This window comes from Oncorhynchus mykiss, chromosome 5 (genome assembly GCF_057628025.1).
Source record: "Oncorhynchus mykiss isolate SJ-2025 chromosome 5, ASM5762802v1, whole genome shotgun sequence".
Taxonomy (NCBI): domain Eukaryota; kingdom Metazoa; phylum Chordata; class Actinopteri; order Salmoniformes; family Salmonidae; genus Oncorhynchus; species Oncorhynchus mykiss.
Window position 1 is genome coordinate 59,717,231 of NC_143026.1, and position 52,578 is coordinate 59,769,808.

Below are 52,578 nucleotides of genomic sequence, written 5' to 3' on the forward strand. Positions count from 1 at the left end.
CAATTGCTAAGGGAGGAAAAACATTTATTCTGCTTCTCAGACATTGCTCAAGGGGCGTGCTGATCAGATCTTCGGTAATTGCTTCGCTGAAATTTTAACTGTGATAACTGGCTTTGACCTGGAGGGTGGAAGTCATCTCAGAGATGGTCTTTATATCCTCCTCTCCCTCTCCTCACATCCTTGCTCCCATCCTCCCACGCATTGTTTGCCCACACAACACTGCACCAGCCCATCCAATTGCAGCCTCACTCTCCTCTGCCACACTCTCCTGCGTCATGCTACATGTAGGTGTTGCCATGGCGATGGTCGACAATGCCCCCTCCCGCTACCCGAGGATGATGATGATGACGACTGCTGATGCAGGCAGACTGTGGACGTCATCACTTCCCTTCGGAATCGGGGCTATTTTTACTGCAGGGCACAGATATACCAGCCTGCCCATGTATTTATGGAAACTTGTATCTAATGCAGGCTGCCAGGAAACATTTTTAGTTTCTCTCACCGATCACATTAAAGAGAAGCTTTTCCTTTCCTGTAATTTTGGTCTATTTGATTTCAGTGTAAGTGGTGAAATAAGATTATTCCAGTGCTGCTGTTTTGAAAGGCATTCTATTACTTTGGATAATGTCTCCTGAGCAGTTGTCTGAGTTTGTTGATCATCCTGTAAATGGATTTAACACTCACTGTGAAACATGGTGTTACAGGGTCTTTTCCTTATACTAAGTACCCGGATGGACTGACTGATCTGAGACATCGTAGGCCTACAGAATGTTCTCTTGTAAGGACATCTGTCAAAATTTCAAGCCCCACGAGAAAGACTGTTTTGATTCCCTTTTTATTTCCGCTTTATTGCACCACTCTGACTTTTTTTTAAAACCAAACATAGCTCCAAAAGTATTGGGACAGTGACACATTTTGTTGTTGTTTTGGCTCTGTGCTCCAGCACGTTGGATTTTAAATTACAGTGACTACGAGGTTAAAGTGCAGAATGTCAGCTTTAATTTGAGGGTACCATTTAGAAATTACAACATTGTACATTGTCCCCCCTATTTTAGGGGACCAAAAGTGTTGGAGTACAGAGCCAAAACAACAACAAAATGTGTCACTGTCCCAATACTTTTGGAGCTCACTGTTAGTGCTAAACACCTTTGCATATTTGTGTGGCTATAAGTGTAATTTATTGTTGTTTCTTGCCATTGTGAAATGACTTATTCATTCCCCATATCTTTGCTCTTATCAAGACGGTGTCAAGTGATGACTTATTCGTTGTGACTGGGTATCAGAGAGGCATGTTAAACATTTTTGGGCACTGAGGGCAGGTCAACATTTTTTCTGAATCACAGAATTCCTTCTGGGCTTAGTTCAGTGATGTAGGGTTCCTTTGACTTTCAGGAAACAAATCTACATTGTTTAATATGTCATTCCTTTTCTGTAGGAGTCAACACACCCAGAACATTTGATCCCACTAAACAAATTATGGATTGTTTCACCGTTTTCCCCTCATACATCAATATGAATCTTAGTAACATGGTTTCCATAAAAATATTGTTCAATTATTGCTGTGTTGTTGGCCGCATTTTACTTTCCATCAAGTTTTTCCCTCAAACGTCACTAATTTGCATGCCTCTATTTCCTTTTAGAAAGTGAGATGAGAATGAATGGAAAAAATCTTGACATTTTGTAATAGTATTTTGAGGTTTTGTTTTTTTTCTTGTTCAGAAGGACATAATGATGATTAACTAAATGCTAATTGTACACCTGTCCTGTCCATTGCACATTGTATAACAGTCAACACAGCAGTATCAAAGCCATAACACAAAACCACTGCTGTGATGCGTGGCTGTGGGTTTGTGGCTTTGAGTGTATGTCTGTGTGTGGGGGTGTGTGACAGGCCACCGTAGGCTCCCTCTAACCTCGCATGTGAAACTACTCTACCCCCTGCACACAGGGATTCCCCCATAGCCGTGAGTGTGGAACGTCACCTACATGTTGAAACTGCGTCATGGGCCAAGTAGAGTGCACGTCTGTGGGAACAGAGGTGAAGGCAGACTACGTACTGTGAAACTGCTGCCCTTGCTCATTCTAACGGTAAAAACACTGCAGAACCACATTTTGGTTAAGGTAGAAAACACATATCGAAGCAGTCATGCTGTAATACATGGCATCAGGTATAAACTAATTAGGTGATTTATATTTCCTGAGATATGCGATCATTAACATCCTTGTGCTTGTTACTGCCATCCCATACTTGCCATTGGAGGGGATATAACGTGTTCTGTATCAGAGGATACAACCAGTCTAAAGTTTGGACACACCTACTCATTCCAAGATTTTTCTTTATTTTTACTATTTTCTACATTGTAGAATAATAGTGTAGGCATCAAAACGATGAAATAACACATATGGAATCATGTATTAACCAAAAAAGTATTAATAAATCAAAATATTTTATATTTAAGATTCTTTAAAATAGCCACCCTTTGCCTTGATGACAGCTTTGCACACTCTTGGCATTCTCTCAACCAGCTTCTTGAGGTAGTCACCGGGAATGCATTGTCAATTAACAGGTGTGCCTTAAGTTCATTTGTGGAATTTCTTTCCTTAATGCGTTTTTAGCCAATCAGTTGTGTTGTGACAAGGTAGGGGTGGTATACAGAAGATAGCCCTATTTGGTAAAAGACCAAGTCCATATTACGTCAAGAACTGTTCAAATAAGCAAAGAGAAATGCCAGTCCATCATTACTTTAAGACATGAAGGTCAGTCAATCCGTAAAATGTCAAAAACTTTGAACGTTTTTTCAAGTGCAGTCACAAAAACCATAAAGCGCTATGATGAAACTGTCTCTCATGAGGACTGCTACAGGAAAGGAAGACCCAGAGTTACCTCTGTTGCAGAGGATAAGTTCATTAGAGTTACCAGCCTCAGAAATCGGCAATTAACTGCACCGCAGATAGCTGCCCAAATACACATCTCAACATCAACTGTTCAGAGGAGACTACGTGAATCATGCCCTCATGTCAACATTTCAGATTTTTGGTTCCAACTGTCGTGTCTTTGTTAGATGTAGAGTAGTTGAACAGATTATCTCTGGATGTGTGGTTCCCACCGTGAAGCATGGAGGAGGAGGTGTGGGGGTGCTTTGCTGATGACACTGTCGGTTATTTATTTAGAATTCAAGGCACACTTAACCAGCATGACTACCACAGCATTCTGCAGCGATATGCCATCCCATCTGGTTTGGGCTTAGTGGGACTATCATTTGTTTTTCAACAGACATTGACCCAAAACACGCCCCCAGACTGTGTAAGGGCTATTTGACCAAGAAGGAGAGCGATGGAGTGCTGCATCAGATGACCAGGCCTCCACAATCACCCCACCTCAACCCAATTGAGATGGTTTGGGATGAGTTGGACCGCAGAGTGAAGGAAAAGCAGCCAACAAGTGCTCAGCGTATGTGGGAACTCCTTCAAGACTGTTGGAAAAGCATTCCAGGTGAAGCTGGTTGAGAGAATGCCAAGAGTGTGCAAAGATGTCATCAAGGCAAAGGGTGGCTACATTGAAGAATCTCAAATATTAAATATATTCTGATTTGTTTAACACTTTTTTGGTTACTACATGATTCCATATGTGCTAATTCATAGTTTTGATGTCTTCACTATTATTCTACAATGTAGAAAATAGTAAAAATGTTGTAAAACCCTTGAATGAGTAGTTGTGTCCAAACTTTTAACTGGTACTATTTGATTAGATGAAGACAGATGCTCTCGCCAAATATATTTTTAACAGCGCCAAACCACTCCAATCAGGGACATAAATCCTGGGCGATGCCTCGCATACAACAGCTCAGCAAATGACATGTTGCTCAACATAAACACACACTACCTATTCATTACCTGGGCCTGGCCACAGCTTAAAGGTGTTCCATTCCCAGCGTGCATTAGTGATGCCAAACATTCCTGATGTGTTATCTCACTGTGCCTTGACTTGTAGCATTGAAAGATGTGTAGTCTATATCCACCGTCTGTCTATACAGGTTTGATTCTCTTCTCCTGATTTATTTGTATAATTAACCTGTTGTTGCAGTATCAGTTATAGTATAGGTTTGTGTTCATTGGGGTACACTGTAGCAAAACAGTTTGAAACAGAAAACAAACATTTATTTTTGCACAAGATCAGATATGTCCCAGTTTCGGGCAGTTTTTTTCTGATTTCATGCTTACGAAACATGACCCAGGTTCCTGGTGTTAGTGAAGCAGGATTGCGTCAGCAGATGACATTAGAAAATATCTCGGGATTTCCTTAGCTAATTGTGAAATCAAGACTCATCCTGGAAACAAGTTCATTAGAAGCAGCCCCATTGCAGTATTCTTCATTCCTGAGGGCTGCCGTGTGTGCAGGCTTTTGTACCAGCCTAGCAATACAATACCTGATTCAGCTAATCAACAAGACCATGACTTGCTGAATCAAATGTGTTAGTCCTGGGTTTCAACTAAAGCCTTTGCACAACTGCAGTGACCACAATGACCACAATGACCAGGAATAGAGACCAAAGCAAAAAAAATTGCAACATGTGTATCTGCTCCTAAGCAATTTATTACATTGCCTCCAAATGTTAGATACATTACAGAACCAGGTTAATCTGCAGGTGGAATGCTCTTACATAGGAGTTGATGTAGAGCTGGTGATCAATCGCAGAGAGAATAAGATTATTCCTTTTGTACTCTTCTGTACATTGTCATTCCTTGACAGTACCAAATATAGTGTCTTGCCCTATAATATACTTTCCCAGCAGCTGATATACCCACCATGACATTCATTTCATCTATTACCTTTTGGATTATTCATTGAAAATAAATCATCATTAGAGCATTGAGCCTTCAAATGTAATAAAATGAATGTAAATGATGTGATTACACACTTCTTCATGGTCTTTTTCTTGCCCCAAAAAAACATTTATAGTAACAGCATGTATATTATAGTATGAGCATGCTACAGCAGCCCTGTTCACATTGCAACAAAAAACTAGATGTTACTGCCTTTTTCTTTTATCCTCTACCGGCTGTTTTTTTCACTGGACCGCCCCCGCACGCTTTACACTGTTGTATTCAGCCTTTTCTTACAGAGAAATATTGTCTGTTCAGTGAGCAGTGTTCACCCCCTCCCTTTTTTCTTTTTTTTTCCTACCCCTTCCGCCACAGAGAGTGCTGTCGCTGCTCTCTCTGACATCACAGGCAGACGTGGTCCGCCCCCACGTTGCCTTGCAGAGATGGGCCTACCTGTGACGCACACACTCCTCCTCGGTGTAACCCTTACCATGCCAGAGGCTTATATGAACACAGGGAGAACCGGATTGGGATCATCTTTAAAAATAAGATTAAAAGTGCATGCACTGCAGTGGTTTGTTGTAGAGGTGGAGCAGCCCCATTCACAGGGGGAAAAATTGAGTTGTGTGTCTAATAAAACAAACAAGTAAATGTCCGAAATGCTTTATTGGCTCTTCTATGACATTTGTGTGTAGAAATAATATGTTGATATAGTATGACCTTTGGGACAGGTCTTTAATGTTAAGAAATGCTTTTCAGGAAGACTAAGGGATGACTTCCTCTGGTGACTTTCAGCAAATATTCCCTGCATCCTTTTATACATTTCTAGCTAGTTTGTGGTCAGTTTTATCCAAGGTGTGAAGTATAGTTCGTATTAGATGGTGAAGAATAGGTAGCATGGGAACTGAATACGCAGCCTTGGCACTGTGCTTCACTCAACCAAGCTAGGCTCTTCTATTAAAGTCAGGTCAGCCTTATGGTTGAATTGAGTGGGGATAAATGTAGTTGGAGTAAGTAGCAGTGAAATGGGTGTACCCGCAGGATATTTGGCTCAGGGAATTGTAGTGGACTTTCCTTATCCAAGCAGGAACTGTATACTCCCTTATCCTCATGGAACATGAAATGGCAACAACACATAGCCATGACACAAGTGAGGCTGATCGAGGGGTATTGGATATAAAATGTTTCTGTTAGTAGTAATGGGATTTTAGTATATTGAGCGGTTAAAATGTGAGTGTGTGGTGTCTGGGGACCCCTATATCAGGCTATAAGTGGTAGATGTCTCCCCTCCTTGTATCTCCTTATTACACTGTCACATAATAGCTACAATGTTGCTATTGTGTAATGCAGTTTTACATGAATTAGTAACTGGATTATTGACACTTTGTAACAGAGAGCAATACTAGTGGTTGACAAGGTACCCCCCCATGTCTATCCAACTTGATGGATTCTCCATTCTACAAGCGAACAGGTCATTAGATTCAGGGAAATCCAGAGGGGTATGTCTCTTCATCAATAACAGATGGTGTGCAGACTCTAGCACAGTGGAAGTCTATACCTATTGTTCACCCGTCTTGGAATACCTGACGGTCAAATTCCGATCCTTCTACCTCCCGAGAGAGTTTATCTGTTATCGTGACTGTGGTATATATTCCACCTCAGGACAACAACAAGCTGGCACTTAACAAACTCTACGAGGCTAAAAACAAGCAGGAAACCATGCACCCGGAGGCTGCTTTACTTGTTGCCAGAGATACGTGATGCCCAACTTCTATCAACACGTCTCCTTCACCGCTAGGGCGATAAAGTCCTTCCTCGTCCCCCTTTCGGCAAATCAGATCATGTCTCTATACTCCTGCTTCCTGTTTACAAACAAGCTCAATCAGAAAGTACCTGTGACACGCTCCATAGAGAGATGGCCCTCCGAATCGGAGGCTATGTTACAGGACTACTTTGCTAGCGCCAACTGGAATATTCGGGAATCCGCCGATAGCACCAACGAGCTAACCACCTCGGACTTCGTCAGGAAATGCATTGCCAACGTTGTCCCCACAGTGAAGGTTTGCTGCTTCCCCAATCAAAAGCCCTGTATTAACACTGAGGTATGTGCTAAACTAAAGGACACAGCTAACGCACACAGTGCTATCACAGCCAACCCCAAAGCTACGGCCGAGGACACAAACGTGTACAAGAAGTCCTGCTGCGACCTCTGCAGAGCCATGAAACGGGCAAGAGGACAATACAGGAACAAGGTGGAATATTATTATGCCGGCTCCGACGTTCGACGCATCTGGCAGGGGCTACAGTCCATTACAGATTATTACGTTAGACCTAGTCGTGATCTTCCCGAAGCCTCTCTACCAAACGAACTCAGTGCATTTTATGCACCTTTCAACAAAAACTACACCGAGCCGTGCACGAGGGCCCCCACCGTACCAGATGACTGGGTGATCTCGATCTGAGGCCGATGAGTATGGTTTTTAATCTGGTCAATACTCGCAAGTCCGCACACCCGTACTGTATTCCAGGGCACATTCTCAGAGCATGCGCAGACCAGCTGGCAGACATCTTCACGGTAATTCTCAAACTGTCAGTCTGTAATCCCCAAATCTCAAACTGACTCCATCATTCCTGTTCCTGAGAATTCTAAGGCTACCTGCCACAATAACTAGTGCCCTGTAGCACTAACATCTGTAATCCATGAAGTGCTTTGAAAGACTGGTCATGGCACACATCCCCTCCATTATCCTAGACACCCTAGACCCACACCAATTTGCATACTGCCCCAACAGATCTATAGACGATGAAATCTCAATTGCACTCCACATTGCCCTCTCCCACCTGGGCAAGAGGAATACCTATGTGAGAATGCTGTTCATCGACTACAGCTCATCGTTCAATACCATAATGTCCTCCAAGGTCGTCACCAAGCTCGGGAGCCTGGAACTGAACACCTCCCTCTGCAACTGGATCCTGGACTTCCTGAAGGGCTGACCCCAGGTTGTGAGAGTAGCCACTAACACCTCTGCCACGCTGACCCTCAACATAGGGGACCCCCGGGGGTGTGTGCTTAGCCCCCTCATGTACTCCCTGTTTACCCACGACTGTGTGGACACGACTCCAACTCCATCAAGTTTGCTGATCACATGACGGTGGTAGGCCTGATCACCAACAACGGTGAGACAGCCTACAGGGAGGAGGTTGGAGAACTGTCAGTGTGGTTCCAGGACAACGACCTGTCCCTCAACGTCAGCAAAACCAAGGACCTGATCGTGGACTAAAGGAAACATGGATTAGTACACACCCCCATCCACATCGACGGGTCGTAGTTGAGACCCGAGAAAGTTTCAAATTCCTCTGTGTCCATATCACTGAGGACTTAACATGGTCCTCTCAAACCAGAACCGTTGTGAAGAAGGTAGGCAACGCCTCTTCTCCCTCAGGAGGTTGAAACGATTTGGCATCGCCCCTCAGATCCTCAGGAACTTTTACAGCGGCACCATTGAGAGCATCCTGACTGGTTGTATTATGTCTGGTATGGCCCGCGACCAGAAGGCCCTACAAAATGTAAAAGGCGCATGACAGCCCGCTTGGAGTTTGCCAAAAGGCACCTAAAGGACTCAGACCATGAGAAAAAGATTCTCTGGTCTGATGAAACCAAGAATGCCAAGCGCCTGAATGCCAAGTGTCACGCCTGGAGGAAACCTGGCATCATCCCTACGGTGAAGCATGGTGGTGGCAGCATCATGCTGTGGGGATGTTTTTCAGCGGCAAGGACTGGGAGACTAGTCAGGATCGAGGGAAAGATGAACAGAGCAACAGTGAGATCCTTGATGAAAACCAGCTCCAGAGCGCACAGGACCTCAGACTGAGGCGAAAATTCACCTTCCAACAGGACAACAACACTAAGCACACAGCCAAGACAACACATGAGTGGCTTCGTGTCAAGTCTCTGAATATGCTTGAGTGGCCCAGCCAGAGCCCAGACTTGAACCCGATTGAACATCTCTGGAGAGACATGAAAATAGCTGTGCAGCAACGCTCCCCATCCTACCTGACAGAGCTTGACAGGATTTGCAGAGAAGAATGGGGGAAACTCCCCAATACAGGTGTGCCAAACCTGTAGCGTCATACCCAAGAAGACCTGATACTGTAATCGCTGCCAAAGGTGCTTCAACAAAGTACCGAGTAAAGGTTCTGAATACTTATGTAAATGTGATATTTCAGTTTACATTTTTTATAAATTTGCTAAAATTTCTAAGAGCTGTTTTTGCTTTGTCATTACGGGGTATTGTGTGTAGATTGATGAGGACAAAGAAAGAGCTAATACATTTTAGAATAGATGCCAGGCGGTATCTGAAAAAGCCCCCAAAAATTGACCAAGACTCCAGCCACCTGAGACATGGACTGTTTTCAATGCTGCCGTCCAACAAGCAGTACCAGTGCATCAAGGCTCAGACAAAGAGACAGCTTCTATCCCCTGGCCATAAGACTAACAACTACTGCTCTCCCTCTCCCACAGACTATCCACACTGACTATATGCCCATTTACAAGTTTCTACCCACTCAGACAACTCAGACACAACCTACCTTGCTGCTAAAATGATTGATTTTCTGTCTTACTCCATTACACTACTGTCCATTGATTATTGATTGCCATTACATTGGTATTGATATATGTATCCTGCTACTGGTCACTATAACTCTTGTTTACATGTATATACAGCACCAGTCAAAAGTTTGGACACTTAAAAAAAAAATCACCTTTACTTAACCAGGTAGGCCAGTTGAGAACAAGTTCTCATTTACAACTGCGACCTGGCCAAGATAAAGCAAAGCAGTGCGACACAAAAACACAGAGTTACACATGGGATAAACAAACGTACAGTCAATAACACAATAGAAAAATCTATATACAGTGTGTGCAGATATAGTAAGATTAGGGAGGTAAGGCAATAAATAGGCCATAGTGGCGACATAATTACAATTTAGCAATTAACACTGGAGTGATAGATGTGCAGAAGATAAATGTGCAAGTAGAGATACTGGAGTGCAAAGGAACAAAAAAAATAAAACAATATGGGGATGAGGTAGTTGGGTGGGCTATTGACAAATGGGCTGTGTACAGGTGCAATGATCGGTAAGCTGCTCTGACAGCTGATGCTTAAAGTTAGAGAGGGAGATAAGACTCCAGCTTCAGTGGGGGGGGGTTTCAATTTGTTCCAGTCATTGGCAGCAGAGAACTGGAAGGAAAGGCAGTCAAAGGAGAAGTTGGCTTTGGGGATAACCAGTGAAATATACCTGCTGGAGCGAGTGCTACAGGTGGGTGCTGCTATGATGACCAGTGAGCTGAGATAAGGTGGGGCTTTACCTAGCAAATACTTATAGGTGACCTGGAGCCAGTGGGTTTGGCGACGAATATGACGCGAGAGCCAGCCAACGAGAGCATACGGGTCGCAGTAGTGGGTAGGGAGTTTTTCCTAGCCACCGTGCTTGTACACCTGCATTGCTTGCTATTTGGGGTTTTAGGCTGGGTTTCTGTACAGCACTTTGTGACATCAGCTGATGTAAGAAGGGCTTTATAAATACATTTTATTGATTGATTTGATAGTATATGGGGTTTTGGTGACAAAACGGATAGACTACATCCAATTTTCTGAGTAGAGTGTTGGAGGCTATTTTGTAATTGACATTGCCGAAGTCGAGGATTGATAGGATAGTCAGCTTTACGAGGGTATGTTCAGCAGCATGAGTGAAGGATGCTTTGTTGTAAAATAGGAAGCCGATTCTAGATTTAATTTTAGATTGGAGATGCTTAATGTGACTCTGGAAGGAGAGTTTACAGTCTAACCAGACACCTAGGTATTTGTAGTTGTCCACGTATTCTAAGTCAGAATCGTCCAGAGTAGTGATGCTAGACGGGTGGGCGGGTGCGGGCAAAGATCGGTTGAAGAGCATGCATTTAGTTTTACTTACATTTAAGAGCAGTTGGAGGCCACAGAAGGAGTGTTGTATGGCATTGAAGCTCGTCTGGAGGTTTGTTAACACTGTGTCCAAAGAAGGGCCAGAAGTATACAGACACAACTACTCATTCAAGGATTTTTCTTTATTTTTTACTATTTTCTACATTGTAGAATAATAGTGAAGACATCAAAACTATGAAATAACACATATGGAACCATGTAGTAACCAAAACATTTTTAAACAAATACATATATGTTTTTGATTTTAGATTCTTCAATGTAGCCACCCTTTGCCTTGATGGCAGCTTTGCACACTCTTGGCATTATCTCAATCAGCTTCACCTTGAATGCTTTTTCAACAGTCTTGGAGTTTGCACATATGCTTAGCACTTGTTGGCTGCTTTTCCTTCACTCTGTGGTCAAACTCATCCCAAACCATCTCAATTGGGTTGGGGTCAGGTGATCTGATGCAACACTCCATCACTCTCCTTCTTGGTCAAATAGCAATTACACAGTCTGGAGGTGTGTTGAACCAAAAATCTCAAATTTGGACTCATAAGATCAAAGAACAGATTTCCACCGGTCTAATGTCCATTGCTCGTGTTTCTTGCCCCAAGCAAGTCTCTTCTAATTGGTGTCCTTTAGTAGTGTGTTTCTTTGCAGCAATTCAAATCAGCATTGAATAAAGGCACACTTTTAAATGTGGACAACGTGAGCGAGTCTGTCCACAGGTCTGAGACCACTATGATGACACACCAAATGTGTTTGATGGATCGCAGGAAATAGGCTTTTGGAATAGGCTTTTGTAGGCTACAATCCAAGCTATATCTTCCAATGATGTGATTGCTGTTGGCATCCAAAGATTATCCAACTAAAATAAACGCTTGGAGGTAAGGATGACAGCAGTGGTGTTGTCTTCGGCGATATGGTTTTCACTTATTATTGATATCTACAGTGCCTTGCGAAAGTATTCGGCCCCCTTGAACTTTGCGACCTTTTGCCACATTCCAGGCTTCAAACATAAAGATATAAAACTGTATTTTTTTGTGAAGAATCAACAACAAGTGGGACACAATCATGAAGTGGAACGACATTTATTGGATATTTCAAACTTTTTTAACAAATCAAAAACTGAAAAATTGTGCGTGCAAAATTATTCAGCCCCTTTACTTTCAGTGCAGCAAACTCTCTCCAGAAGTTCAGTGAGGATCTCTGAATGATCCAATGTTGACCTAAATGACTAATGATGATAAATACAATCCACCTGTGTGTAATCAAGTTGCCGTATAAATGCACCTGCACTGTGATAGTCTCAGAGGTCCATTAAAAGCGCAGAGAGCATCATGGAGAACAAGGAACACACCAGGCAGGTCCGAGATACTGTTGTGAAGAAGTTTAAAGCCGGATTTGGATACAAAAAGATTTCCCAAGCTTTAAACATCCCAAGGAGCACTGTGCAAGCGATAATATTGAAATGGAAGGAGTATCAGACCACTGCAAATCTACCAAGACCTGGCCGTCCCTCTAAACTTTCAGCTCATACAAGGAGAAGACTGATCAGAGATGCAGCCAAGAGGCCCATGGTCACTCTGGATGAACTGCAGAGATCTACAGCTGAGGTGGGAGACTCTGTCCATAGGACAACAATCACTCGTATATTGCACAAATCTGGCCTTTATGGAAGAGTGGCAAGAAGAAAGCCATTTCTTAAAGATATCCATAAAAAGTGTCGTTTAAAGTTTGCCACAAGCCACCTGGGAGGCACACCAAACATGTGGAAGAAGGCGCTCTGGTCAGATGAAACCAAAATTGAACTTTTTGGCAACAATGCAAAATGTTATGTTTGGCGTAAAAGCAACACAGCTGAACACACCATCCTCACTCTCAAACATGGTGGTGGCAGCATCATGGTTTGGGCCTGCTTTTCTTCAGCAGGGACAGGGAAGATGGTTAAAATTGATGGGAAGATGGATGGAGCCAAATACAGGACCATTCTGGAAGAAAACCTGATGGAGTCTGCAAAAGACCTGAGACTGGGACGGAGATTTGTCTTCCAACAAGACAATGATCCAAAACATAAAGCAAAATCTACAATGGAATGGTTCAAAAATAAACATATCCAGGTGTTAGAATGGCCAAGTCAAAGTCCAGACCTGAATCCAATCGAGAATCTGTGGAAAGAACTGAAAACTGCTGTTCACAAATGCTCTCCATCCAACCTCACTGAGCTCGAGCTGTTTTGCAAGGAGGAATGGGAAAAAAATTCAGTCTCTCGATGTGCAAAACTGATAGAGACATACCCCAAGCGACTTACAGCTGTAATCGCAGCAAAAGGTGGCGCTACAAAGTATTACCTTAAGGGGGCTGAATAATTTTGCACGCCCAATTTTTCAGTTTTTGATTTGTTAAAAAAGTTTGAAATATCCAATAAATGTCGTTCCACTTCATGATTGTGTCCCACTTGTTGTTGATTCTTCACAAAAAAATACAGTTTTATATCTTTGTTTGAAGCCTGAAATGTGGCAAAAGGTCGCAAAGTTCAAGGGGGCCGAATACTTTCGCAAGGCACTGTATATATCATGTGTTTTTATAAAGCTCATTCTAAAAACCACACTCTTAGTCCTAGTATCTTCTCCATTTGCTATTTTCTTCTTACACCACACTTTTTGGACAAGGTAAAAAATAATGTTATAGGGTATTTAGTGCAAAAACATTTGTCAAACAGAACTCAATGACTTGTTTTACTGTGCAAAAGCAATAGAACAGGGAAGAAAACAAGCCTTGACCAACCCCCACGCCTCCATCCAAGATTTGCTATGACATCAAACCACAATGCACCGCAGTGTTTGCAGTTTACCCGCCTTCTCCATGGCAATGGGGCTAGTACGTCCCCGTATTCAAATAAAATACGAAAAAAACGTGATTTCTGTCCAATCTGCGCGCTCTGAAGTGACATAATGGAATTTACGAGGATAGAAAAGGTAGCGGCAGCATGCGATCGCACACATTGGAACTTCTACCCCTCTAGTCGGGAGATTAACCATCGACTGTTTCTTATCAATTGTTTATTAACAAGGGAAAAAACGACAACATTTGAGGCAAAAGGTGATTTGTACCCTGAACTTGGAGAAGGGGTAGGGCAACTTTAAAAGAGCATTTGATTTAATGTGCAAATTACGCATCTTTTCCTCGACAGCAACTGAGAGGTTATGGGAACCCCTCTTTCTGTCGTAAGGCTCTGCTGACTTTTTACAGCTGCTGTCATCTTAGATTTTGTCTTTTACCAAAATATGATGAAGAATGACATTAATTTAAACCTTGTAGATGCCACTAATCTAAAGCCCCATCTCCGCGACGGCGAGAGCATTCTCAACTCCCCGGACCTTGGGCTGCTGAAACTGGCTTCCCCGGAGCTGGAGAGACTCCTCATTCAGTCCAACGGAATGGTCGTAACAACACCGACCTCTCAGTTCCTCTACCCCAAGTCAGTAACTGACGAACAGGAGTTTGCAGAGGGATTCGTCAAGGCTCTGGAGGACTTACACAAACAGAACCAGCTGAACGGGGGGACTTGCGCTCAAATGAACAGTCTCGACCTAAGTACCAACGTGGCTCCTGTCACTGTACACATGGACTTACCCGTCTATACGAACTTGAACAGTTATGGTAATGGACCTTTGGGTACCACTGTCAATTACTCCACAGACACTGTACCCTTCCCACCTCCTCCCTCTCACCATTTAGGTGGCACACAGCAGCAACAAGCACATTCCCGGTTGCAATCCTTGAAGGATGAGCCGCAGACAGTCCCTGACTTGCACAGCTTCGGCGACAGTCCACCACTGTCACCTATCAACATGGACACACAGGAGCGCATTAAAGCCGAGAGGAAAAAGCTGCGGAATAGAATTGCTGCGTCCAAGTGCCGAAAGAGGAAACTGGAGAGGATATCCAGACTCGAAGACAAAGTCAATAACCTAAAAACTCAAAACACTGACCTAGCCTCAACGGCAAGTGTACTCCGGGATCAAGTGGCTCAGCTAAAACAAAATGTTTTGAATCATGTGAACAGCGGATGCCAATTGTTGCCACATCAAGTTCAAGTGTACTAATCGCAGGACGACATTGGTCAACCAGCATAAATAAGCTCAATATCTGTTCTCTTGTTGGCTCTCAAATATCTCAATTATGCACGTAGAGCCATCGACTTTACAGACTAAAAGGACTTCACTAATGTACATTTTCTGTTTACACATTCTTTATCATGTGTGTAAGACTGGATCAAACCAGTTCATCATTATTGTATTACTATATCATAGCCTTATACTGAATAAATACATATTTGCATGTTTATTGACAAACTCGAATGTTACCTAAGAGGGTGTCATTGGGTGCAAGTAATTACATTTTTTTTTTTACCCCTTTTAACGTTTACAAGCAAACACCTGTACATTTTATATTCAATGCTCCAGTGTCTTATTTCAATGTTATCTTAATGTGAAACTGTTGTCACCTTTTTGTTGCACTGAATATTTCCCTTCACATTCCTATTTTACTTGGATTCAGATATCAAATAAACCTTGCTTGGTAATTCAAGGCACGTGTTTTGCTGTCTGTTGGTTCAGTTTTCTGATTCATTTAGAAGCAACAAAACAAGATCCTACACACCAATGTCTTCACAAGCGACAGTAAGCCTTTATGCTAGTTGCGTTTTCACAATAGGATAAATGATTGGGTGGGGCACACAAGGATATTGCTCAATACATATTTGGAAAGTCCAATAAATGATGACTTGGGTCCAACCCACCATTACAATGTATTTGATATAAATACACTTTTTAGTACAATATTCCCATGGGACACTTTTCCACTTATTTATGTGAATTTGACAAGTTTGCATATTAGCCAACTTTATTAGGCCTAAATTGACTCCTAACTCTGGCATCACGTCCGGAGAATGGATTCCATCGTGACATTGTAGCATTTAGCATATTGGATACAAACGTATCCATTCCTCGCAGGATGTCCGTTTGCTGTGATATGTCCGCGAATTGTGTATCAACATGGTGTGTTGTGCCCTCTGCTGGTGTAATACGATAGGCCTATTGCAGAAAGTTTACAGTTTACTATTACAGTTTTTTTATTTTTTTATTTCACCTTTATTTAACCAGTTAGGCTAGTTGAGAACAAGTTCTCATCTGCAACTGCGACCTGGCCAAGATAAAGCAAAGCAGTTGGACACATACAACAACACAGAGTTACACGTGGAATAAACAAACATACAATCAATAATACAGTAGGAAAATCTATATACAGCATGTGCAAATGAGGTAGGATAAGAAATTGTGCTGTAGATGAGTTCATGTATTGATTAAGTATATGAAATGTCATCTAATTAGTTGTATTGTGCTGGTAGGTCTACGTATGATCATTTAGTCCAAAGCAAAAATTAAGACTACTTTTAGTTACTTTATACAGTATGAAAATGTTTGCATATGACCAAGTTGTGGTAGCACAGTTGACTGTTGGTGTTGTTTTTGTAAGTCAAACCTGTAATAATGCTTCATGGATAATTTTATGACAAGGTCATCTCCGGTATAAACACCTTAGTGTAGACAGCCTGACACCTATGAAACAGATGGTCCCAGCTTGCTTTGAACGCAGCCTCAGAGACCACTCTATAGATACCGTAGCCAGACACCTATGAGACAGTGAATAACAGATGGTCCCAGCTTGCTTTGAATTTGCAGCATCAGTACCAGGGCTATAAAAGATGTGATGTTGCAGGGGCTGGCAGGCTCCTGGAAGCAATGTTTACGAGCCAAATGAGATGGTGCAACTGCTGTGTTTGTGAGTGTGTGTCTTCTGTATTTCTATGTGAGACGCACACTACATAATGATAGTGGTGAACATGCATCAATGAGGAAAACTGCAATATTACAACAGGCCAAACTTTTATTTTTGTCATTGAATTCCACAACATGTACAGCAGATTTGGTAATGTTCACATTTTAACATTTTGACACCATATTCCCTTATTATTATAACATTAGTTGTTGTATTCCCACAATAGAAGTACAAAGTAAAAATCTATGTAAACCAAGTCAACAGTACTTTGCAGAACAGTATTCGGTGGATGCACAATAAAAATAAAAACACAAAAAAAACTATGAAATAAATTCCAAAAACAAGCAACACTTTGGATCTTTTGAAAAATTGCAATACCTTCCTGACAGCGCAAACCTTATTGGATGCCTTGAAGGTTGCCTTCGTAGCAAAGCAATGGAATAAAAACATAATCTGAAATACTCTTATTGTACTCTTCTAAATTTACACTCATGTCAAATGTTTCTTTTTCTCACAAGCTTTGGTGACATCCAAGATCCTAACAACATCTCTCACTATAAATCCACAAATTTGACAAGAGGTTTTAAAACCACTAGTATATTTGTGTAAATGTTTTTTGTTGTTGTTGACAGTAACAGCTTGGCTTTATGTAACCTAACAAATCAGTTGAACATGGTTATTCCCTCTTTTTACATCTTTCCAGATTCAGTTCTATACTACCTAGGAATAGCAGCAAGGTAAAACTTACCCGACACCCTTGGTTTATTTGAGGGGGGGGGGTGTACCCGATACACTTTATATAGTAGACCTACTGTCAGCAAGCTCTACTGTTACAGATGCTGTTCAGTGGTACTGCATATTGCTTTTTATTAAAGGAAGTGACACATTCATTCACAAGCAGGCCTAGAACTAATGCAGATAAAATATGAGTTTCAGATTTTGTCCTTTTTTTGCAAACCTGGAGTCAATACAACACACAATCCACGCATGAAACATATGACTAAAATGCATTTACAGTTTGTTTCATAGAAATGAAGACGGCATCGGCGAGGAGGAGGACAGTTTACAGAGGGGGGTGGGGGTGTCTCTGGATACTACTGAGATGGCAGACTCACAGCCATAATATAGTAGAGCAAAATTATGTTGAAAATGTATGCTGGATTGCAATATGATCAAATATTGTTGTTATTGTATCTACAGTAGTATTATTCTAATATTATTGTTACACATTGTCATTATTGTCCCACATCAAAACTTTGGTATGACTCAGCGAAGTATACATTTGACAGTTTCATCAATTGAGGATGCTTGAATGACTGATCTATTTGTATGATTATTTCGCACTCATTCACTCTAGTAAAGACAGCCATTTATCAACAACATAGAAAAGTTCACTCGTAAACATCACAAAGGTCTTAAGGGTGGTTTCGATGGCTTGCAATGAGTAATAATATATTCTCTAATTTCAATGGAAACTTTCCTGGATTGAGACCTTGGACTGAATATCAATTCAAAGACCAGAGGCAAAAGGCCATTCAGGTTTTTCTTTCCTAAATTAAATGTTTGACTAAATTTGCGCTCAAACAGTCTCAAGGGTTAGCGTTTAATTTTACACATATTTTACTGCAAATTGTTCCAATCACATACACACTACAAACCCATAAACTCTTTGTTGCATAAGACTACGCTTGTGTGCATTAAAGGTAGACTCAGCAAAATGACATTGCCACGAGCAGCATCGCAGATATTGCGATGAGTGAGATGCAAGACTTCCCCCCCACACAGTATCTGCGCATGGGTTCGGGTCAAGCTGTTTGAGCATGGTAGGTACGGGACCAAAACAGCAGAAGTTTACCGTCGCTCTTTAATGCTCTTAGTTATTGTGGATATTGGCCCTGGTTTACTTGTGCACCTACGTCATATCTACCTTTAAGTACTTACAAGCTGTGGGACAAAAACAGCCGTTGCCAAAACTGAGCAAAACATATTTTTTTAACCTGTTATTGTACAGGACACAGTATGATTTCTATATTATTTAACCTCACTTGTGCAGTCTCTTGTATCCTATTTCAAGTCATAAGGAGCCAAGTATTGCCTCTGATATAACATGCACATTGTAATTCATTATTTCTCACAAAAATACAAAATAAGATCATTGAAATGGATGTAAAAGGTGAGCGATGCTGATATACTTCAGCTATGCTCTGGTTCCGTGGCTTCAGCCTCTTTCCATGCAAACTAGCATTAATCTTAACAGCTCTTAGTGAGTGTATTTGCAAGTACCTGAGAGCGGTAGTAGGAGCAAAGATGTTTTGTGTAAATGGGCATAGGGGGATGACAATGAGACTAATTAAACCATAAATAAATTGATTCAGAGAAAATCTACAACATTGACCTCTCATATCTTCATAGATTGTTTCTTTATGCTTTAAAAAAAAAAAAAAAAAAAATGTTCTAATGGATCCCTTAGATATTATATTATGCACATTATTTACATACACATTTAAACCAAACATATACAGTACCAGTAAAAAATGCCAAGAGTGTGCAAAGCTGTCATCAAGGTAAAAGGTGGCTACTTTTAAGAATCTCAAATATAAAATATATTTGGATTTGTTTAACACTTTTTTGGTTACTACATGATTCCATAGTTGTTATTTCATAGTTTTGAAGTCTTCACTGTTATTCTACAATGTAGAAAATAGTAAAAAATAAAGAAAAACCCTGGAATGAGTAGGTGTGTCCAAACTTTTGACTGGTACTGTATAAAGAATGTCTCTGTTTCTTTTTACCTCTCTATAATTTGTTTGTATTTTCCTTACTGTTTTTTTTATACGCGAAAAGCTTTACAAAGGAAAGTGGTACCAGTATACAAAACATAAGGTACATTAAAAAAATGGCTGATTGGACAAAAATTTGAGACAGGAAATTATGTTATACTAGTGACTGATGCAATCCAATATATGTTTTCTTGTATTTCACACAGACAGGGGACTTAGACATTATATTTGCACTCGGCTTGAATATCTCTGTTTCCAAAGTATTGACCTCTTTAACAACACATACTTTAATATGGAATTCCATCCGTCTCTAACAAAGGCTTTTATCAGAAAACCATTAGTCTGAGAAAATAAGGTAAACAATGATGAAGATTTGGGGCAGACTCTGAAAGGAGAATTTAAGACCAGTGAGGACCCGAGTAAAGGAAGCAGGTGTGAGGGGACCTGAGGATGAGTTGATGGTGTGTGTGGGGGGTTCGCTCAGCTTTAGCATGCACAGTCCTGTTGGGGGGGTGCGGGCTGCTCGGTGAGCTGGGGCCCCTGTTTAGCCCCTGTAACTGCCGGGTCAGCGGCATCCAAGCTCTCAGACATCTTTTCGCAGATTATGTCCACCAGCCGCTCGAACGTCTGTTTCACATTGATGTTATCTTTGGCACTGGCCTCAAAGAACTCGAACCCTGGAACATGGTGTTATAATGGTGTTGGATTTAAATGTTTACCAAACTAGCCATACGTGATCAGTAATCTTGCCCATTGGTTTCTGAAGCTATTGTGAGCAAACTTCGTGTTTTGTCATTCCTGTATGACATGATATTTGGTGGTAGCTGGGAGATCTGTGTTCAACAGCCAATTCGGCACAATTCTTTTTATGTTTGCTTATGATGCTGTTCTACCTCCTAATCGCATTTACTCTGGATAAGAACTTCTACCAAGCGATTGCAATCAAATTATACATGTTATTGTTGCTGACAACTCAGATGATAAAATCAAATCATCAGATAAGAAGTACCATTAACATCAGCAGTATCATTGAATTGTATAGCTCATGTAGTTATGGTGGGCACTGTGAGCTGGTGTTGTGTGACTTGAACTCACCCATGTGTTCAGAAAGCTGCCTGCCCCGGTCTCCTGCCACCACCCTTTCGTCCTCCATGTCACACTTGTTGCCTACTAGCAGGACCTGGGCGTTGTCCCACGAGTACGTCTTAATCTGGGTCGACCTATGGCAGCCATACAGAAAGGTTCAGTATTGGAAAAGATTACACACACACACACACATCCAGTGGTTTTGAGCAGGTGCTTGAGGTCAAAGAGACACAATGATGATCTGAGGATCGAAACATTGTTTCAATAAACCACTCTTACTAAGAACATAGGTTGTAGTGTGCAGTCTGCAGAGACATGGTCCACTGCAGAGCCATTGAAAGCTTAGGTGACATTTTCACTGCACTTATCCAACACTCAAGGGTCATCTAAAATGAGTTTGGAATAATGCAGCTTGCGATACGATTAACGTTTATTTGGGGTTATTATGAGTAATAGTATTTGGTTACACGCAAACTTCACCGGCCACATTATGTAAGCAAGCGTTGAAAATACATTTACACATACATGTTATTCAATCATTTTTTGGGATATCAGGAAGATACACACCCAAGTCCCCTCCTTATTGGATATCAGGAAGATACAAACCCAAGTCCCCTCCTTATTGGATATCAGGAAGATACAAACCCAAGTCCCCTCCTTATTGGATATCAGGAAGATACAAACCCAAGTCCCCTCCTTATTGGAAATCAGGAAGATACAAACCCAAGTGGACGCTTTTTGTCTGGGGATCAATCGTTGTAATTAGAGAAACACACAATTTTGTCTGACTCCGGTTCAAAATTATATACTGAACAAAAATATTAAACTAAACATGTAAAGTGTTGAACCTTCATTTCATTAACTGAAATATAACATCCCAGAAATGTTCCATACGCACAAAAAGCTTATTTACTTCTACTTTTGTGCACACATTGGTTTACATCCCTGTTAGTGAGCATTTCTTCTTTGCCACGATAATCCATCCACCTGACAGGGGTGGCATATCAAGAAGCTGATTTAACGGCATGATCATTACACAGGTACACCTTGAGCTAGGGACAATAAAATGCCACTCTAAAATATGCAGTTTTGTCACAACATAATGCCACAGATGTCTCAAGTTTTGAGGGAACGTGCAATTGGCATGTTGATTGCAGGAAAGTCCACCAGAGTTGTTGTCAGAACATTGAATGTTCATGTCACTACCATAAGCCACCTCCAATGTTGTTTTAGAGAATTTGGTAGAAGCGAGGTCCAACCAACAAGAGCGTACAGGTTGCAATGGTGGGTAGTGTATGGGGCTTTGGTGACAAAACGGATGGGGCACTGTGATAGACTGCATCCAGTTTGTTGAGTAGAGTGTTTGAGACTATTTTACCAGAGGAACCAGGTGTTGTCAACTATACAACTGCCCTTGCTTCATACTCATCGCCAAACCCACTGGTTACAGGTTATCTACAAGTCTCTGCTAGGTAAAGCCCCACCTTATCTCAGCTCACTGGTCACCATAGCAGCACCCACTTGTAGCACGCGCTCCAGCAGGCATATCTCACTGGTCACCCCCAAAGCCAATTGATCCTTTGGTCATCTTTCCTTCCAGTTCTCTGCTGACAATGACTGGAACGAACTGCAATCATCTCTGAAGCTGGAGACTCATATCTCCCTCACTAGCTTTAAGCACCAGCTGTCAGAGCAGCTCACATATAACCGCACCTGTACATAGCCCATCTGTAAACAGCCCATCTATCTACCTACCTACCTCATCCCCATATTGAATTTATTTATTTATTTTGCTCCTTTGCACCCCAGTATCTCTACTTACACAACTATACAGGTAACTGCCAAAATTAAGGAAACACCGACATAGAGTCTTAATTGGGCATTGGGCCACCACAAGCCAGAACAGCTTCAATACACCTTGGCATAGATTCTACAAGTGTCTGGAACTCTATTGGAGGGATGTGACACCATTCTTCCACAAGAAATTCCATCACTTGGTGGTTGATGGTGGTGAAAAACGCTGTCTCAAGAGCCACTCAAAACTCTCCCATAAGTGTTCAGTTGGGTTGAGATCTGGTGACTGAGACGGCCTAGACATATGGCTTACATATTGTTTTCATGCTCATCAAACTGTTCAGTGACCACTCGTGCACTGTGGATGGGGGCATTGTCATCCTATGAGGGCATAGCCATGGTAGCCAAAACAATGACCAAAATAATGACCTGCCCAGCATTTTTAAAAATGACCCTAAGCATGATGGGAGGTTAGTTGCTTTATTAACTCACGAACCACACCTGTGTGGGGCCCCTGGCTTTCAATATACTTTGTATCCCCCATTTACTCAAGTGTTTCCTTTATTTTGGTAGTTACCTGTACATATAGTATATGTGTCTCAAGTCCAATGGTCTTTATTTAGAAAAGGTCAACAAATTCTTATCACTTCGTAGGCCTTTCTGAAGAAAAGGTCAACAAACCTTTGGTGCCAATTGGACCTCCTACAGTCAGGCCTGTACTGTATCAAGGAACACTGGTCTGTGTTTGTCCACTGTTTTACTACTTTACTATTTGCCATATGGTCACATGACCACACCACATTCCTGAGCAATCACTTACCAGTCCTGCACAGCATTAAATGACTCCTCATTGGTGATGTCATACATGAGGATGAAGCCCATGGCACCCCGGTAGTAAGCCGTGGTGATAGTCCTGTATCTCTCCTGCCCTGCCGTATCCTAGAAATATGACACACACACACACATACACACGGAGGTTGCATGAAAACGAGCACCACAGCCAAATTGACATGCACCACAGTCAAATTGACATTGACAGCGATCGTCCCACGCACACCAATAACGACAGAACATTAAAACCCTCCGGTGATTTCAAGCAGTCTACCCGCATACTGCTTTTGCTGCCAACAGATGATGATGGGGTATCAGTAGCTTTTACAGCTCCTGACGCATTTCCACTGTGACTTGCCAAATTTCGCCTCCCTTCCTTGGTTGGCAAGCCGGGGGGTGGAGGGGGCAGATTGAGTTACGGCCTAAGCTCTAATGAATGCTCAGGGAATGAGGCCTCCCTGACAACCCAATACTGCATCTCTCTAAACTGTGGAGCGACATCAGCCCCAATCCCCATTACACACAACACTATGCTGGTCAGGCTTTATTTTAGGGTAGTAGTCAAATTGTTGCTTTTTGTATAATGTCTAGCATGCATAATGAATCCAAATACACATGTAAATACAGTGCCTTGCGAAAGTATTCGGCCCCCTTGAACTTTGCGACCTTTTGCCACATTTCAGGCTTCAAACATAAAGATATAAAACTGTATTTTTTTGTGAAGAATCAACAACAAGTGGGACACAATCATGAAGTGGAATGACATTTATTGGATATTTCAAACTTTTTTAACAAATCAAAAACTTAAAAATTGGGCGTGCAAAATTATTCAGCCCCCTTAAGTTAATACTTTGTAGCGCCACCTTTTGCTGCGATTACAGCTGTAAGTTGCTTGGGGTATGTCTCTATCAGTTTTGCACATCGAGAGACTGAATTTTTTTCCCATTCCTCCTTGCAAAACAGCTCGAGCTTAGTGAAGTTGGATGGAGAGCATTTGTGAACAGCAGTTTTCAGTTCTTTCCACAGATTCTCGATTGGATTCAGGTCTGGACTTTGACTTGGCCATTCTAACACCTGGATATGTTTATTTTTGAACCATTCCATTGTAGATTTTGCTTTATGTTTTGGATCATTGTCTTGTTGGAAGACAAATCTCAGTCCCAGTCTCAGGTCTTTTGCAGACTCCATCAGGTTTTCTTCCAGAATGGTCCTGTATTTGGCTCCATCCATCTTCCCATCAATTTTAACCATCTTCCCTGTCCCTGCTGAAGAAAAGCAGGCCCAAACCATGATGCTGCCACCACCATGTTTGACAGTGGGGATGGTGTGTTCAGGGTGATGAGCTGTGTTGCTTTTACGCCAAACATAACGTCTTGCATTGTTGCCAAAAAGTTCAATTTTGGTTTCATCTGACCAGAGCACCTTCTTCCACATGTTTGGTGTGTCTCCCAGGTGGGCAAACTTTAAACAACACTTTTTATGGATATCTTTAAGAAATGGCTTTCTTCTTGCCACTCTTCCATAAAGGCCAGATTTGTGCAATATACGACTGATTGTTGTCCTATGGACAGAGTCTCCCACCTCAGCTGTAGATCTCTGCAGTTCATCCAGAGTGATCATGGGCCTCTTGGCTGCATCTCTGATCAGTCTTCTCCTTGTATGAGCTGAAAGTTTAGAGGGACGGCCAGATCTTGGTAGATTTGCAGTGGTCTGATACTCCTTCCATTTCAATATTATCGCTTGCACAGTGCTCCTTGGGATGTTTAAAGCTTGGGAAATCTTTTTGTATCCAAATCCGGCTTTAAACTTCTTCACAACAGTATCTCGGACCTGCCTGGTGTGTTCCTTGTTCTTCATGATGCTCTCTGCGCTTTTAACGGACCTCTGAGACTATCACAGTGCAGGTGCATTTATACGGAGACTTGATTACACACAGGTGGATTGTATTTATCATCATTAGTCATTTAGGTCAACATTGGATCATTCAGAGATCCTCACTGAACTTCTGGAGAGAGTTTGCTGCACTGAAAGTAAAGGGGCTGAATAATTTTGCACGCCCAATTTTTCAGTTTTCGACTTGTTAAAAAAGTTTGAAATATCCAATAAATGTCGTTCCACTTCATGATTGTGTCCCACTTGTTGTTGATTCTTCACAAAAAAATACAGTTTTATATCTTTATGTTTGAAGCCTGAAATGTGGCAAAAGGTCGCAAAGTTCAAGGGGGCCGAATACTTTCGCAAAATGTGGTGTGTAACAAATGTGCTTTATGTTTTAGGTCATATTTGAATTATCAGCATTCACAGCTTTTTCAATTTTACTACACTTGAGTGCATGCGAAGCTGACTGTATGCTGTACTGGGAGGTGGGGGATGGGGAGCAGTGTGTGTATAGGTGGTGGTGGTGGTGGTCGGGGGGGGTTTAGTCATTGCCCTGGGAAAAGGCTGACCACAGACCAAGCCTTTCCTCAACACACATACACGTATCCTCTTTCACCAGCCCCCAGTGTTTAATGCACAATATGGATGTCCAGTAGAGACTGCAGTGCCCCACTGCACAAACTGGTTGAATCAACATTGATTCAACATACTTTGTCAACGTATTGTGATGTGGAATCTATGTGGGAAATACATTGGATTTGAAAAAAAGGGATCAACATAAACTGTTGTTTTGAGGGTGAAATGTCAACCACAGCTATGTCACCATGGTAACCACATTTCAACATAAACCTTCTAGAAAATATGTTGAATTTGTACCTTTAAAAATGTCAGCTTTTCAACATTATATCCACTATCAGAATTTGTTTTTTAATAGTCTGGGCATCACCTCCTACTGGAGAATTGATCTATCGACAGCTACCCTTTAGTCTTCCATCCAAGGTTTTAACCAAGGCCCAGCCCTGCTTAGCTATGATATTTGTCATTGATTATTAACAATGTGCTATCATGAGAATGATTGTCGAGAGGGCCCCACTTAAAAATGAAATAGATTCACTATTAAAGTCATTCCAAAGGGTAGGTTTAACTTAGCAAATTAAACGTGACCATACTTTATCAATCATCAATGATGCTATTTAGGACTATATAGCATTTGCAAAGTCATCAACAGCAACTGTTTGAGTTCAACCCAGAATTCAACTAAAAATAGAATACAATAGGCCAAATATCAACATTTGAAGGAGAAGTATTATCTACTTGGATAGTTCCACCTTTGCCACTGACTTAGTCTGGCTTTAATTCACATCTCCATCTCAAACAAAAATCATAGTTAAATAAAATTAATCAATCAAATCAAACTTTATTTAAAGTTTGATTTGATTTTTAACACATCAATTATTAATTTGTAGACAAACTGGAATTAAAGCCAGACTAAGTCAGTGTTACAGATGGAACTATCCAAACAGAAGATAAATATTCTTAAAATGTTGATATCTGGTTGCATTGACAACTAAACACAATTCCTATGTGGCCCAGCTGGTGGAACATTGCAATTGTAATGCCAGGGTTATGGGTTCGATTCCCATGTGGGACTAGTATTAAAATGTATGCCGTCACTCTGGATAAGGGTGTCCGCTAAATGTAACTCAATATTACTTTTGAAATACAATAAATAACTTATTAACATGTCTACATGTTAACCAAAAAAAAAGTAGATACATCTCTTTTATATGTTGATATTTGGTTGCATTGTCAACCAAACACAATTCAACACACACCTAAAGTTAAAGGAGATATGTGAAATATTTGTGAATTTTAATTTCATTGGAATCATAGTGTTGCACAATGTTTTAAAAAATAACGATTTTGGGCCCAGACGAAGCCTTCCTATTGGTCAACAAAAGCCAGACTGGCTCGATGTCAAATTGGCAGGCTGCACCCCCCTCTCTTCCATTAACGTCTCTCAGAGACGTGGTTAGCATCTCACAAGCAGAATCATCAATGGCAGAAATCTCCTTGCCATTACCTGGTTGTTAAAATTCTATAATGTTGGCCTCCCGAGAGGTGCAGCGGTCTAAGGCACTACAGATCCGGGTTTGATCCCAGGAGACACATGAGGCGGTGCACAACTGGCCCAGCATCGTCTGGGTTAGGGGAGGGTTTGGTATTTTATCAGGATCCCCATTAGCTGTTGCAAAAGTAGCAGCTACTATTCCTGGAGTCTGCACAAAACATGACATAATACATAACATTAATAGACAAGAACAGCTCAAGGACAGAACTACATTTATTTTGGCCGGCTGGGTTGTCCTTGTCCCATCGCTCTCTAGCGACTCCTTGTGGCGGTCTGGCGCATGCACACTAACTTTGGTTGCCAGCTGTACGGCGTTTCCTCCTACACATTGGTGCGGCTGGCTTCCGGGTTAAGTGGGCAGTGTGTCAAGAAGCAGTGCGGCTGGGCGGGGTTGTGTTTCAGAGGACGCATGGCTCTTGACCTTCGCCGCTCCCGAGTCCGTAAGGGTGTTGCAGTGATGGGACAAAACTGTGACTACCAATTGGATGTCACGAAAAAGGGGTAAAAAGTACAAAAGTAATAATAAAATTTAAAGATTCTGTTCATGTGACAAAACAAGCAATTTATAGTGTAAAGAATAATTTCACCATCTAAAGCGCTGTGAAATATATTTTCAATTACAAAAAAGATCGTACTTTCAGCTGTTTGAAAGTGATGTACAAAACCGAAAGTAAAGAGACACAGAAATGCAGCATCACATTCGTGGAAACCAAGACTGTTCTCAGGGCAGGTCTGGTTTTATCTAGATACTGTATGTTCAAGTCGCGTCTGGGATAATTTTTGCATTTAATTATCCTAACATGCCACGTTAATGATCCTAACCTGCTACAAAAAGTTGCTTTTGCTAGTCAAAACTGGCAGACCTGCCATGAGATTAGTCTTAGTTTCCACTAATGCCATACAGCCACAGAAACCACCATGCCATTACCTGGTTGCTAAAATTAAATTGTTCACCTAATTTCATTTTATGTGACAATACAAGCAATTCATAGTAAACAGAATCATTGCACCATCTAAATCGCTGTGAAATATCTTGTTTTCAGCTGTTTAAAGCTGGTGGACAAAACTGAAAGTGAAATGCTCAAGCGTGAGTGGTTTCCACTAGATTCCACAGACACAAAGTCTCCAACATGTTGCAGGGAAATGGGATGTAGAGGAGGAAGTAGAGTTGTTTGTATTCAACCTAAGTGTTGTTGCAATTCACCTAGCTTCCACATGTGTGTACGTAGCACCTTTAAGGCTATCATACAAACTAATGTTACATTCAACCTAAATTGACTAACATATCCATGGACACATTTTGAGGTTACTGTAACTATGCATTCCTTCTTATGTAATCATATAAAGCGTGCTTGTTCAAGATAGCATGCATAGTTTATCGCAGGTCTACCTATTGCTATAATAATCTACGCAGAATCTCGAACGGCATTAATCACTTGCACTATGTACTTTTAATGTAATCTCAACTGCAGTCCAGGTCATTTGGTTCTGCTATTAGATGAATCACAATGATCACATTAATCTGTTGTATAAATAAACAAAATATCTGACATTGTATTCCCATTTGAACTTTGCTGTGCTTTTAAATGGTTGAAAGCCCAGTGATAAACATTTGGGTGAGAACTAAACCAAAAATCTGAAATTGTTTTCCAATTGGAATTTGGTTGTTTTTTTAGATGGTTGAAAGTGTAGTGATAACACATTGGAAGTTCAACTAACTTTAGGCTGTGTTTTTGAGCGCGTGAATACAGGGACAGAATTCTTCGTTACAGGGACATATCAACCATATGAAAGGGTCTCCAAATCTCACCCAGATCTGTAACTTGATCCTCTTGTCGTTCCTGTAGATGGTCTTCACCTTGAAGTCGATGCCCACCGTGCTGACGAAGGCGGGCGTAAAAGAGTCGTCGGCGTAGCGGAACAGGAAGCTGGTCTTGCCCACGCTGCTGTTTCCAATGATGAGGATCTTGAACATGTAGTCAAAGTTCTGGTCTGAGGACTCCTTCTGTCCATAGCTAGCTGTAGCTGAAGCCATCTGAAAGATTAGAGAGAGAGAGAGAGTTTGTCAGCCGACTGAAAATATCCCTTGTATTTGGAAGTATCATGGAAAGAGTTCCAATACTGATTCTTGGCGGATCACAGGGCAGTACTATTATTACATTGTGTTTCTATAAATGGCCTCCAACACTTCAGAAATACCTACTTCAACGGTAAAGCCTAGGATAAGCAGTGGAGGCCATGTTCTAAGTACAGACAAAACTAGACAGAACCCAAAGTGCCAAATATCCACACAGGGCCTGCAACCCCTTGTCAAACACACCTAGTACAAAAGGTGAGCAACCTCATCCATCACAGTGCAGTTCATCAGTGTTCACCAAGGCCAAGTAGTGGTAGTACTCAATATAAGACACTAAGTTCTGAAACATCGATATACCAGAGGCACAAGAAGACAAGGCATTGCATCAAGAGACATTTAAAATCGGTTCCCTTCAGCGTGACAAGATATCAGTGGGCGAGGAAATAGTCCCCTGACGGCTTCTCTTGCAACTGACAGGAATCAAAGCTTTTCGCACAAAGTGGAAAATTCTGAACCGCCTGATACTTACAACACTTCTTTAATTATGGGTTGCTGGTTTTACAGACCAATCATTCTGTCTCTCAAAAGATGTGAGCCATTGTGTACATATTTAGTCAGCTCTCAACAGTGCATTCTTGAAAGATAGAGCAGCCTACGCCACATGCCACAAAAAGGACTTCAAGTGGATTGCTCGTCCTCTCAGGACATCTGCCCCCGTGATAGAACAGTATAGTTGTGTTGTAAAGTGATTGATCGCATTTGCAGGGATCATGTTGAACTTGTGGCGGGAATCGTATCTATTCTTTAGGGCAACACTGACTTCACTTCAGCCCATCAGGATTCAAGGTCTCTTAAGGCTCCATCTATAGCACAAACATGTGCTTTTTGGTCTTAATTTAAGGTTTGAATTCAGCATTATTGTTAAGGCTAGGGTTAAGGTTAGGGTTAGGTTTAAAATCAGATTTTATGACTTTGTGGCTGTGCCAGCTAGTGACCACTCTGCAGAGATGCCTCCAGAACTAGATTCATGATGAAAAACGCTAACCTGTGTGGAGTACATAGTGCATCTTTGACCTTAGTGCAACTGTACCCATAGCGCTGTTCATAGATTTTCAACACAGGACTCTGGCAAAGAGTAGAGAAGGAAGTGCAAATAAGGTCAATAGAAAAAGCATGCCAGAAATTGATATGCAACCGGATCAATACTGCAAACTCTAAATATATTCTAAATAAGTCTTGACAAAATAAACTGACAAAACAGACTATGCATCCTTCAATATAATACATCACAAATGTCCAGAACCTGAATCATACAGGTTCTGGTTTAGGTGTATTCATGACATGTCAAAATATCAGAGTGAAATTCAAAGTATTTTCTAACGTGTCTGCTTCTAGTCATGATGACTAAGATTTCTCTAAGCTTCCTCTGATGATAGATAGTCATATGACTCTGCCTTACTTGCTGTCCAGTGCTACTAGAAAAATACAGTTTGTCTCAAAGAACACTCTTAGCTTTGAACACTCAGGTTATGAGTGAAATAAGCTTGCTTGTGGGCCTGATAATTAATGTCCCCAATATTCAAAGCCATGTTATTTTGGCTATTGTTTCTGAAGAACATCATTTAGATGATAGGCCTAGACCTACCAGTACATAATTGCTAGACCTTACAAAGAGCTTATAGAGTGGTGAGAAGGAGTTTACTGTGCCCGGAAGCGAATTCACCATTCATTCTCTGTATTATGGGTTCACTCAAACATCATTTTAATCTTTGCTTTACTGTGAAAAGTTACAGCTGATTTTGGGATTGTATATCGATTCTCTCTCCTTAAATATAAACCATCTGATTTATTTGTTTCAGTCTTTGAATTGTTTAACTTTTCGCAAACAGCTCCTGATAATATCAGGGCATAAGAACTCTAATCTGTCTCCTGCATTAGCCTAGTGTGCCCAGCTGGCGCACATGCGCACAAGGCCCAAGCTCATTTTCCCCCGATTTTCCCTGGCTAAACTAAATTCAGTAAAAAAAGAAACGGCCCTTTTACAGGACCCTGACTTTCAAAGATAATTCATAAAAATGCAAATAACTTCACAGATCTTCATTGTAAAGGGTTTAAACACTGTTTGCCTTGCTTGTTCAATGAACCATAAACAATTAATGAACATGCACCCGTGGAACGGTCATTAAGACACTAACAGCTTACAGAAGGTAGGCAATTAAGGTCACAGTTATCAAAACTTAGGACACTAAAGAGGCCTTTCTACTGACTCTGAAAAACACCAAAAGAAAGATGCCCAGGGTCCCTGCTCATCTGCGTGAACGTGCCTTAGGCATGCTGCAAGGAGGCATGAGGACTGCAGATCTGGCTAGGACAATAAATTACAATGTCCGTACTGTGAGATGCCTAAGATAGCGCTACAGGGTGACAGGACGGACAGCTGATCGTCCTCGCAGTGGCAGACCACGTGTAACAACACCTGCACAGGATCGGTACATCCAAACATCACACCTGCGGGACAGGTACAGGATGGCAACAACACCTGCCCGAGTTACACCAGGAACGCACAATCCCTCCATCAGTGCTCAGACTGTGCGCAATAGGCTGAGAGAGGCTGGACTGAGGGCTTGTAGGCCTGTTGTAAGGCAGGTCCTCACCAGACATCACTGGCAACAACGTCGCCTATGGGCACAAACCCACCGTTGCTGGACCAGACAGGACTGGCAAAAAGTGCTCTTCACTGACGAGTCGCGGTTTTGTCTCACCAGGGATGACAGTCGGATTCGCATTTATCGTCGAAGGAATGAGTGTCACACCGAGGCCTGTACCCCGGAGCGGCATCGATTTGGAGGTGGAGGGTCCGTTATAGTCTGGGGCGGTGTGTCACAGCATCATCGGAATGAGCTTGTTGTTATTGCAGGCAATCTCAACGCTGTGCGTTACAGGGAAGACATCCTCCTCCCTCATGTGGTACCCTTACTTCAGGCTCATCCTGACATGATCCTCCAGCATGACAGTGCCACCAGCCATACTGCTTGTTCTGTGCGTGATTTCCTGCAAGACAGGAATGTCAGTGTTCTACCATGGCCAGCGAAGAGCCCGGATCTCAATCCCATTGAGCACGTCTGGGACCTGTTGGATCGGAGAGTGAGGGCTAGAGCCATTCCCCCCAGAAATGTCCAGGAACTTGCAGGTGCCTTGGTGGAAGAGTGGTGTAACATCTCACAGCAATAACTGGCAAATCTGGTGCAGTCCATGAGGAGGAGATGCACTGCAGTACTTAATGCAGCTGGTGGCCACACCAGATACTAACTGTTACTTTTGATTTTGACCCCCCCCCCCCCCCCCCCTTTGTTCAGGAACACATTATTCCAGTTCTGTTAGTCACATGTCTGTGGAACTTGTTCAGTTTTTGTCTCATTTGTTGAATCTTGTTATGTTCATACAAGTATTTACACATGTGAAGTTTGCTGAAAATAAACGCAGTTGACAGTGAGAGGATGTTTCTTTTTTTGCAGAGTTTAGATGGCTAACTGAAGTAAGCTAGTTTTCGTCCTCATTGCCAAACTTCATAAATACTGCACCCTCAACTTCAAAACTCCTTTGCTAGTTATGCAATCATGTAACTAAGACATTTTCTGGAAAGAAACTTCCATTTTGTTTTATTATTTTGTTGAATGGTCATGACTGGTTTGAGATATCTGCCTTATGACGACAGTGGTGAAGGATATCATTGCTACTTAATGGGGATCCAACTTCAGTTTTGAGATCCACTGGCGTCATTAGCGTAGAGTTATAGCTGGATGTTTCGACTACTCTTAGAACTGTGACAACAGGCAACCTCGATGGAATATGTAGTCATTTTGCCAATACAGCTGGATATGTACACAAAATAGCAACTCAAGAAAATATGATACAATGAATGGCTAAATTACTTCTGGACACTTAAGGGTCCGCAGAGCTCCTCCTCCCACTTACTATTGGAAACCCAATCATCGTTATTGACACCTCCCTTTCAAGAGATTTGTGCAATTTATCTAAATCTTATAAAAAAAATGCATTCTATTCAACTATTGACCGAAATATGCTTCTTGCAATGTAATGACAGGACTTGATGGTCCCTAGACTCCTTATGTCTTTCTAACGACACAAGTCTGGCTGGCCAGGTGAACTAATCCCACAACTTGGGCAAAGAAAGATGACATGAGTCTTAACTAGAGGTCGATCGATTATGATTTTTCAACGCCGATAACGATTATTGGAGGACCAAAAAAAGCCGATACCAATTAATCGGACAATTTTTTTTGTTTTTTTTTGTAATAATGACAATTACAACAATACTGAATGAACACTTTTATTTTTATTTAATATAATGGCTCAAATAAATAATGAAACATGTTCAATTTGGTTTAAATAATGCAAAAACAAAGTGTTGGAGAAGAAAGTAAAAGTGCAGTATGTGCCGTGTAAAAAAAAGCTAATGTTTAAGTTCCTTGCTCAGAACATGAGAACATATGAAAGCTGGTGGTTCCTTTTAACATGAGTCTTCAATATTCCCAGGTAAGAAGTTTTAGGTTGCAGTTATTATAGGAATTATAGGACAATTTCTCTCTATACCATTTGTATTTCATATACCTTTGACTATTGGATGTTCTTATAGGCACTTTAGTATTGCCAGTGTAACAGTATAGCTTCCGTCCCTCTCCTCGCCCCTGCCTGGGCTCGAACCAGGAACACATCGACAACAGCCACCCTCGAAGCATCGTTACCCATCGCTCCACCAAAGCCGCGGCCCTTGCAGAGCAAGGGGAACAACTACTTCAAGGTCTCAGAGCAAGTTACGTCACCGATTGAAATGCTATTAGCGTGCACCCTGCTAACTAGCTAGCCATTTCACATCGGTAACCCCAGCCTAATCTCGGGAGTTGATAAGCTTGAAGTCATAAACAGCTCAATGCTTGAAGCACAGCTAAGAGCTGCTGGCAAACACACGAAAGTGATGTTTGAATGAATACTTACGAGCCTGCTGCTGCCTACCACTGCACAGAACGCAAGAGAAGTGACACAATTTCCCTAGTTAAAAGAGATTCATGTTAGCCGGCAATATTACAGTAACTAAATATGCAGGTTTAAAAATATATACTTGTGTATTGATTTTAAGAAAGGCGTTGATGTTTTTGGTTAGGTACACATTGGTGCAACGACAGTGCTTTTTTCCGCGAATGCGCTTGTTAAATAACCGTTTGGCGAAGTAGGCTATGATTCAATGATAAATTAACAGGCACCGCATCGATTATATGCAACGCAGGACAAGCTAGATAAACTACTAATATCATCAACCATGTGTTGTTAACTAGTGATTATGTTAAGATTGATTGTTTTTTTTATAAGATATGTTTAATGCTAGCTAGCACCTTACTTTGGCTCCTTGCTACACTCGCATAATAGGTAGTCAGCCTGCCACGCAGTCTCCTTGTGGAGTGCAATGTAATTGGCTATGATCGGTGTCCAAAAATGCTGATTACTGATTGTTATGAAAACTTGAAATCGGCCCTAATTAATCAGCCATTCCGATTAATCGGTCAACCTCTAGTCTTGACCATATGTTAAACGAGAGATGAAGACTCAAAATAATTCCAATCAATGTGATTTACCATAAACTTTTCAACCTCTCCCAACTGAGGAAAGTATCTGTGGCATCAACCTGTGCGTCTGTGGCATCAACCTGTGCATCTGTGGCATCAACCTGTGAATCTGTGGCATCAACCTGTGAATCTGTGGCATCAACCTGTGAATCTGTGGCATCAACCTGTGAATCTGTGGCACCAACCGGTGAATCTGTTGCACCAACCGGTGAATCTGTTGCACCAACCTGTGAATCTGTGGCACCAACCTGTGAAACTGTAGCACCAACCTACTGTAGCACCAACCTGTGAATCTGTGGCACCAACCTGTGAACCTGTGGCATAAACATGTGTTGGCTCTTCTTTTCAGCCTAAAGAGATTGACACCTTAACAACAGATGTGTGATGTCAGCCGGTCCTAAACTGTGTTGGTGCACTATGAGTCAGACAGTTTTGATCAGTCTTTTGAATGGGTTCCCACTGGCATCTTGTTAATCCTGTTTTAGTCCAGGATGATCCCAGAAAGCCTGAGAGTCAGACCTGATCCAAACACCCTGGTATTAGGCAAGCTAATGAGAAAGACAATGATAGTCTGCCAATGGAGCTGAAGTATACCTCAGCTTAATCTGGCTCATATAAAACAAAACCAACATTTTGTTAAAGCAAATTGGGCAGCGCTATACATTACATAGGCATTATTCCAGGGTAACTACAAGGGAATAACTTTAGTGAGTTAGTCAAGTTAAGTCCAGGCTGTTACCTAGCTAGTAATTATTATCTTACAAGACAATACAAAAATGCTATTGAAATGTGCCATAACTTAATAGCATATTACTATGTAATTACTACGGTTATTTATTGAAGTGAGATACTTGAATTTATATTCCCAGCTAAGCAGTCTGAAGAAGCCATTGTGCTTCTTCATAAAACATTTTATTTTCCAAACCCATATCAAACATTTACATTTAAGCAGACGCTCTTATCCAGATGGACTTACAGGAGCAATTTGGGTTAAGTGCCTTGCTCAAGGTTACATTAGTGTACGTTTCACCTCATTGGCTCAGGGATTCAAACCAGCAACCTTTCAGTTACTTGCCCAACGCTCTGAACCGCTAGGCTACATGCCAACCCCAGGTAACACAAGTTCATGAAAGATATAAAGAGTTGCTTGGGTGATCTAATTAGGAACACATTGTAGCTATCCTCTTTCGTCAAATGAAGTGGCCGACAGTATTAATTCAAGAGCAAAGATTAAATTTACTTAGCGAATTTGAATTTCTCGTCTAGACATCACAGAACTGAATGTACTGAGGCACTAAAAGGCCCTCTACAGTAAAGTAACTTTGCCCAGTAAAATAAACATCTGTCAACACATTGCTAAAACTGAGAAATTATACTCCACAGCAGACACACCCATTTCCAAGACAACTCCCTGCATTCTCTTTCAAGGATAGGTTGAATTCATTTAACAAAAAGTGATGATTCATTACTTGGGTAGTGGCAAAACATAAAAGGGAAATAAACGTTTTTGACAGTTTGACAATTGACAGTGGACCGAATTGGACTGAATCAAATCACATGAAAATTCATAGTGAGACATTAACCAAAGAACTGTAAGGTACCAAAACATCCAGAAGGTTGCCTAATACGGCATTTTCCCCCATCCAATCACATTTTCCATTTTCTAAGAAGACAAATGCAGATCAGAAGGAGCTAAATATAGAATTTCCTCCCTCTTTATAGAGCAGAAGATGCCATGAACCTGCTAGTATCACAATGGAAGCCTGCAATTAAGAGAGTGGAGTTTTTGTTTTCATAGTATGGGGGGGAAACAAAAAGTGCCCTGTAATCTAATATAATATTGTAGGGCAGGCAATAGCAGCCCTTATTTAACCATTAAACATTAATACTTTTTCTGTGATGCATTTCCCCCAGAGAATCCAGCAATAACATTGGAGTATGATCTCTTTCAAGTATATTTAAGGTAAATGCACACACACACATTTAGACGATGTCTGTATATAGTATTGCCATGGGACTCAATCGATCATATTTGCAACAATATAGTCCTTCTGAAACATTGAATAGGCCAGCCACATCCTATCTGTGATTAAATTGGTTTAGTAGGCCAAGTAGCTTAAGGGACAGTTTGAAATGTATTGACCACAAATAACAAATGTGGCAACCCTTTGTTTGTAAACGTGGATATCTACTTTGCCACTTCAGCATGCTTTTGTGGCACAGTTGATGCCACGCTGGGCTACGGACCAGAAGGTTGAGCGTTCGACCGACCACCATGAATGAACTCACTTTCCCTGCCTGTTTCATTAGTCCTACACTATGATCAGAGTTGGCTGCAGACAATGATCAGCTAGGAGGAAATCTGATTTTGATTTTGATGCCATATTTATAATTATATCAAATGTGCATTCGGAAAGTATTCAGACCGTTTGTCTTTTTCCACATTTTGTTAAGTTACCGCATTATTCTAAAATGCATTAAAATCCTCAGCAATCTACCCCATAATGACAAAGTGAAATCATCCTTGAGACGTTTCTACAACTTGACTGGAGTCTATCTGGAGTCTGTGGTAAATGAAATTGATTGGACATGATTTGGAAAGGCACACATCTGTCTATATAATGTCCCACAGTTGACAGTGCATGTCACAGCAAAAACCAAGCCATGAGGTCGAAGGAATTGTTTGTAGAGCTCCGCGAAAGGATTGTGACGAGGCACAGATCTGGGGAAGGGTAACAAAAAAATATTGCAATATAATTGCAGCATTGAAGGTCATTCATTAAATTAAATCATTCTTAAAATGTAAGAATTTTGGAACCACCAAGACTCTTCCTAGAGCTGGCCGCCCAGCCAAACTGAACAATCGGGGGAGAAGCGTATTGGTCAGGGAGGTGACCAACAACCCGAAGGTTATTCTGACAGAGCTCTAGAGTTCCTCTGTGGAGATGGGAGAACATTCCAGAAGGACAACCATCAATCAGGCCTTTATGGTAGAGTGGCCAGACAGAAACCACACCTCAGGAAAAGGCACATGAGAGCCCACTTGGAGTTTGCCAAAAGGCACCTAATGACTCTCAGACCATGAGAAACAAGATTCTCTGGTCTGATGAAACCAAGATTAAACTCTATGGCCTGAATGCCAAGCGTCACATCTAGAGAAAACCTGGCACCATCCCTACGGTGAAGCATGGTGGTGGCAGCATCATGCTGTGGGGATGCTTTTCAGCAGCAGGGACTGGGAGAATAGTCAGGTGAGGCAAAGATGAATGGAGCAAAGTACAGAGAGATGCTTGATGAAAACCTGCTCCAGAGCGCTCAGGACCTCAGACTCGGGTGAATGTTCACCTTCCAACAGGACAACAACCCTAAGCACACAGCCAGGACATGCAGTAGTGGCTTCGGGACAAGTCTCACAATGTCCTTGAGTGGCCCTGCCAGAGCCCGGACTTGAACCCGATCGAACATCTCTGGAGAGACCTGAAAAAGCTGTGCAGCCATGCTTCCCATCCAACCTTATAGAGCTTGAGAGGATCTGTAGAGAAGAATGGGAGAAACTCCCCAAATACAGGTGTACCAAGATTGTAGCTTCATACCCAAGAAGACTCGAGGCTGTAATAGCTGTCAAAGGTGCTTCAACAAAGTACTCAGTTAAGGGTCTGAATATTTTTTACATTTGCTAAAATAAACAAAAAAACGTTTTTGCTTTGTCATTATGGATTATTGTGTGTAGATTGATAAGGGAAATACTATTTAATCAATTTTAGAATAGGCTGTAACATAACAAAATGTGGAAAAAGTCAAGGGTTCTGAATACTTCCAAAGGCACTGTATGTAAAAGCTTTTCCGCCAACAGGTTTCTGTGCCAATACACCGCACAACTAATAAACAAAGCATGCCGACTTTGTGCGCTTCAATATCATGCCTTGTGTTTTAACGCCACAATAAATACATCACAAAATACATCCCTCCCGACCTTGTAGGCCTACCCAGTATTGAAGGCTTGGCTTGACCATCCCTGAATGTCATTAAACTTTTTGGTGTTTTTTAACAGATGTCTCTTTCCATTCATCAAATGGCAGCTGCACAGTATGGATAGATTGATTTTATGTCAATAGAAAAAAATACATATATACAGAGCACAAAGAATTTTTTACAAGTGACGAGGATTGCACAATATAGTCAGGGACTTATTTTCATTGTGGTCCCTATTTCTTTCATAAATACATACAATTAAATACACTGACTGACCAGGTGAATCCAGGTGGAAGCTATGATCCCTTATTGATGTCACTTGTTAAATCCATTTAAATCAGTGTAGATAAAGGGGAGGTTAAAGAAAGATTTTTAAGCCTTGAGACATGGATTGTGTATGTGTGACATTCAGAAGGTGAATGGGCAAGACAAGATATTTAAGTGCCTTTGAACAGGGTATGGTAGTAGGTGCCAGGCGCACCAGTATGTGTCAAGAATTGCAAGGCTGCTGTTTTGTTTTTATCCTCAACAATTTCCAATGTGTTTCAAGAATGGTCCACTTCCCAAGGACATCCAGCCAACTTGACACAACTATGGGAAGCATTGGAGTCAACATGGGCCAGCATCCCTGTGAAATGCTTTATATTTAAAACAGTGAATATTAGTCTCTCGTGCTGTGGCAGCAGGGTAGCCTAGTGGTTAGAACGTTGGACTTGTAAACCGAAAGGTTGGAAGTTCAAATCCCTGAGCTGACAAGGTACAAGTCTGTCATTCTGGCCCTGTACAGGCAGTTAACCCACTGTTCCTAGGCTGTCATTGAAAATAATTTTAGGTCAGTTAAGATCACCACTTTATTTTTAAGAATGTGAAATATCAGAATAATAGTAGAGAGAATGATTTATTTCAGCTTTTATTTCTTTCATCACATTCCCAGTGGGTCAGAAGTTTACATACACTCAATTCGTATTTGGGAGCATTGCCTTTAAATTGTTTAATTGGCTCATTCCTCCTGACAGAGCTGGTGTAACTGAGTCAGGTTTGTAGGCCTCCTTGCTCGCACACACTTTTTCAGTTCTGCCTACAAATTTTCTATAGGCTTGAGGTCAGGGCTTTGTGATGGCCACTCCAATACCTTGACTTTGTTGTCCTTAAGCCATTTTGCCACAACAGTGTAAATACACTTGGGGTCATTGTCCATTTGGAAGACCCATTTGCGACCAAGCTTTAACTTCCTGACTGGTGTCTGGAGATGTTGCTTCAATATATCCACATAATTTTCCGCCTCATGATGCCATCTATTTTGTGAAGTGCACCAGTCACTCCTGCAGCAAAGCACCGCCAAACTTACCGCCAAACTTAACGATGGTCATTATGGCCATTATGACAGTTCTGTTTTTGTTTCATCAGACCAGAGGACATTTCTCCAAAAAGTATGATCCTTGTCCCCATGTGCAGTTGCAAAGTCTGGCTTTTTTATGGCGGTTTTGGTGCAGTGGCTTATTCCTTGCTGAGTGGCCTTTCGGGTTATGTCGATATTGGACTCATTTTACTGTGGATATAGATATTTTTGTGCCTGTTTCCTCCAGCATCTTCACAAGGTCCGTTGCTGTTGTTCTGGGATTGATTTGCACTTTTCGCACCAAAGTACGTTCATCTCTAGGAGACAGAACGCGTCTCCTTCATGAGCGGTATGACGGCTGCATGGTCCCATGGTGTTTATACTTGCATACTATTGTCTGTACAGATGAACGGGGTACCTTCAGGCGTTTGGAAATTCCTCCCAAGGATATACAAGACTGAGGTCTTGGCTGATTTCATTTGATTTTCCCATGATGTCAAGAAAAGAGTCACTGGGTTTGAAGGTAGCCCTTGAAATACATCCATAGGAACACCTCCAATTGACTCAAATGATGTCAATTAGAATATCAGAAGCTTCTAAAGCCATGACATCATTTTCTGGAACTTTCCAAGCTGTTTAAAGGCACACTGAACATAGTGTATGTAAACTTCTGACCCACTGGAATTGTGATACAGTGAATTATAAGTTAAATAATCTGTCTGTAAGCAATTGTTGGAAAAATGACTTGTGTCATGCACAAAATAGATGTCCCAACCGACTTGCCAAAACTATAGTTTGTTAACAACAAATTTGTGGAGTGATTGAAAAACAAGTTTTAATGACTTCAACCTAAGTGTATGTAAACTTCCGACTTTAACTGTACCTGGGGGCTGAGTCCGTGAGAATTCTGTCATCCAGACCAAGTTTAATTAATACAACTCTTTTTTCCACAGATAGCTAACTTAGCTGCTTAAAATGCTCGACCTCCAGATGAGTAGGAGGGAGGAGTTTAAGTATAATTCTTACAAGCTTGTTTTGGCTTGTCTGTACCTTATTCTTTAGACATTTGGGGCTGCTGGTGAACCATGTATTGCAGGCATAATCAAAGTGACACCAGACTAGCGCACTTGCCAGACTCTTTAGGGTGTCAATAGCTAGGTTTCCATCCAATTGGCGACAGATTTTCATGTAAATATTCCAAAATCTGAATAAAAACAATATGCACATTTTCCCATCAGAGTTGTGTTTCCATCAAATGTACTTGTTGCGGATAAAAGTTTGCGTAAATACGTAGTGCACATTAAAATAACTTTTGCAGTTACATTCCCATGTACCAAATAAAAGATACAAGTTGAATGGGTTTCCATTGCAGTCAAGGCCTACTGCTGGTTTTGTCACAAAAAAAATATTGCATAGGTATTGTGAATATACCCACTCTGGTATTGGCACGTGCACTCTAGCCAGCAGCTCGCAGATACAGTGTGGGTATAGCCTACATGATGAGATTATTATGGACAAAAGTGAGAGATTATTGTTATTTGTCAAACAGCAGCCAAGCATCGATCATCATGTCACCAGAACAAGACCCTCGATCTTTATTGAAAGGAGCATCAAGCTCCTCACTCCGCACTTTCACCACCCTGTGAAGTTTATCGTAATTTAATAAACTGCATGCTTTCCCATGATGTGACATTTTTTTATCCGACATGTACTTTACTCGCATGAAAAGGTTGGGTGGAAACCTGGTTAATGTCAAGCCATTTTGATGATGCTGGAATTATATTTTGAACGGAAGTGTGCATGCCTACGGGAGATTTTTGAAGAAGCCTAATAAGATTAAAACATTGTGAATGGTTGCGTTTATGTCACATATAAAAGGTAATACATTTTAAAAGTTAAATAACAAATATTTAGGCTATATTGAGGTTCTAGGTGTGTGAGGAATAGCCACTTGGATTAGAGAGGAGGCAGAGCGTGCACTAAGCTTTCCTGAATAACTAGGCCTGCCGGAAGCATATGTGGGCACATTATTATAGTACGATTTGGGAGAATGATGATCTGCAACAGACAGCGCATCTCAGTATAGGTAAAAAGACAGCCAGAATGGCCTGCTACTGTGCCTTTCTAGACTTTATAAAATATCTAGAGTGGACCCACAACTGATCCAAATGGAATGAAACATTCAAATCACAGGGCTTTTGCGCTGTTATTCAAATTAGATTTTCACTGCAGCCTAGAGTAGAATTTAGTACTCATTTGAAAACAATAATGAAATTATTCATTGCGTTGTGGTGTTGTTGGCTAGTCTAGGTAGGATAATAGTTTTTTCCCTAAACATGTTCAATAGGGGAGCTTTTTGAGTGTCTCGGTGTCTTCAGTGTTCATTCATGCGCAATGACGCAACTGGCCTCTCCACTGCCTATCAGCTATTCCTATTTGTTCTTGTGGATTCATATTGAAAATTGATCCAGCCTATTTTGGACCACCCCCCACCCCAGTAAATTTCGAACTGTCCTAACCCCCTACAATTTCCTTTATAGCATAGAATATATACTTTCTTGCATTCAAATTATGATTATTTCAAATGGTCCCAATCTAACATGCAAAAATGCTCAAGTAGCTTTTTTAAAATGAGTATTTATTATTAGTTATCCAATTTAACATAGCCTGCTTTGCTATTTTGACCATTAATATAACGATGTATAACTACCTAAAATGAGAAAATGTGGGTGAGTGTCCTAAAACTGTGCGGTGTAAACTATCCTGAGATTACAATCAGTAGGTAACTAGAGTCCCCTACCCCTGCTTGCTGATGTGGTCCCATTCAGACACACAGCATTACGATTCTCTGTGATAGGTTTTGTGCTGTCAAAGCAGTGGTTTTATGAAGACATCGAGGATTTAAATAGCCTACAGAACAGTGTAAAGTCAATCAGCCTTTACGAGCATGTTCGTTCCCTTGTCTTTGAGAGCACAGAGCGACCCGTGCACCTATCTACAGCGCATTGGATTTCCATATGGCAGGCCTGATATTAATTCACGACAATTATACATTGCTTAATTGATTTAAGAATTATCTCGCACTACAAATGAAGGATACACATGCGGTATCGCGAACCAGATAGGCTACTGTAACCGATGAGCTATTTTAGGAATTTCGACAGGTCATTCTTCTCCCGCTGATGCTGTGGTTATTCGAGGCTTGACATGTCATACATTACGGCATAATTGTAACCAACCCCATATGAAATACTATATTTACGAGCTACTGCACTTACATGTATCTGTAAAAAGCAAGCATCGAATGTCAAATGATGGTTATTGTTTCTCCTTTATTCTATTTTGTTGGCGCATAGAAACTTCTAAACAAATGTAACTCTACACCAGCTATGGTATAGTGTAAATGAAGAATATAATAATTATATCCTTACCTTTAAGTGTATTTTCTGCTCCTATTACGCAACACACCACCGCGTCAAGCACCTGCAGAAACACTAACGTCATATGACTGACAGTTGACTACTGAGGTGGGCGGGCCCTCAATGTTGGTGGGGTTTGATTGATATTTCAAGCCACTAATCCTGGACCACGTACACTGAAACGTCCTAAAATATTCAAGATGCGTTAAACCTATCCCTATTTATTATTTATCCTTCTAGCTCGTGCTTCTTTATAATTTATTACAAAAGAGTGTCAGGAAATTATTAATCGAATGACCATACATAGCCCTGCTCTTCAACATCAGTTGATAATAATAATAATTATCTTATCTTTCAATCTTTCAGTTTCTTTAAATAATGATGTCCCTGGTGTAAATAATTATTAGATCTAGTTTGGGACTTATTATTACTTATCATTTACTTGAATCATGTAGAGTCTACCACAGATTGCAATAATTAATTGTAGCCTACACTGTTTATTTCATTTGAATGGATATGGTGATGAGGGGGAGGACGATAGGCGCAGTGATGAGTAGAGACCGGCGGTGCAGTATTTCTGGTCCCATAACTCTTCTGAACAATGATAGCAAGCATTGGGAGAGTGTCTGCCATTTTGAATGGATGAGGAGCAGAGGGAAGGACAGCCACCCTTGGCCACCCAGCTTTGTCTCCTGACTGCTTCTATCTTGTAAGACCCTCTTATACTTCAGCCAGCAGGGCTGGATTCAATTGATTTAAACTCACACATCTGGGAGCAAATAAATAATGGAATTGCTGAATTGTAGAAATGCAATAGACCCCAAACCCTTCCAGACTGGGATTAAACCATAGGATTAACCCCAAGGATAGCAGGTAATGGAATTTACATTGCAGAATGTTGCCCTTTACTATTACAACCCTCTGGGCTCACGTCAAATAGAACACACTAAATGAGGATGTGAACCCCTATAGGCACGAGCACTACATCTAATGAAATATAATCGGTTCATACGATTTTCTCATGACCCCATTTTTTCAATAAGATACCCCATATGGAGAACAAGATGGCCTGTTACATTTCAGACAGAATGACATTACTGGTGACAGCCACTGGTTGCCACAGCCTACAGCAGCAATATAATAGTTGATTTGTAGCTTCCCCAGGATGACATGCAGAGAGAACACTATCTACTTCATAAGATGGTTACTGTGCATTCAGTAGACCTTAGTGTACTGTACAGTAAGTAAAGATAATAGACAGATGTAAAATATACTCCATAATATTGTATCGTTGAGGTGATCACTTGCACTAGCTGCAAGTGCTGCAGGGTCTAACTAAACATTTTACAGCCAGCACTAGGTGGCAGTAGCTGTGGCTTTTGTGTGATTTCAGGACTCTTTATATCAGCCAGGAAGACAGGGAAACTCCTACCTGTGTTGATGAGGAAGTAAGTCAGTTGTAATTAAGATAAGTCACGTTTTATTGACTATTTTAACGCATCTAATGTGTCTTTGTCAGCTAAATTGCCACATCAAATGTGGTCGACTTCTATACTTCCAAAAAATATATTGATTAACCGTGAAGGTGGGCAACCTTTGCCAGTCAGGCATGAGCATTAGTTAGCTAGCTAGCTACGGCTTTGTAGATGACTTGTCCTCTGCAAATCAAGCTTGATGATTGCTCATATTAACATAAGACCTCCGCTGAGAGTGTATGTTGTCTCTGGGAGATATCATACAGCAAATCAGGGAGACAAGGAAAGATCATGATATAATTTAACTAACTAATTTAACTAATAATTTGTGACTGGAGTCGCAGAGGTGAGAATATCCAATGGCAAATTGATGCAGCGAAATACATAAATATATACAAAAGTATGTGGACACACCTTCAAATTAGTGGATTTGGCTAGTAAAGCCACACCCGTTGCTGACAGGTGTATAAAATCGAGCACACAGCCATATAATCTCAATAGACAAACATTGGAAGTAGAATGACCTTACTGAAGAGCTCAGTGACTTTCAACATGGAACCATCATAGGATGCCACCTTTCCGACAAGCCAATTCCATGACCAAGCAGCCGTACACAAGCCTAAGATCACCATGCGCAATGGCAAATGTCGGCTGGAGTGGTGTAAAGCTCGCCGCCATTGGACTCTGAAGCAGTGGAAACACGTTCTCTGGAGTGATGAATCACGCTTCACCATCTGGCAGTCTGACGGACGAATGTGGGGTTGGCAGATGCCAGGAGAATGCTATCTGTACAAATGCATAGTGCCAACTGTTAAGTTTGGCAGAGGAGGAATAATGGTCTGGGGCTGTTTTTCATGGTTTGGGCTAGGCCCCTTAGTTCCAGTGAAGGGAAATCAGGAGGCTGAAGAAATTCGGCTTGTCACCAAAAGCACTCACAAACTTCTACAGATGCACAATCGAGAGCATCCTGTCGGGCTGTATCACCGCCTGGTACGGCAACTGCTCCGCCCACAACCGTAAGGCTCTCCAGAGGGTAGTGAGGTCTGCACAACGCATCACCGGGTGCAAACTACCTGCCCTCCAGGACACCTACACCACCCGATGTCACAGGAAGGCCATAAAGATCATCAAGGACAACAACCACCCAAGCCACTGCCTGTTCACCCCGCTATCCAGAAGGCGAGTTCAGTACAGGTGCATCAAAGCTGGGACCGAGAGACTGAAAAACAGCTTCTGTCGCAAGGCCATCAGACTGTTAAACAGCCACCACTAACATTGAGTGGCTGCTGCCAACACACTGACTCAACTCCAGACATTTTAATAATGGGAATTGATGGAAATTGATGTAAAATATATAACCAGCCACTTTAAACAATGCTACTTAATATAATTTTTACATACCCATCTCATATGTATACGTATATACTGTACTCTATATCATCTACTGCATCTTTATGTAATACATGTATCACTAGCCACTTTAAACTATGCCACTTTGTTTACATACCCTACATTACTCATCTCATATGTATATACTGTACTCGATACCATCTACTGCATCTTGCCTATGCCGCTCTGTACCATCACTCATTCATATATCTTTATGTACATATTCTTTATCCCTTTACACTTGTGTGTATAAGGTAGTAGTTTTGGAATTGTTAGTTAGATTACTCGTTGGTTATTACTGCATTGTCGGAACTAGAAGCACAATCATTTCGCTACACTCGCATTAACATCTGCTAACCATGTGTATGTGACAAATACATTTGATTTGATTTAATGCTACAGCATACAATGACATTCCAGACAATTCTGTGCTTCCAACTTTGTGGCAACAGTTTGGGGAAGGCCCTTTCCTGGTTCAGCATGTCAATGCCCCCTTGCACAAAGCGAGGTCCATACAGAAATGGTTTGTCGAGATCAGTGTGAAAGAACTTGATTGGCCTGCACAGAGCACTGACCTCAACCCCATCGAACACCTTTGGGATGATTTGGAACGCCGACTGCGAGCCAGGCCTAATTGCCCAGCATCAGTGTCCAACCTCACTAATGCTGTTGTGGCTGGATGGAAGCAAGTCGTGTGACTTTCCTTGTGTATCAGTGTTTTGGTACTTGTTTTGTGTTTTTTTGTAGACCCAGGAAGAGTAGCTACTGCCTCGGCAGAAGCTAATGGGGATCCAAATTAAAACCAAGAGGACTGCATTCAAATATAATTACAGTAGGCTCTATAGGCCTATTTCAATCATATTGAAATACCTTTCATGTTCAATAAATTGAGTTCTATTTTGCAACTTGTAGGCTGTCTAATTTGTCTCAATATATTTAATGATGTGTAGTCTTAAGGTAAGCATTAGAATAAGCCGCCTCAATATTTGCATATCTACTGTTTGATGCAAATTTGCCGCAAACTAACTATCAATATGCAAATTAGATCATGTTTGTGGTTAATGTGTGTTAAAACATTTCAATTATGTTATATACATAAACCAAATCACATATGACTTTAAATGAACTTCTCAGAGAAAAAACAAAACACACAAAATGTTGTAAATATATTAAACACGTATTCAATGTCTTAACAGATCAAATAAATCCAAGACAACTTGAAATCATCATCATGGTAAGTAAGAAAAGAGCAAAGACGGGATATTTCCCAAATAAATTGTTTAATCTTTATGAAGCTACACCATTTTACATGAAAGAAATGTGAACACTATGGGGATGTTGACCTTAGGATGTTTAAAGGGACAACTACAGAGTTATTTACATGAGACGAGTGATAGATGAGCAATAGATTTCAACCAATGGAAGTTTAAAAGATAACTAACAAATGTGTAATAATTCAAACAAAAACTCAAGCAAACCCAGTTCAGAACTATTGCCTGAAACAATCAGAAAACACACAAAATTTGGATACTGATAACATTTTGGGTAATTTTGACAGCGCAGCACTGGGTCAAGATTGGCAAAACAAAGAATTGGGTTAAATCAACCCAGCTGGGTTATTTTCAGTGTAATCCTAATTTCAATTTTGCTTATATATTTTTGATTTCTCTACCATCCCACCCTGTTCCTTTTCCTACACACAATCAAGATACAATGTTAATTCATTTGTATTGCCTGACTTTCAGAACATACATCACGTCAGAGAATTGTACATAGAAATTAAAACATGTATAGCAAATTGAAACAAAGCCCTATTGGCCTAGTATGTTATTTCATAAGATAGGATTGATTATTAAAATTCATTTATATTTTTTCATGAACCAAACAGTCCAAACATCAGACTAAAGCCTCAGCTGAACTTGATGTGCAAAGCATGCGTGCGTGAGACAGTCTGTCTTAAGTGGTACCGGGGCCTCCCACTCCTTTCTATTCTGCTTAGAGCCAATTTGTGTTGTTCTGTGAAGGGAGTAGTACACAGCATTGTACGAGATCTTCAGTTTCTTGGCAATTTCTCGCATGGAATAGCCTTCATTTCTCAGAACAAGAATAGACTGACGAGTTTCAGAAGAAAGTCTGTTTCTGGCCATTTTGAGGCTGTAATCGAACCCACAAATGCTGATGCTCCAGATACTCAACTGGTCTAAAGAAGGTCTGTTTTATTGCTTCTTTATTCAGAACAACAGTTTTCAGCTGTGCTAACATAATTGCAAAAGGGTTTTCTAATGATCAATTAGCCTTTTAAAATGGTAAACTTGGATTAGCTGACACAACGTGGCATTGGAACACAGAAGTGATGGTTGCTGATAATGGGCCTCTGTACGCCTATGTAGATATTCCATAAAAAATCTGCCTTTTCCAGCTACAGTAGTAATTTACAACATTAACAATGTCTACACTGTATTTCTGATTAATTTGATGTTATTTTAATGGGGGAAAAAAGTGTTTTTCTTTCAAAAATCATAGTCGCACACCTTATGTAGCCTAGCCCATAGGCCTATATGTTTTGATAAGGTTTGTATCACAACTAAAGTTGCAAAATAAATTCTTAGAATTAAGCACATTAATCCACATTACACTGGGTTTAGAGCCTAACTGGCATACATAAGTAGCGCATTAGTTTCAAGTTTGGGGAAGATAATTCTCACCATAAAAATGCACCTTATATAATAAAAGCATTAAATGCATAATTGCATTTGCTGTAACCTTTGATTATGGTGTTTTCCTGCTAATGGAACAGTTGCGCTTATGTGCGCATTGCTGCACTTATAATTTGAAGAAGTAGTTTAGCAACATTTTAAGCTAAATGTTATGATCAGTTGCGTCAGCCATGTTGCGTAAAAAAGTTTAATGCTAGTGGTTGTATTAATTTGGGATCTATTGCACCCCACAACTGTCCCAGACTGTTTGGAATATTTATTTCTCGTACAGAATAGAATAGGTCGACTTTTGTACAATGGATGTAAATTGACATAGGCTAGTGCTTCTGCTGTTTGTTAGGCCTACTCATCTTGTTGGCTGTCGAAAGTAAACCTGGACAGTTCTTCCAATATCTTCAATATCCACCTAGGTATTGGATAAGGCGCATAGTCTTCACTTGTAGCCTGTGAGAAAGACCTGATCTCGTGATGAAGAGCCATGCGAGTGAGAGGCAGCACTCAGGGAGAAGGGCATAATGCAACAATCCGGGCCAGGAGCACAACGGCCACTGGCCGCAAAAGGCATGGATTTTTTTTAGGGTGCATTACAGTGACAAAGGGGATGCAGTCGGGAAATTCGAGGCATTATCAAGTGCTTGTCAAATTGTGAATGAGAGACTAATGGAGTGTGTACAGCCTGGGAAGAAAAAAGCTGAGCTCATGCCTTTCAAGCGGCATTTTTCAAATCATCATTACAGTTGCATCATACAGCCTTACAATGTATTACAAATCAAAACAAAACATATAGCCCAAGGTTTGTAGAACAACTAAAGTTACATGAATAACTCTAAATTAAACCAATAGGATTAGCTATTTATTTGTTAACCTCTCAACACAGAATAGCTGCATGTGCGCACTCCCTCAAATCCTTTGGAGAAAATATTTATACTATATTCTTCATACTATAAAATACTATAAAATAATGCCATGGGATTCTAAGCAAATCTTGTCTGCTAAATTAACTAATGTAGCCCGCAGCCATTTGGCAAAGCCAGATCAGGACCTAACATATTCTGTTCTTCTGAAATAGATTACATTTCCTCATTTCATGCTTCTTTAGACCGGTCTAAAATAAATAATGGATTTATTGGGAAGGTGTAGGTTATATTACATGGATTTATTAGACTTTTTAAAATGTAGATGTTCCAAAGGTCTGCATCAGAGGCTTGTAGCGTGTGTGGAAACCAGGAGATACTAAATGTGTTTATGTTAATTAACAGTAAATTACTGTGAGTCCGACAGTTACTGCATTTGGTTGACAATCAAATCTGACAAAATTTCGTGACAACCACAGCCCTAGGCTCAGCATCCGCATTTGCCGGGTGGAAGCTGGCATCCAGCCAGAACGGGGAGGGGGGGGGCAGCTATGCGGTCGAGACCACCAGTGCGCCTCCACGGCCCTGTGTATCTGGTGCCTCGGCCAAGGAAGAGGCCGCCTGTATGTCTCCCCAGCCTGGTGAGTCCTGTGCCTGCTTCCAGAACCAAGTCTCCCTCCAGTCCGGATCTGCCAGAGTCTCCCTCCAGTCCGGAGCTGCCAGAACCGCCCTCCTGTCCGGATCTGCCAGAGTCTCCCTCCAGTCCGGAGCTGCCAGAGCTGCCCTCCTGTCCGGAGCTGCCAGAACCGCCCCCCTGTCCGGAGCTGCCGGAACCGCCCTCCTGTCCGGAGCCGCCCTCCTGTCCGGAGCTACCGGAGCCGCCCGTCTGTCCGGAGATGCCGGAGCCGCCCGTCTGTCCGGAGCTGCCGGAGCCGCCCGTCTGTCCGGAGATGCCGGAGCCGCCCATCTGTCCGGAGCTGCCGGAGCCGCCCGTCTGTCCGGAGATGCCGGAGCCGCCCGTCTGTCCGGAGCTACCGGAGCCGCCCGTCTGTCCGGAGATGCCGGAGCCGCCCATCTGTCCGGAGCTGCCGGAGCCGCCCGTCAGTCCGGAGCTGCCGGAATCTCCGCCCCTCAGTCCAGAAGCGCCCCTCAGTCCAGTGGCGCCCCCTGAGGGTCTTCAGTCCGGGGCCCGCTGCCGAGCCGCCGCCGTAAAGAAGGCCCACCCGGACCCTCCCCTTTAGAGTCAGGTCCGCACCTTTGGGGGGGGTACTGTCAAAACCAAACGAGGGTGGTCTATGGTGATGGGTGAGATGGGCTGAGAGTGGCTGAGGGGTGAGATGAAGGAGCTTATGTTCAGTAATGTATTATTGTTATGTGATTGTGGTATATAAAAGTACCATGTATGTAAAATGTGTATGTAAAATGTATATGTATGTAACAGAAAAGCTGTAAAAAAATATCTAAAAAAATATGTGTCCTCCAAAGAGGGGGGGTGATAGATGGATTATTAAAAAAATAAATACAAAAATAGAGAGTTGCCACGTCTTCACACTTGCTCACATTCTGGAGGACTTCACGAGCTGGTGGCGGGAGAATTAACGCATTGGCTCGGTTAAATATCAGGAACACAACTTTAATAACCCAGCACCAACAACCCAAACTTGCTGTTTTTACAGAAAACAACCAAACTATTGACCCAATGCCTGCAACTCAGCAACTGGGTCATCCAAACAACCAAGCATTTTTTTTTATGTAACTTCAATTTTAAAGCCATGCATACATATTTCTCTGTCCTCAGTTAGATTTGAGGCCTCAATCTGTATTTTTGCCTTGTAACTGATTTGATTCTAAAAAGAGATAAGGAACAATACATTATCAAAATGTGCTAGCTACTAGTTTAAATACATGAAAGATCTAATTGAATGTATGGGCTACATTTATGAGAATTATACATGCATTTGCTTACCTTATCAATGTTGAAGACGATAAACTAATTTATCACTCAAAAAAAAGTGTTATGAGTGAGTGCACCGCAAATATATTTCAAGTGTGTTGTGCAAAAATATGATTGCTAACATGAGCTAGCTAAGCGCTAGCCAGTCAGTGGCACTGACAGATTGAAATTGGTATCAACAAAATGTTTCACTCTCTCATAAAACATGACATTGCTAACTAGGCATAATTTAGCTAATAAAATTTTCAAGTTTATTAGCATGTTTAATTAATGAGTTAGACACTCACTGAACAACTTTTGTAGGTAACTAGCTTGGTTTCCATTTTTCTAATCCCCATGATTGGTCATCAACTGTTACTGGTCTTGGAACTCGTGTTCACCAGAAACAACTTCTGGTAAACTGTTTTGTAAGGAATCTCTCTAGGAGCTGATGTTATTATGCGACTGGTGTTTTGGGAAACACGTTACATCTTCGGCCATTGTAGGGAAGATGACTCCTTTAAACACTCATAAGCCTGAGTTCCATCGCAATCGGGAAACCTGGCACTGAATGTGAAAACGCCTTGTGCATGTTTACCTTACGTGTGTGTGTGTGTGTGGAGTCAA

At 41.4% G+C, this 52,578-nt stretch overlaps 2 protein-coding genes across 2 annotated transcripts; one reads left to right on the forward strand and one right to left on the reverse strand.

Annotated features, from left to right (window-relative positions):
* The first annotated feature begins 13,925 nt into the window (after positions 1–13,925).
* Positions 13,926–15,138, forward strand: LOC110524140 (transcription factor JunD). Its single transcript, XM_021603503.3, has one exon. It carries the CDS (start codon positions 14,078–14,080, stop codon positions 14,897–14,899), a length of 822 nt encoding a protein of 273 aa, XP_021459178.2. The 5' UTR covers positions 13,926–14,077; the 3' UTR covers positions 14,900–15,138.
* Positions 15,139–16,724: 1,586 nt separating this feature from the next.
* Positions 16,725–43,688, reverse strand: LOC110524141 (ras-related protein Rab-3A). Its single transcript, XM_021603504.3, has 5 exons — positions 43,596–43,688; positions 28,945–29,169; positions 23,115–23,233; positions 20,510–20,634; positions 16,725–20,091 (listed from the first exon to the last, which is right to left on the reverse strand). Exons 2-5 carry the CDS (start codon positions 29,167–29,169, stop codon positions 19,901–19,903), a joined length of 660 nt encoding a protein of 219 aa, XP_021459179.2. The 5' UTR covers positions 43,596–43,688; the 3' UTR covers positions 16,725–19,900.
* Between the last annotated feature and the right edge of the window lie 8,890 nt (positions 43,689–52,578).

What these genes read in the sequence shown, in the direction of transcription:
- LOC110524140 (XM_021603503.3), top strand. Translation starts at nt 14,078, where the DNA reads ATGATGAAGAATGACATTAATTTAAACCTTGTAGATGCCACTAATCTA.
- LOC110524141 (XM_021603504.3), bottom strand. Translation starts at nt 29,169, where the DNA reads ATGGCTTCAGCTACAGCTAGCTATGGACAGAAGGAGTCCTCAGACCAG. An exon ending in TTTAATGCTGTGCAGGACTG is followed by an intron (nt 20,635 to 23,114) that starts GTAAGTGATTGC and finishes TGGCTGCCATAG; the next exon opens with GTCGACCCAGATTAAGACGT. An exon ending in GCAGCTTTCTGAACACATGG is followed by an intron (nt 20,092 to 20,509) that starts GTGAGTTCAAGT and finishes ACCATGTTCCAG; the next exon opens with GGTTCGAGTTCTTTGAGGCC.